This window comes from Rattus rattus, chromosome 2 (genome assembly GCF_011064425.1).
Source record: "Rattus rattus isolate New Zealand chromosome 2, Rrattus_CSIRO_v1, whole genome shotgun sequence".
Lineage (NCBI taxonomy): Eukaryota > Metazoa > Chordata > Mammalia > Rodentia > Muridae > Rattus > Rattus rattus.
In genome coordinates this window covers 13,379,854-13,451,942 of record NC_046155.1, presented here as the reverse complement: position 1 = coordinate 13,451,942, position 72,089 = coordinate 13,379,854, and the positions used below count along the sequence as shown (strand labels likewise).

At 37.5% G+C, this 72,089-nt stretch overlaps 2 protein-coding genes and 3 pseudogenes across 2 annotated transcripts; 1 reads left to right on the top strand and 4 right to left on the bottom strand.

Annotated features, from left to right (window-relative positions):
- Window positions 1–9,572: 9,572 nt before the first annotated feature.
- LOC116893712 lies at window positions 9,573–10,495 on the bottom strand (annotated as a pseudogene).
- A 17,638-nt stretch (window positions 10,496–28,133) lies between these two features.
- On the bottom strand, window positions 28,134–29,051 carry LOC116893711 (olfactory receptor 5B3-like). The gene has a single exon (XM_032895428.1). The coding sequence runs from the start codon at window positions 29,046–29,048 to the stop codon at window positions 28,134–28,136; it is 915 nt and encodes a 304-aa protein (XP_032751319.1). The 5' UTR covers window positions 29,049–29,051.
- Window positions 29,052–33,071: 4,020 nt separating this feature from the next.
- LOC116891878 lies at window positions 33,072–33,720 on the bottom strand (annotated as a pseudogene).
- Window positions 33,721–44,563: 10,843 nt separating this feature from the next.
- On the bottom strand, window positions 44,564–45,713 carry LOC116891869 (annotated as a pseudogene).
- A 16,632-nt stretch (window positions 45,714–62,345) lies between these two features.
- On the top strand, window positions 62,346–63,278 carry LOC116893710 (olfactory receptor 5B3-like). The gene has a single exon (XM_032895427.1). The coding sequence runs from the start codon at window positions 62,346–62,348 to the stop codon at window positions 63,276–63,278; it is 933 nt and encodes a 310-aa protein (XP_032751318.1).
- The last annotated feature ends 8,811 nt before the right edge of the window (window positions 63,279–72,089 follow it).

Below are 72,089 nucleotides of genomic sequence, written 5' to 3'. Positions count from 1 at the left end.
TAGATAATCTGAAGATAAGATTAAAAGAAAAACTTCTGTATCTTGGCAGGAATTCAGCATTGATAGAATTCTAGATTTCTGTTTCTATTCCTAAGCATACATTTCTTGCTTAATCTTTGTCCTGGAAAACAAGGGTCTAGAAAAGGATATCTCTAATATAAGTATTCAAGAGAAGGAGAGAGTGAATGAGGGCACACTTGTGGGCGGAGTGACTGGGAGGAGGAGCAGTTAGGGGTATAAGTAAAGTGAATATTAGGCAAAGAGGTTGGAATACCCATGCTACAACTCACGGGCCTTATGAAGCTCAAGAGGAAGTAATATCAAAGAGTGGATGCTTCAGTCCTATTTAGAAGGAGGAACAAAATAACCAAGCAAAGTAGGGGGTGGAAATGAATTGGGAGGAAGAGAGGACAGGTAGCAGAAAGGGGGGGCAGAATCAGGTATGGAAGGAGATGTATATAGGGGTCAGTAAATTAAAAAGAGGTGTATAGCGATGGGGTTAGGGAACTGGGTGCAGCCACCTGAAAGTCCCAAATGCCAGGAAAACAAGAGCCTCCTAGGAACCCACAGGGATATTAGCTGAAATGGTCAACAAAGGGGAAGGAGAGACCATATCCAGAAGGTAGGCAAGCCTGCTACCCACAGCCTCCTGTTTGAGGGATGGGGCCACCACCCATCTACAAAATTTCAACCCAGAAATGTTCCTGTTTAAAGTAAATACAGGGACAAAGAGTTGAGCAGAGACTGAAAGAAAGGCCATCTAGAGACTGCCCCACCTGGGGATCCATCCTACAAGCAGACTCCAAATCTAGACTCTATTGCTGATGCCAAGAAGTACTGTCTGACAGGAGCCTGATACACCTGTCTCCTGAGGGGCTATGCCTGATATTAACTAATAGAGATGCTGATGTAACATTCAACCATAGGACTGAGCACATGGACCTGGATGGAAGAGTTAAGGGAAGGACTAAAGGAGCTAAAGGAGCCTTACCTGGCACCAATTAGAGGGGAGGCCCTTGGTTCTGTTAAAGCTTGATGCGCCATAGAGGAATGCTAGGGGTATGAGCCTGTAGTGCGAGGGTGGTTGTGGTAGCACCCTCATAGAATCAGGGTAAGGGGGTATGGGGTTTAGGGTCTGCAGAGGGGATACCAGAAAAGGAGATAACATTTAGAATTTTAAATAAATAAAACATCCAGTAAAAAACTAGGAATCACGGGGTTTTGGGTGAAGTAGTCAGGAAATTACCCATCAGTATATAGTGGAGGCATTATTCCGTACTTTTTCAAAATTAAAGCATTCTTCATTTCTTAAAATTTGTCAGACCTGAATGGTTTTGTGTTTTCCATACCTTATTATATTCCTATTTAAAGAAAAAATAATAAAAATCAAATTATGTAGATACTTCCTGAGTTCAGTTTTATAATACAATGTTCAAATAACTAAAAAAATAATAAGGAACACTGCCTTCTTAAAATCCATTCTTTGCCTTATTAATAATGTGATATAGGCTACTGACAAATTAGTGGCCACCTGTCATCACTATAGATCTTTTAAAGTTTCATAATTTTTAAATTTTATTTGAATCAGGCCTTGTACAGCAATAATACCATATCAGAAATACTTTCTTTTCTGAAAAACTTTGCAAGACCTCCCTTCTGTAGTTAAGCGCTTGTGATTACCATTTCTCCTGTCAATCTTTAGCAAGTTCAAGTGCTCTCTGCTTTTGAATATATCAGGTTACCAGTTTTAATACACATGGCCAGTTTCAGAATTTTACTCAATTATTAAGGAGTTTTGTATAAGTGTCTCTCTGTCTCACTTTGTGGGTATGTGTGTGTGTGTGTGAGTGTGAGTGTGTGTGTGTGTGTGTATGTGTGTGTGTGTGTGTCTTTCTGTCTGTCTGTCTGTCTGATAGGAAAGGATACAGATTTAAACATTTAAGCCACTTCCTGAAGTGAAGCATGATACTAAGATGCTTTGAAATTAACTTTGGACTTAATTTATAATTCAGTATGACCGCTTTCAATTTTCTATTTTCAAATTCAGAAATTTGCACTTTTATCTGTTTCAACACCCCTGTGAAGAAAAGACATATTTAGCACAAGACAAAAAACAGTCTGCTTCTATTTGTCTGTATTTAGTGGGGCCTGGGACCATGATTTATAAGGTAAACTAATCAAGTCTCCATGGTATATATTGCAGCATTCATGGACCACTCTCATCTTGGTGTTCATAAAAATACTTTTGAATATCTCATTTTTTACATATAATTCATATCAGATAGAGGACATCTATGTCTTTGTATGACTTTCTTTTCTCAATTCAGTGGATATATACTATGTAGAAGCAAAGCATTTTGAGGGAATCCAAAAAACATGCAATGTTGAAAAATATTGAAGTCATAAAATCCACTATAGAATATTGCCACAATTGTATTATAGGGGCTGTATAAAAAACTTTGCAGAAAGAACACACAAGTGGATCAAATTACCAATGAACATGAAGTCTATGGAATTCTTTTTTCTGGGAAAATCACTTACCTTCTCTTCACAGGTAACATAAATGTGCCATAATCCTTTCTTATACAACTCATCCAACATTTCTGTAAAAAATGAAGTGCAGTTAGCTATCTTATAAAGAAGCAATAATTGAAAGTCAATCAATTAGCATAACTTTGAACATCATACGTTATGTATATGTAGAAAACATTTTAATGAAATACACTCTTCTGTACAATTAATATACACTGATAGTAGACAAGTACATCTTATATGTCTTCTATGTGGAAAGCTCTTTGATGCTGGCTAATTGTTCACAGCAAATCCTCAGGTAATAGAGGATTTTTATACTTACAATAACTATCACTCACATGGTTAATGGTGTTCACTGAGCCATGCCCTGAAGGATGTTGTTCAACAAAACTGTGAACACAATCAAATTGGGATTTAGAGGCCAATGTAATTATACAGACTGGGCAAGCTCTGGAGGTTCCCCCAGGAGAACACTTGAAGAGTTGCCTTCCAATTTTACTACGGAGCAAGGAATTCTCTTGCCTGCAGGGACCTAAAGCATTATTACATTTTATAAAATTAAAGTGTTTTACTGATATCTGAAATTATGCAAATTAGTGATAATAATGCTTTTCTTTTTTTTATAATTTTACTCAGTTTGATCTTTGAAAATTGGCACATTATGTTTTCATTCTACCTTCTCTCCCTTCCTCCTAACTTTTACTCCTGACTTACTTGGGGGACTCATGATGTTTAACCAGGACTATGTGTGTGGCTTAAGTTTTGGAACTACCTCTTAATGCTGTGATATTAACTGTCACATGCAGAATTGAAGAATCTGTTGTTTCTCACCCACATTTGAGTAATGGCCAACAATTCAAGGGTGTTTAGAGGCCCATGAGCCCTACTTCTATCTATAAGTGACTTTTACTATCCCAATTCAGTACAATCAAGTCCAGGAAGCATAAGCTGTTGTGAGGTCATAATTGTGATGGCTGTGTCATACTCTGATGGCACCATTTTGAAGCACTCCATACTTTCTGGCACTCATGCACTTTATGTTTCCTCATCTGTGATCTTTCAGCTATTGAGTAGGTAGCATAAATTGCCTCTGGAGTTAAAAAAAATCAATGTCACTTTGTCTCAGCACCTTGAGCGGCCCATAATATATGTGTCTTTACTCATCACTATTTACAGGAAGTAAGAAACTGTTTTGAATAATACTGAAAGTAACATTTTCCTATGGTCAAGTCTCAGTTGCCCTATTTTTATTTTTGTTTTTGCTTTTTGTTTATTTTTTCGTGATGTAAACGTAAATAAATAGAAAGTAGTTCCATACCATGTCCATTTAGGTAAACAGCAGTATTAGGTGTGCCAGATATGTTTTTTTTTCCTTTTGACTGGTGATAGCAGACTTAAATTTTCTCTTATAGACTAGATCTCCAATCAAGAGGATTGTTAGCTGCCCTCATAACTGCCAATATCCTATTTCACTTAATGAATGTGTGTTACCTGATAGGTTAGTGAGGAAGTTTATAGGAATAACATGTTTTCTTCCTTTTTCCTTCCTTCCTTCCTTCCTTCCTTCCTTCCTTCCTTCCTTCCTTCCTTCCTCCTTCCTTTCTCTCTCTCTTCTCTCTCTCTCTCTCTCTCTCTCTCTCTCTCTCTCTCTCTCCTTCCTTCCACACACACACACACACACACACACACACACACAAACGGTTCTTTTTTTTTTTTTTTTTTTTTTTCTCCCTTTTGCACCCTCTCTCTCTTGCTCTCTCTTTTTTTTCTTTCTTTCTTTGTTTCTACCTTTATTTCCTTTATTTCCTTTTCTTCTTTTTTTAGAGGTAGCATTTTTCTATGGTTAAAAAGCTGAAGTATAGTGTTTTTCTATTGATATAAACCTAAATATCTAGAAAATAGTTTTGAACCATAATAATTCAGCTATACAAAAGTGGTAGGTGTGCCTCTACCCCTGTCCCAGGACATAAAACTCCTCAGTCATTCTTTGTCATTTGTTAGTTTGTTTTTTGTTTTTTTTTTTTGTTTTTTTTTTTTTTTTTTTTTTTTTTAGTAGTACTAACTTTAAATTCCTTCTATTAGACTAGGCTTCAGATCAGGAGAATTCTTAGTTGCCCTTATAAATTTGAATGTACTCTTGACCTAATGGATTTTTATTACTAGATAGGTTATCATTTTTAGTTCACAGTGTTCTTGCAGCTAGGTAAAACAATTGAAAACTATTTTTTATCTCACAACAAACTGTGTAGCACCTTCTGTCACATTCTGGATCAATGAAAGCTCATTTCCAGGGTAATTTTTTTATGTATTGCAACAAAATTTCAATGGCACTTTTAGCTATAAATCTTGTCTACTCTCTATACTATAATCCAGAGGAATGATGAGAATTTATATAGCTTTAAATGGTCCTCACAGATGCCCTGATTATCAGTTCATAAGGCAATGTCTCATAATCAGTACTGTGTTTTATGCACCTTACCCACTTTTTGGATACACACTATTTAGCAACATAGGATATCTATAATCTGAAGTTTCTTCCTATCATTTATATTCCAGAGAGTTTAATTCCCAAGGGTGCAGACAATCCTGAGATCTCATGGGAGACTGCCACTTCTGCCCACTTCTGCTCACATTCCTGGCCCAAGAGGAACATGCTTAGTGACCTCTGGATGGTGGAATAAAGGAGCAGTCAGCTGCAGGAACCTGCTGGTTTCTGCCTGTTCCCAGAACTGAACTGAACTGGTCCCAGAGCATCCTGCACCCAAATCCTGTGGTGGGGAGGAGAGCTGTACACTCAGAAGTGTGGAAAATCCTGAAAACTGAGGAGACAACTACTTTCTGCCCGATTCCTGACCTAAGAGGAAACCATCTAGTGTTCTCTGGGTCCTCTGGGCATAGGGACCTACCAGTAGTCAGGGATTAAACACTTGGGTTTCTACCTGAGCCAGAACTAAAGCCTGTCTCCAGGAGCTCTTGAACAACTGAGGCAGAGTAAGACCAATTCCTCTGGTCCAAGTGACCTGCCTGGTGGCCTCAGGACACACAAAGGGACAGGATACTTCCGGTTTCTGGCTATACCCAGAACTGAACTGAACTGATCCCACAGCTCCCTGAACCCCAAATCCTGTGGGGGAGGACCTGATCTCCAAAGTGCAGACAATCCTGAGTCCTCAGGGAGATTGCCACTTCTGCCCACTTCTGCTCACATTCCTGGTCCAACAGCAACCTGTATAGAGGCCTCTGGATACAAGAATATAGAAAGCCCGTCTCTGTAGCAAGAACCTGCTGGTTTCTGCCTGTGTGAGAACTAAACTGAACTGGTCAGACAGCACCCTGCACCCAAATCCTTTGGGGGAGACCTGAACTCCCAAGAGTGAGGGACAATCCTGAGACCTCAGGGAGATTGCCACTTCTGCCCACCTCTGCTCACATTCCACGGTCCAACAGGAACCTGTATAGAGCCTCTGGATACAGGAATATAGAAGCAGTCTGTAGCAAGAACCTGTTGGTTTCTGCCTGCGTAGAGAACTTAACTGAACTGGTCAGATAGCACCCTGTGCCCAAATACCATGGAGGAGAAGCTGGACCCTCAAAACTGTGGATAGTCCTGAGAAATCAGAGGAGAAAACTACTTTCTGCATACATTTCCTGATCCAAGAGAAAATTTGCTAGGGCCCTCTGTGCCCTCTGGGCATGGGGACCCTAGGATCAACCTAATTAGGACACTTCAATTTCTTCCTGCACTTAGAGCTGAAAGCCAGTTGCCAAGAGCACCTACACAGAGCAGAGGTAACATCAACTCTTCTGCACAAGGCAAAATACCTGGGCTTCAGGTCACACAAACCCTGAAAAAGTGATGGTCCTTCTGGCCCTGTCACTGTTTTGACCCCTGCTGATCCTTGCTGATGCATGTGGACCCCTTTACTAGGAAGATCCTGACCTTTCTGTTTGGCCTGGGCAGTACACCTGGACAGTAACACTGTTAAGTCAGTTCCTGCTTTTTGTTCCTGTTTTTCTCTGGAGGGCATAAATCTCTTTTTTTCATTTTGCTTCCTGGAATTCTCCAACAGGTGAACTTGGGGTATATATTCTATGAACCTCAGTAAAGCTTTGGCATTCTCATACATGAATGACCCGAGTATGTGTCTTTTGGTTACACCTCTCAGGCCTACTCCCAGTTCTTGGTACTGTGGTGGCACATGCTCTGTCAGAGAAGTTCTCCATTCCCAGATCCAGATGAAAGAAAACAAAGGTACAGGAGTACTAACAAACAGATATACAGGAGGGTCAAGTTACTGTAAAAGAGAGCAAGACAAGCTAACACCAGAGACAACCTGATTGCGAGAGGCACGTCCAGAAAGCTAAGCAACAGAAACAAAGATTACTTGACATCACAGAAACCAATTCTCCAACCAAAGCAAATAACATTTATTAGTTTCTATTCGTTTCTTTAAATCTCTGTTTAATTTCTGTTTCTATGATCCGTCCCTTAATGAGAGTGGGGTGGTGAAATGTCCTACTATTATTTTTTGAGGTGCAATGTGTGTCTTTTTATGTGTCAATTGTGTCCATTGATGTTAAGAGACATTAAGGAATAGTAAGGAGAGAAGTCTGACATAATTCTGATAGGTCTGCCTTTGTATGTTAATTGACCATTTTCCCTTACTGCTTTTACTATTCTTTCTTTGTTTCGTGCATGTGGTGTTTTTACTATTTTGTAATGAGAGGAATATTTATTGTCCAATCTATTTGAAGCTCTATAGGTTTTTTGTATGTTTATGGGCATCTCTTTCTTTAGGATAGGGAAGTTTTCATCAATAAGTTTGTTGAAGATATTTATTGGCCTTTTAAGTTGGGAGTCTTTACTCTCTTCTATACCTACTATCCTTAGGTTTGATCTTCTCATTGTGTCTTGGATTTCCTGAATGTTTTGGGCTAGGACCTTTTTAACTTCATGAGTTTTACTTTATCTTTGATGGTTGTGTTGATGTTTTCTATGTTATCTCCTGCCACTGATATTCTTTCTTCTATCTCTTGTTTTCTGTTCGTGATGCTTGCACCTATGACTCCTGATCTCTTCCCTAAATTTTGTATCTCAAGTATTGTCTCCCTTTGTGCTTTCTTTATTGTTGCTATTTCCAGTTTTAAATCCTAGTTGGTTTTGTTCAACTCCTTCCCCTGTTTAGTTGTGTTTTGCTATAATTCTTTAAGGGATTTTTCTGTTTTCTCTTTAAGGGCTTCTATTTGTTTATCTGTGTTGTCCTGTATTTCTTTAAGGAAGTTATTTATGTCCTTTTTAAAATCCTCCATCATCATCATAAAATGTGATTTTGAATCCAAATCTTGCTTTTCTGATGTATTTGGATATTCAATATGCTTGTCAGGAGAACTGGGCTCTGTTGTTGCAAAGTATTTTTAGGTTCCTTAAGTATGCTGAGGTTCCTGCCCTTGCCTCTCACCATCCGCTTGTCTCTGATGTTAGCTTGTCTTGCTCTCTCTGACAGTGGTTGACCTTCCTGTGGGACTGTCTGTCAGGACTCCTGTAGGCTTGTTTTCTTTCACCTTGATCTAGGAATATTGAGCTTCTCCTGGGTTTGTGTTTCCTAAAACCTGCAGGCATGTTGCCTGGAGCAGAAGAGTTGGTTTACTTCTGCTCTCAGGTGTGTAGGCACTCCCGGCTATTGGCTTTCAACTTCAGCACAGGCAGAAACCTGAAGGGTCATGCCCTTGTCTGTTCCTAGTTCCATTGGCCCAGATGGCCCTAATGGCCCAGAGGGCACAAGTCAGTTTCATCTTAGTTTATCAATGAGGGCAGAAAGTTGGTGAGTACTCTGAGTTCTCAGGATTGTCTGCACTTCTGAGGATCTAGCTCTCTCCCCCATGGGATTTGGGTGCAGGGAACAGATGATTTCCCTCCCACATCTCTCCCTCCTTCCCTCTTCTGATGCTTTCTTCTCTCTCTCAAGTGGTACAGAGACACCCTCACTTGAGACCTTCAGTTTTTTGAATTTTATGAGTTCTGTGGACTGTATCTTGTGTATTATATACATTTTTTGCCAATATCAACTTATTAGTGAATACATACCATACATTTCATTTGTATCTGTTACCCGACTCAGGATGTTATTTTCTATTTCCATTCATTTGCCTGCAAAACTCAGGTTATCCTCATTTTTGGATTTTTTATTATAAGTTTTTGAGATTAAGAAAGCTAGAAGTGTTATATTGAATCATCTCTATGATGAGGAGCCAAGAAGGGAAAGGGAATGATTCATCATGAGTTCAAATACCTGATGATGAGGAGGTGAAAGTGTAATTACTGTATATCTTGGAGACTGAAAAAAATAAGAGGGTAAAGGAGAAGGAAGTAAGTGATAAATGTCTCCCAATAAATCATTTAAAGAAGAATGTAGCTCTTTTTTCCACGAGTTTTAGTTCTAACCAGGCAAGCACTAAAGTTGTAGGATGATAATGCTTAACATTTTAAATATGCCTTGTTTCAAGTATTAGTTGTAAATACAGCCTCATAGTCTAGTAATGAAATAAGCATTAAATGTTTGCTATGTTTATGTGTATACCCGTATGAAATGAAAAGAGTAACTGAACATAAAGATAGACATAAAAACTCCATCATATATTTCAATGTGAACTTTCTGATATCCATTTGTATGAGTCTTCAGAAGAAAAATGTGAGTGTCTTTGATTTAATGGGCTTTTTATTAATCTGATTACATAGATTTGTATTGATGTGACTGAAAGATATTTGTAAGGAAAGATTGACTATAATAATATATTCTGTATGTTTTTTCACAAGCTTATTTAAAGTTATCAATGTCATTTGACAATGTGTGTGTGTGTTTTATTCTTCTGAACATGTTGTTCCCTTTTGATAACTGAAATACTACTGCAGAGGAGAAGATGTCACTTTAATTTCTTGAATTCATTGTAGGGTGGAAAATATAATTCGATATATATTTAAGACTAAGTCAAAGAATCTAGTAGATTTGCCTTCCCAAAATTTAAAATCAAAGCTGTAAATATTATCTTGACCTCAATACATTTTTTGTGAATGTGCTTTTTTTACATCCTTGTTCCTTAGGCTGTAAACCAGCAGATTCAACATGGGAATGACCATGGTGTAGAACACAGATGCAATTTTGCCAGTGTCCATGGAGTGACTGGAGTTGGGCTGCAAGGTCATGAATATGATTATCCCATAGAAAATCAAGACAGCTATAAAGTGTAAGGCACAAGGAGTGAGAGCTTTGTAACATCCTGAAGTTGAGTGCATCTTTAATATATTGGTAAAAATTAACATGAAGAATTTTAAGATAAGTATAAGAGCAGAAAAGATGTTGAGGCTGGCTGACTTAAGAACCAGATCATTAACATGTCTATCAGTACAAGATATAATCATGACTGCTGGAATGTCACAGAAAAAATGGTGGATCACATTTAACCAACAGAGGGAGAGACTTAATGCATTCAATGTATAGATAGAAGTATTCAGGAAACAACAGATGTAACAACCAATGACTAGGCATGCATACACTTGTGTTGTCATGGTGGTGGCATAATGTAGGGGTTTACACACTGCTTCATAACGATCATATATGATTGAGACTAAAAGGTAGTTTTCCACATTGGCAAAGTTTGCAAAAAAGAACATCTGAGAGGCACAAGCATTGTGGGACATGATCTTGTCTACTGTAAGAATTCCAGCCATGATCTTTGGAGTGATTGTTGAAGAGTCACAGAAGTTCACCAAGGACAGATTACTTAGGAAAATGTACATAGGGATGTGGAGTCAAGAGTCCAAGAATATCAAAAGTATCATCCCCAGGTTTACAACCAACGTGATGATGTAGAAGTGGAGGAAGGTGATGAAGAGCGGAAGCTGCAGACTTGGATCATCACTGAGTCCCATCAGGATGAACCATATCAATTCTGTCCTGTTCTCCATTAATGATATCAGTTAATCAACTGAAGGCTTTAAGTTTTTTAAAAAAGAGTAGAGTTTTTTTAAAAAAGTACTGTTTTTTAAAAAACAGTAGAGATAGTTTAGTGGTTAGACATTCTGGTTTTCCAGAGGACCCATCACCTTCATGGCAGGTCACAATTGACTCTAGTCCAGTACCTGAGGAACTGTTTGACCCCTCTTCTGGCCTGTTCAGGCATGAATCACATATTGTGTGTGTGTGTGTGTGTGTGTGTGTGTGTGTGTGTTTTAGACACGTTTAGACACTTTGGTAACTGTGAATATTTTGTATTTTAATGTATGTATATACGTGCTCACTTTTCCTGGACTGTGTAAAGCTAATGCTACTGCACTTACCTGACATAAGCTGGTACAGATACAATTTGTTCTCTCTCAATTAGATAATGACTTTGATAAATTATTTCTTCCAAGGCAATTGTTAAGACTGTATCTATAAATTTTCTGCTTTTTTAAATAACATACTTTCTGTTTAGGACCCTGCAAACAATTTCAGTCATTGCGAGCTAACAGTCCAAAGTAATTGAGCTTAATTATAATGAATGATTTTTTAGTTTTACCACATTGAGCTGAGTGGCATACTGTTTGGTAATTTCCTTTTGGCCACTCTTCACTCTCTAGTTTTTTCATTAAACATCAAGCAAGCAGGTAATCTTTAACCCAACTAATGAAATTTCTTCTTAACACTAGAAGATTATGCATGAAACAATTAGTGCTGAATTGTATTTTAACTTTTACCCCACAAATTCTTATGCTTGAATGTAACATAGCAACATATATTGATAAGGATATATCCAGAAACATGTTGGCATGATTAGGTCACAGGAGACTTTTACTTGAATCAGTAGTTTTCAACACTGAAATTTACTAGCATTATTGAGATACAGACATCTTGAGAGACTGTTCAACTTCAGATCGGTTTAGAATGAAGACACATCACTAGCTAAACTACCGAGATCTCAGGTTCATGAAGTGTGTGTGTGTGTGTGTGTGTGTGTATGTGTGTGTGTGTGAAATTTGCAATTACCTAAAAATTACCTAACTCCTCTTAACACAATATTGCCGTCTGAAAAATTAGGACAGTAATGAGGCCTACTTTGAGATATAATCGCAAAACTAAAATAATACTTCACAGGCAATAAAATGCTGACTTTTAAGCATGGCTTAGTGAGTACCACTAATCATGCTGTTATTGCTATAAGATAATAGGATAGAGGGATGTAGTTCTAGATAAGATTAAGGGAGTCTTGAAATTTCTCTCCGCAAATTGTTCATTCTTCCACTGGTATTGCATGTGCCTTTTCGTGATTTTTGGTTTGTTTTCTCTCTAAGAATATCGATTCTGGTAATGCAGTCTTACATAGACCAATCTTTTAATATTTCATTAACCTAATCCATAATTTTAGATAAAACATTCTTTTTCCATATTTAGTTTTATTTTTGTCAGCATATTCTCCCCCAGAAAGAATAGAGATTAAGGATAACAAGTCCCAGGTTATTGTAGTTTGTTTATCTCAAATATATATTGTTCTTATAGTCTAAGGATACTTAATTTCTTGTTTAGCTTGGTATATTTGGAAGGATATCCATTCTCAATAATTACTATTTGTTTTCACCCTTTCCTTGAGCTTTTGCTCATATTAATTATGTGTCTATAACTTGAAAACATTTAAGTGGACAGTCTTGACTTATATGATATATTCATCATTTGCTACATCAGTTAAAAATGATATGCGTAAGTGGGTGTTTGAGCACATGCACTTGCGTGAGCAGTTTGTGCATGCGTGTGTGTGTGTGTGTGTGTGTGAGAGAGAGCATGCATGCATGCGTGTGTGTGTATGTGTGTTTGTATATATATATACATATATATATATATATATATATGTAGAATAAGAAATATTACTTCTTCCTTTATTTGTAGAAAAACTTAGGATCAAAGAATTTACATGATTATCTCAACTTTGTAAATCATTTAAGAAACACTCAAATTGTCTTTGTTACAGACTCCACCCAATAATGAACCTGACCTCATAGCATAATGTTTGAAATGTGAGAGAATATTCATTTCTTTTTTTTTTTTTTTTTTAGCTGGGGACCGAACCCAGGGCCTTGTTCTTGCTAGGCAAGTGCTCTACCACTGAGCTAAATCCCCAACCCCTATTCATTTATTTCTAATCCATCACCAATATACTGAAAGATAAATTCACCTTTTCGTTTTGCCTTTCTGAATTGTCTTATCTCCAGCTAAGTCGAATATACAGTGAACCAAATAAAGTTACATCAACCAAATTACATCTTATTTTCCTTTTGAGAAGAATGCTTTATTATTTGAACTTGACATTTATACCTCGACTGAACATCGTAGTTTTAGAAGAACATTTAGTCTTTAAACTGTTTTAGCCCTCAGGACTATTTTTAAACAACTGTTTTCAAGTAACTCATAATAGGTAAAAACATCCGATTTATTTTACGTGAATTATCTTCACAAATATGCTCATGAAATGTAAGTAGCCAGTTTTTATTAGGGAAATATTTTACCCAGAGTGGTTACTCTAAAATCTTTAAAATCTCTTATTTGATATTTCACAAATTCTCTTCCAGCAGCTTGCTCTTGGGAAATGGTCAAAGTTTATTGGTTGTCTAGAGCAACTAGTGCAAGGAATGACAGAAATTCTACAAAGAACTTGTAATGAATTGACCATGCATTCCTCCTCTTCCCTCAGAATTCACTTACCTTCTTATTAGGAATATATTTTACAGGAAAAAAAACAAGATTACTTCTCTCCAATAGTTCACAGGTTGTGTTTGTATTAAAAAAACAACAAACAAACAAATAAAAATAGGAGTCTGTAAGGATTCCCATGTAAAGCTTGCCAGAAAAAAGTCAATCAATGTGACTTTTATCCTTTAGTGTTTTTCCACCTTTGTTGAAGATTCCTAGCTAATCTTTAGTTCAAAAACCTACATGTGTTAACAATGACTGTCATTCATAAAATAAGCAGCATGTAAAGGAGAATGGCATTGTATTTGGGATAGTGTGTCCCATCCTGTGTCTCACTGGAATGTCAAAGTTTAATACATGGAGGTCTGGAGAGCATTATAGACACTGAAGAGTGCTCTTGAGAGTCCCCCAGAGTATAGCTGAAGATCCCTATACTGTCTTCTTAGGAAAAAGCAATTAACTTGCCTTGGGGAAAAACTTCTTTCTCTGTCTTGCAGGTTAAATATCTGGTCTTATGGGTATTTGGAAACACAAATACCATGCATATTAATGAAGTACTATGCAGTGATTCTGTATATTTTAAAATGTTCGTATTAGTTTATGAATTTCTGTCTTCTCAATCAATATTTATCTATAATAAATAAGTTCAGAATCCTTCCATCTTGCCTTTTTTTTTCATTTTTACATGCCATTCCAAAACAGAATACATTATTTTTTGTAGTATACTTTCTTTTTTTTGTCATTTTTATTAACTTGGGTATTTCTTATTTACATTTTGATTGCTATTCCCTTTCCCGGTTTCCGGGCAAACGTTCCCCTAACCCTCCCTCTCCCCTTCTATATGGGTGTTCCCCTCCACATCCTCCCCCCATTACTGCCCTCCCCCAACAATCACGTTCACAGGGGGTTCAGTCTTGGCAGGACCAAGGACTCCCCCTTCCACTGGTGCTCTTACTAGGCCATTCATTGCTACCTATGAGGTTGGAGGCCAGGGTCAGTCCATGTATAGTCTTTGGGTAGTGGCTTAGTCCCTGGAAGCTCTGGTTTTTTGGCATTGTTGTTCATATGGGGTCTCAAGACCCTTCAAGCTCTTCCAGTCCTTTCTCTGATTCCTTCAACGGGGGTCCCGTTCTCAGTTCAGTGGTTTAATAATGGCATTCACCTATGTATTTGCTGTATTCTGTTTACCAATAGCCTATCTCACCTTATTTCCCTAGTTAACTGTACCTTACAATAATATCTAATGATTTGTGATCATCCATTTATGAGCTGTTCCTTACAGGATGTTCTACAGAATGTTTTGTGTCACATTTTACAAAAATTCCACTTATTTTTATTTATAGTTTTTTATCCATTTACTTATTTATGAGAATAACTTATAGAAGTCCATTCTCTCCTTCCCTTATGTGGGTCCCAAGGTTTGAACATGAATCATAAGGGTTGGAAACAATCTCTTCTTACCCACTTAGTCATCTCAGATTTGTTGTCATTTTTTTCTCTATCTTTATTAAATTAGGTATTTCTTATTTACTTTTCAATTGTTATTACCTTTCTCAGTTTCCAGGCAAACATCCCCCTAACCTCTCCCCCTCCCCTTCTATATGTGTGCTTCCCTCCCCATCCCCCCGTCATTACTGCCCTCTCCCTGACAATCCTGTTCACTGGTGGTTCAGTCTTGACAGGACCAAGGGCTTCCCCTTCCACTGGTGCCCTTACTAGGCTATTCATTGCTACTTATGCAGTTGGAGCCCAGGATCAGTCCATGTATAGACTTTGGGTAGTGGCTTAGTCCCTGAAAGCTCTGTTTTTTTGGCATTGTTGTTCATATGGGGTCTCAAGTCCCTTCAAGCTCTTTCAGTCCTTTGTCTGATTCCTTCAACGGGGGTTGAAAGAATGAGAGCCAAAATTTTGGCTACTTTTCCTATAATGTAAATTTTTCTTTGGTTTCTGAAAACTATTTTTGTCATGTACATTTTTTCTAACTTTAGAGAAATCATGTTTTTTGCTTGTTTGTTTATGTTTACTGTGTGGTTTTCTGCAAAACAAATGAACAAAGAAAACAAAAGAAAATACAGTTTTTTTGAATAAGAGGGAAGAAAATAATCACAGTAAACAGGAGGAAGGAACCTGGGAGGGAGAGAGAAGGGGGTGGGAAAAAGGGAGAGCCAGGATCACATATGAGAAGGGACAGGAAAGAAGTACAGAGGGTCAGGAAATTCAATAGAAAAATGTAGCAGTGGGGGATAGGTGACAGGGTAGCCACTAGAAAGTTCCAGATGCCAGGGAAGCAAGAGGCTCCCAGGACCCAACAGGGATGTGTTTAGCCAAAATACCCAACAAAGGGGAGACAGAACCTGTAAAGAGCACCTCCACTAGATAGGTACAGCCCCCAGTTGAGGGAAGGGGTCCCCACACATCTCAAAAAATTTAATCTAGATTTGTTCCTGTCCAAGGGAAAACAGGGGCAAAAATATTGTAGATACTGAAGGAAAGACCCCCAGAGACTGCCCCACCATGAGATCTATCCCAACTGCAGACACCATTGCTGATGTCAAGGTGTGTGCTGTTGCAACGAGCCTGGTATAGATGTCCCCTGAGAGGCTATGCCAGCACCTGACTAATACAGATGCAGATACTCACAGCCAACTATCAGACTGACTCCTGTGACCCCAGTGGAAAAGCTAGAAGGACTGAGGTGATTGCTCATACAGACTAAACCACCAACCAAAGAGTATACATGGAGGGATCCATGGATCCATCTACATATGTAGCAGAGAATGGCCTTATCTGGCATCAATGGGAGGGAAGTCCTTTGGTCCTATGAAGGCTTGATGCCTCACCATATGGGAATGCTAGAGCACTAAGGCATGAGTGGGAGAGTGGTTGGTGAAGCACCCTCACAGAGGCAAAGGAATGTGTAGACAAGATGGGGGTTTCTGGAAGACAAAGTGGTAAGGGAAATATCATTTGAAATGTAAAAGAATAAAATGATTAATATAAATAAATAAACAACAAATTCTTGATGTTAAAAAATAAACAACCAAAAAAAGGAAAGAAAAAGAAAAGAAATGCAAAAAACAAAAAAACAAGAAAAATGTCCATAGTTCTTATCTTTCCTTGGTTTATTTATTTATTTATTTATTTATTTATTTATTTATTTTGATGAAAGATTTGTAGCTGGCAAGTTCTAGGCCATATTGTTTCCTTCTTCATATGAATAGCTTGGCTTCTCAATATCATTCATTGATAACAGTTCTTTGTGTATTCTCTTAGGATACGTGGAGTTATTGGAATGAGCTCACCTGAAAGTAGAACTTGCAGAGTGAGTAAATCAAGTGAATTAACAAAAACAAGGTTTGCATTAATGTGCTGCCCACAGCTAAGGCACAGGGTACAAACAGCCTGAGAACATCCAGAGACCCAACTGCTGCCATGCCACTCAGCAATGGCAGAAGTCATATGGCATGGGCAGAGGGTGACACTGAGAGACCTTCAAGTGATCTGACCTTCCCTCAGTGTGAGACTCTGCTACGATGTGCAAGTATGTGGTGAACAGAGAGTAGAGGTAGAGAACCTAACCAATTTGAGCATTATGAAGAGGGGAAAATTGGAGACAGGAGGGTGGAGAGGATCAGACTCTTCTAAGTAACTTTCCCTCCCACCTTAGGCTACAGTTTAATCCCAGCTCCTGCTGCTGCTGAGAGACATTTATGGGCCTACAGCCATGCAGCATCATGGATCTATATCAATGTCCATGGCTTATATTATTACCATTAAAGTTCATGTGGATGCCCATGTTCTAGGCTGTTATCTAACACCACATACATGCCCAAGGGCTGTGAAGAATTGGCTCTGCCCCTCAATGGGTACAACACTCTGGAGAGAGGCTCCATATCTTGACTGGGCAGCACATCAGAGCTGACCCCAGAGGTACTGACTTGGGTAGCATGTCCTCCAGAGCAGGAGCATGGAAGAGCTGGCCCCCATGACTTGTCTGCATTGTGGTGTCAAGGATGAAGAGGTGAAGCTCTTCCCAATCACTTTGAGCAACCTGCAACAGTCAGGATATCTGACTGAGGAGTCATGAGAAATGGAGTGCTGTCCTTGTACCTTATGAGCTGCAGCACTCTGGAGACCAGGCCCTGCCCTTCACCTGAGAAATACAGTAGAGATAGCTCTGTTTGTATGAATATAAGCAATCTGGCCCCAAGGGTCTGAGAGTTGGAGGCTGACCCTACTCCATGCTGGGTGCATCACTGGATGGCCTAGCAATGGCATTGTTAAAGTGACAACCCTAGTGGTGCTGTTGCAGAAGAGTTAACAGCCTGAACAATTTAGCTATGATCAAGATGCAGGGCTCTGAGTTTGTCCATCCCCCAAATCTACCCAGTCTATGAATTGCTGGACATGTGAAAGACCAGTCCTATAGTTAGAAAACTGAAACATAACCATTACACAGTGCTATAGAAGGAAAACCAAGAGCAGTTTCAATGAGAATCCATTATTGATTGTGTAGCAGAAGCGAGAAGACTCAAACTACACCAATGGCTTATTTCACTAAACATTTGCAAGTGAAGATGTGTGGACAAGAGAATATACTGTGACATATTATAGCTTTCACGAAAAGATCTTTTATATGCATTGTTTTATTTATTTTTATTTGTTTGCTTTAAAATTTTCTTTGTGGTGGGGTTGTTTATACATTTTGCATCTTCACTCTGGATGTCCAGGTACTAAAATACACCGAGCAGAAAAGAGTGAAGGAGAGATTGGAATGGGTGGGTAATCAGGATCTCAGTTCAGCTGTAAATACAGGAGGATAAAAAGCTTTCACCAAGGATTTCATTGTTACTGTTCTTTTAGACAATATTCAATAAAACAGCTCTTTTCGACACTATGCAGTGAAAGAGATAGCTTTCTTTATTTGGAGTGAACAAGGGATTTATGTACCATGGATAGTGGGAAGGAATTTTGAGGTGAGTATGCACTGGCTGGGACTTAAATACTGGGGCATGGGAGTCAGGTCTTATTTTTCCATAGTGAGGTATTCCAAGTGCTTGCCAGGCAGGTTTTTAGCAAAAGAAAGGGAGTTGAAACTGTAATTTCACCAAGAACTACATGGCATTCCTTGGTTAGAAACTATGGCGGTCAGGCTTCCCAGATAAGTTCTGGCAGAAATGAGAAAACCCCACTTCCTGGAAAAATAACAAATGCGAGTAATTGTTTACCAGTAAAGAATAAATGCCCCACATGTGACCCATACATATACAGCCACCAAACTAGATAAGATGGATGAAGCAAAGACGTGCAGGCTGACAGGATCCGGATGTAGATCTCTCCTGAGAGACACACCCAGAATACAGCAAATACATAGGCGAATGTCATCATAAAACCACTGAACTGAGAACGGGACCCCCGTTGAAGGAATCTTAGAAAGGACTGAAAGAGATTGAAGGTGCTTGAGACCCCATATGAACAACAATGCCAACCAACCAGATCTTTCAGGTACTAAACCACTACCCAAAGACTATATACATGGACTGACCCTGGGCTCCAACCTCATAGGTAGCAATGAATAGCCTAGTAAAAGCACCAGTGGAAGAGGACGTCTTTGGTCCTGCCAAGACTGAACCCCCAGTGAACAGGATTTTTGGGGGGAGGGCGGTAATGGGGGGAGGATGCAGAGGGCAACACCCATAGAGAAGAAGAGAGGAGGGGTTATGGGGATGTGAGCCCGGAAACCGGGAAAGGGAATAACAGTCAAAATGTAAATAAAAAATACCCAAGTTAATAAAGATGAAAAAAAGAATAAATGTGACCTCTTTTCTCTGAGTATCATTTTTCCATCCACAGAATAGAGACAGCCACAGTCACAAAACCTTCCTTGACATTTTACTGTGGGAAATCAGTGAGTAAAGCACATATAACAGGTGTGCAGAGCACACCTGACAACTTCAGGCATGACAGTATTAGGCTCGGTCAAGTATCATTACATTTGATAGATCAAGGTGCATAATAAAGTATAATGCTTCACTTGAATGTCAGTTTTGAAATATTGAAGCTTTCTTTTCCATTTTTATCTTTTCACCCACATTCCAGTCAATAATCACTCCTATGCTCTCTAGGGTTTCATTTTTTTCCCTAAAAAAAGAATGTCTCACTACATGTTGACATAGTCTACCGTTAATATTTTCCATGATATCTCTATTATAATTTGAAGAAAGCTGCACCTTCTTAAAATCAATTCTCTGTCTTATCAGTTTTGTAATATAGGCTAATAATAGATCAGTGATAAACTGTCTTTAGCACAGATCTCAAAATTCTCAAAATTTGATATTTCAAATTGATATCAATTCTCAAAATTGATAATTTTAAAATTTTTACTTCAATTTGCTCTTATATAATAGTGGTATTATTTAAAATATTCTTTCTTCTCTGATACCATTGTAAAACATCTACTCTAATTTAACTACTCCTATCTATCTTTTTTATTGGATTTTTAAATTTACATTTCAAATATTACTCCCTTTCTTGGTTTCCTGTCAATAAGCCCCCAGACCCTCCCCCTCCCTTCTTCTATAAGAGTGTTCCCCTCCCCATCCACCCCCTACCTGCCCAGCCCTTGACATTCCCTTACACTGGGGGTCCAAACTTGGCAAGACCAAGGGCTTCTCCCTCTTTGACAAATTCAACTATAGCCTGACCTTGAATGCATCATGATTACCAATTATAAAACGTGTGGCCAGTGTTAGATTTGGTACAGATAATAATGCAGAAATTTTATATAGGTTTGTGTGGTGTTTGTCCTTCTCCATATGTGTATGCTTTTGAGTGTGTGTCTGTCCGTCTTTGTCTCTGTGTTTGATAGGACGATTGCTCTTTGACATGGATTTGAGAAGTTATACAGTACCTACAGAAAAGGATTCAGATTCAAATACTTAAGCCACTTCTCACTTAAGTGCATTTATAATGTGAAAAAAAGTTTTGAGAGAAACCAAAGGATATTCAATATTGTACAATACGGAAGTCATAATGTTCACTATTTAATATTGCCAAAATTATATTTGGGGCTTTATAATAAGATCTTCAAAAATTTGGAAGTTTTTGACCATGGAAGAATCACTTATCTCCTCTTAATTGGTAAAATAAGTGTCATGCAATTTCTTCTTTTATACATCTCACATATCATTTCTCTAAACAGCAAAATTCAGATAGCAACCTTATAATGAAACTATAACTCAAAAGTCAATCAATGAGCAATACACATTATATACACATAGAAAATGTCTTATTGAATGTCATTATTTTGCACAATATACACTGATACTAGAAAAGTATAACAATGTAAGCTTTATAGTTGGAATTCTCATTGATGCTGGCGAAACTTTCACAGCAAATCTTCAGGTAAGTAGAAGAGATTTTTGTACTCAGAATGATTATCACACATGTTAATGATGTATACCAAGTCACCCTGTAGAATTACTTTCTGGTAGTTTTAAAATCCCAGATATCAAGTTGTACTACAGAGCTGAAGTAAATTAAAAATTAAAAGCAAAAAACCATGGTTTTTGCATAAAAACAGATACTTTGATCAATGGAAGCAAAAAATTAAAAATGGACTTAAATTCACACACCTATAGACAACTTATTTTTAATAAAAAAGCAGAATATAAAATGGGAAAAAGTCAGCATTTTCAACAAATCGCTCTGATCTAATGAGATGCTTTCATCCAACAAGAATGCAACTAAATTCTTATCTATAACACTGCACAAACCTCAACTCCAAGTCAATGAGAGTCCTAAACATAAAACTGAATACATGAACCTGATAGAAGGGAAAATGGAGTGGAGAATTGCCTTGAAGACTTGATTGTCCCCATTGATCCACAGAACAGTCCAACTTACATTATTTCTAAAGAATTCACTATATGTAATGCTTTTTTATGATTTGCTGATGTGGATGATAATCATGTTAATACCCAAAGGGTTTGTGACTTGAGGATTTCCTATAATTTTTAACTATAGTCAAGAAAAACATTCAAAGACAAATAAAATACACTAAAATTACTAAATTAAATCTCATACATATGTAATATAATGTATAAAAATATAGTGTAAGAAAATATAACATATAACCTAAAATATATAATATACAATGCATGATATATGGGATATATATATATATACATACATACATACATACATACATACATATATATATGATGTATGCTATATGGCATATAATGTATGGCATATAACATATAACACATGATATATGATATATAATATATGATATATAATATACAATATGTGACATATAATATACAGTATGTTATATGTGAAATGTAGCACATAATATCTAATGTATAATATATAATACATTATATAATACATAATACATATAATACAATATGATATCTAAATATGCAACATATATATGATGATGGCATAGGATATATATATATATATATATCAATATAAACTATACACTACAATTTGTAAAATACAATATATAATGTATAGTCTAATGTGTGTATGTTTGTGAGTGTGTATATATTTATTTGGGTGAGCTTGGCATTTCTTTTCTTTTGTGTATAGTTTTTCTTTTCTTCTATCAGGTTTTGAGAGAGTTGTTTTTGCTCTTAGGAGGAAGTGAAGGAATGTGAAGAGTGTGTTGAAAATTTTGGGGCTGGAGAAGAATATGATCAATATGTATTTAAACTTAAAAAATTAAATAATAAAAATTATAAGTAAAAAATCATAAAAAAGGCTCATGTTCAGCACTAAAAAGATGATATGCAAATAGATAAGCTATGTCTTATTACCAAGAAAAATATAAAATAATTTTATTGTAACTGTATTTAAGACGTTAAGGCATTATATATTAATGTTCTTATTTAAATTTATAATCTTAAATATAATTGGTAATTAGGAGGAATTTGGCAGAATAACTGAAGGGAAGTAGTCAAATAAATCAACTCCCAAGAGATACCTAGGCAGTGTGTGGCACAGGAAAAAAAAGGATATTTTGAAAGAGCTACCTGAGGGTGGATGTTAATGTGAAGAATGAACAATAATGGCAAATATGTATTTGTGAAGCAAAAATCTGAGTAATAAGGAAATGAAACAGGATAAAATTGTTGAATTAGTTCAATGACTAGATATTCTGCATAAAATCATAGCTTACAGAAATATAAATATTTGGAATAGTAATTTTTTTACCTAAAGTGAGACCATTAAAGGCTCTTATACTTGTATATCTCAATCCTTGACAACACTTTGGCTTAGAATATCTATTATGATCCTTGAGAAATTGAAATATTAGCTGACCTTATGAAATGTATGACCTTATGAAAATGTGCTATGTTTCTGAATTTCCATTGAGAGACAAGAACTGGATCTTCAAAACTTTATAGAGTTTTCAAACTCACTGATATAATCACTAATATAGGAAAAGAGCCATGTCTTTGATAACACCCCTATGCCTCACAAAGCTCTAATAATGCTGGATTCCGAATCTCTCCAGTGACACTAAAGGGTTTACTGGGGCTTACCAGGCTGTGGGATCATTTCCAGAAATGCTGAGAAGCACCTAAATAAATGTTCAACATCCTTAGTCATCAGGGAAATGCAAATCAAAATAACCCTGAGATATCACCTTATACCAGTTAGAATGGCTAAGATAAAAAATCCAGCTGATAGTAGATGCTGGGAAGGATGTGGAGAAATAGGAAGAGTCCTCCATTGTTGCTTGGATTGCAAGTTTGTACAACCACTCTGGAAATCAGTCTGGAGGTTTCCCAGAAAATTGGACATAGTACTATCTGAAGGCCCAACTATACCACTCCTGAGCATATACCCAAAAATGCCCAAACATATAACAAGGACACATGCTCCCCTATGTTCATAGCAGCCCAATTTATAATAGCCAGAAGTTGAAAAGAACCCAGATGTCCTTCAACAGAAGAATGGATACAGAAAATGTTTTACATATATGCATAATGGAGTACTGCCCACCTGTTTAAAAAAATGACTGCATGAAATTTTTAGGCAAATGATGGATCTAGAAAATATCATCCTTAGTGAGGAAATCCAGTCACAAAAGAACACACATGGTATGCACTCACTGATAAATGGATATTACCCCAAGTTCACAGACCATAGGAAGAAGGAAGACCAAAATATTGGTGCTTCATTCCTTCTTGGAAGGGAGAAGAAAATACACACTAAAGGAAATACACAGACAAAGAATGAAGCATGGTCAGAAGGAAAGGTCATCCAGAGATTCCCCCACCTGTGGATCCATCCCACATGTAGCCACCAAACCCAGTCTCTATTGCTGATGCCAAGAAGTGCTTGTTTACAGGAGCCAGATATGTGTGTCCCCTGAGATGCTCTACTAGAACCCTACTGTTACAGATGAAGATGGTTGTAGCTAACCATTGGACTGAACCAGAGGACCCAAGTGGAAAAGTTAGAGAAAAGACTAACGGAGGTGAATAGGTTTGCAACACCATAGGAAAAACGACAGCATCAACCAACTAGATTCCACCAGAGCTCCCAGGAATTAAAAAATAAAAAACGACAGTATCAACCAACTAGATTCCACCAGAGCTCCCAGGAACTAACCTGCCAACCAATGAGGACACATGAGTCCAGCCATCTATATAGCAGAAGATGGCATTGTCTGGCATCAATAGGAGGAAAGGCCTATGGCCTTGTGAAGGTTCATTTCTCGAATGTAGGGAATAGCAGGGTGTTGAGGTGGGAGTGTGTATGTGGGAGTGGGATCATCCTCATAGAAGCAGGTGGAGGGGGGAAGGGGTATGGAAGAGGAGAAAAGGGGATACCATTTGAAATTTAAATACATAAAATATACAAGGAAAGCAAAATTAAAAACAAAACAAAACAAAAACATATTTTTTGAGTTTGAGGGCTTTATTGACTGGACTATTTACACCAGTGAATACTATTTCTCTTTCCCAAGCAGAAATCATTGTTTTCTCATGGCCTCAGAAGTACATGATGGTGATTGATTATATATATATTCCTATCAATTTTTAATTAATTTATTATATCAATATCTCTTGAAAAGTTTACTATAATAATTGGAGCTTGAGATCATGACTCATAATTCGCACAATTGTGTCTTGCAAACTTTATATGTATTTTACTTTATGTGGAAACTTAAATAAAAAGTATTCCCCCAGAGTACTGGTATAAGATAAGATACACATTCTATATTTTGACTGAGAAGACATAGCAGCAGGAAATAAAATAAATGTGTTTTGCCTTTAGAAGGAACAAAGATGAGTTCTTGGATCCTCCCAAATTCTACTTTTCATGTGTGCTCAAAATAACTGCTCGTTGGATGATAAGTGCTATAGTCATGGTACTCTTCCTCTTTCAGCTGAAACTTTCTGCAAATAGCCTCACAGATATACTGAAGGTGTGTTTTCATAATGACTTTATATTCAGTCAGGTTACCAATAAAGTTTAACAAACACAATGTCATAAAAAGTGCAAATAAAATGATCAAATATAGTGATATTGGTAATGTTATTTTCAAAGAAAAAGAGACTAAAATATCCAAAATATTTTCATTTTGAAACTACTCTTCTTAGACAATTTTTTCGTAGGGGAAAACTAAATAGTAAATATTGGGGAGAGTAACATAGCTTCCTTTAGAGGTAGATCAATACTCAGTTTTCTGAAAAATGACCACATTTATTTCCAAAGTGACTGTACTAAGTTGCACTCCCATCTACAATGAATCAGTATTCCATTTGCTACACATTCTCACATACATGAGCAACCACTTCTGTTTTTTTTTTATCTTAGCCACTTTTTTCGGGTATAAAATGGAATCTCAAAATTGTTTATATTTGCCATCTGGGAAAGGTAAAAATGTTGAACATTTTCTAAAGTTTTCTTGGGAACTTAAGAGTCCTCTAGAGAATTCTCTGTTTAGATCTATACCACACTTTTATTTTTTTATTTTTTAATTGGATATTTTCTTTACTTACATTTCAAATCTTACCCCTTCCCTGATTTCCCCTCTGGAATCTCCCTATCCCTTAGCCCCTCCCCCTGCTTCTATGAGCTTGTTTCCCCACCTACCCACCCACTTTCCCCCTATCTCCACACTCTGGCATTCTCCTACTGGGGCACTGATCATTCACAGGGCCAAGGGTTTCTCTTCTCATTGATGCGCAATAAGACCATCCTCTGCTACATATGTGGCTGAGGCCATAGGTCCCTCCATGAGTACTCTTTGGTCCGTAGTTTAGCCTCTGGGAACTCTGAAGGGGTCTGGCTGTTTGATATTGTTGTTCATCCTATGGGATTAAAAACACCCTCATCTCCTTCAGTCCTTTTGCTAACTCTGTACCCCAAATTTAATTGAGTTATTTGTCTTGTTGATGTCTAGTTTCTTCAGTTCTTTATATATTTTGGATATTCTCTCCAAGATATAAAGGTGGCAAAAATCTCTTTACATTCTAGAGGCTGCCACTGGTTTTCTTTACCTTAAAGAAGCTTTTTAGTTTCATGAGTTTTCCTTTGTTAATTGTCAATCTTAGTGCTTGCACGACTGGTGTTCTGGTCAGGAAGTTGTCTCCTGTGCCAAATGCATTCAAGGATATTTTCCACCTTTTCCTCTATCAGGTTCATGTTATTCAGTTTTAGGTTGAGGTCCTTGAGATATTTGAATTTGAGTTTTATGCAGCGTGTTATATATGGATCTATGTTTATTTTTCTGCATGCTGACATGCAGTTAGACCATCATTTGTTGAAAATGCTTTCTATTATATATATTTCTGGCTTATAAATAATCAGATGTCCATATGTATAAAGATATGTGTTTGGAAATTACCAGACTGAACATTCTATAGCCCATCTAAATATTATATTCTTAAAGTTTTCCTCATTTTACCTTACATGTATTTAAATGTATGTCTCTGTGAGAGAGGGCTGGGAGTAAGAATGAAAATCAGTGTGGATAGGCATCTGTCTTGATTACCTGGAGGACTGTGATAGGAAGAAATATTATACAGGAAACAGGATATCAATCTACCTTCAAAACCTTCAAACCCAAATTTTTCTTGCCTACAAGATGTTCAGGAATACAGATGGGCAAAATGCAGGGAACACCCAACATATGACTGCCCTAACTTGAGACCCATCCATGTGAATGATACAACCCCTGATATTTGATGTTCTGCTATGCTTGCAGGTAGGAACCTAACATAACTATCTCCTTAGAGGTTTCACTCATACTTGGTGGAGGCAGATGTAGAGACCCACAACCAAACATTAAGCAGTAGAATAGTGGGGGTTAAAATGAGAAAGTCAGAGATATCAAAGACACCACAAGAAGACTTACAGAGCCAACTAATCTTGGACCATGGGGACTCATAGAGTCTGGGCCATGGAGCATCCAGGAGCTGTATCTAGACCCCCTACACATTTATAGCAAATATGCAGCTTGGTCTTCCTGTGGGTCTCCAGACAATGGAGCCAGGGCTATCTCAGTCTATGTTCTCTGTCATTTGATCCCCCTACCCACTACTTGGACTCCCTGGTTGGACTTCAGTTGGAGAGGATGTGCCTAGTCCTGCAGGGAATAGATGCCCAGGGTGTGGTAGTACCCAATGGGCCTCCACTTCTCTGAGAAGGCGAGACAACAATGGGGTAGTTATTTGCATGGGTGAAACTGAGAAGAAAGAAGGTATGTGAGGTAAGATTGGTATATAGAATCAATAAAATAATTAAACAAATAAGTAAATAAAATAAAAAATGTTGGTCGCTCCTTGTTCCCAACTTTTGATTCTAACCAAGTGAACCCTCATTGGGTTTTACGATGATAACGACTGACATTTTGTTTTTATAGCATGCTATTGTTTATTGAGAACCCACTAAATATCAGGTATCATACAAATATGACTGGTGATCCTTACCACATTATAAAGTGAATTATATACAGCAGTTTAAAGTAGGAAGGTCAAGTTTGAAGGGCAATTAACCTGTCCTTAAAAATATAGAATTTAAAACCTAACTGTTCATATACCTAATTTTTTGGTGTGTTTCTCTCAAGTTCTGTTGCTGCTGATATATCTTGTTGTGTTGCCCAGGCTGATCTTGAAACATTCGGCTTAAGTGAAACTTAGCCACAGCCCCATAAGTGCTGAGAGAACAGGCAAATGCCATTGTGCTCTACTTAGTGACACATGTTAGAAATAAAGAAAGATGTAGCTTCTTTTCCATTGACTTTTGGTTCTAACCAGGTGATTCCCTAAACGGGTTGGAGGATGATAATGATTGACATTTTAACTAAGTTTACTTGTTCAAGAATCACTTTTAAATACAACCTCATATTCTAGTCATTAAATAAGAATTAAAGTTTTACTATATGTATCTAGACATCCCTATGAAATGAGCAAAATTAACTGAACACAAAAGTGTAAATACATAACAAATCCATGTCATATTAGTGAAAATTTCTGACATCCACTTACAATAGACTTCTTAAGAAATGTATGAGTGTGCTTTCACTTTAAAGGACTTTATATGCACCTGTTTGCATAGATTTATTTTGATGTGACAGAAAAAAATATTATGTAGAAAAAGATTGAATATGATAACATAGTAAATTAAGTTTTCCACAGCTGACATATAGTTATCATAGCAATGGTATTCATGTCTTACTCTTCTGAACAAGATGATTGCATTCTGAAGGCCAAAATGCTGTTGCAGAAGTTAAGCTGTCACTTCACATTCTTCAATTTGTTGTAGGGTGAGAAGATGTGATTCATTATAAAATTAAGATCAGATAAGCATATCCATGTGTTTTAGAATTAAAACCTAAAATCAAAGCTTTAACCATCATCTTGACCTTAAGACAATCTTTGTGAAGGCATTCTTCACATCCTTATTTCTCAGGCTGTAAACCAGAGGGTTCAACATCGGGATGACCATGGTGTAGAACACAGATGCGATTTTGTCAGTGTCCATGGAGTGCCTGGAGCTGGGCTGCAAGTACATAAATATGATTGTTCCATAGAAAATGGAGACAGCTGTTAAGTGTGATGCACAAGTGGAGAGAGCTTTGCAATATCCTGCAGCTGAATGCATCTTTAGTATGTTGGTAAAGATGAAGATGTAGGATATTAAGATGAGTATAAGAGCAAAAAATATATTGATGCTGGCTACATAAACAAGAATCAGTTCATTAACATATCTATCAGAGCAAGATATAATCATGACTGCCAGAACATCACAGAAGAAATGATGGACCACATTGGATTCACAGAAGGAAAGACTTAATGCATCCATAGTATAGATGGAAGCATTCAGAAATCCACAGATATAACAGCCAATGACTAGAGAAACACAAACACGTGTTGTCATGGTGGTGGTATAATGTAGGGGCTTACACACTGCTGCATAACGATCATAGGCCATTGAGACTAAAAGGTAGTTTTCCACGTTGGCAAAGTTTGCAAAAAAGAACATCTGAGATGCACAAGCATTGTAGGACATGATCTTGTCTCCTGTAAGGATTCCAGCTATGACCTTTGGAGTTACTGTTGAAGAGTAACAGAAGTCAACTAAGGATAGGTTACTTAGAAAAATGTACATGGGGCTGTGGAGCCTAGAATCCAAAAGAATCAACAGGATCAAACCCAGGTTTCCTACAAAGGTGATGGTATAGATGAGGAAGAAGGTGATGAGGAGGGGAAGCTGCAGGCATTGGTTATCAGTGAGTCCTGCCAGGATGAACCATGTTCTGTTCTCCATTAGTGATACCAGTTAATCAACAGAAGGCTTTAAATGATTAAAATAAAAGTTAGTAGAATAAGGGGCTCGAGATGTGATTTAGTGGTTCAGCTCTGGGTTTCTGTTCCAAAAGACCCAGCACCTTCACAGCAGCACACAACTTTCTATAACCCTGTACCGTGGGATCATCTGTCTGACACTTTATAGACATACATGTAGTCAAAGCAGCTGTACACATAGAATTAATTTTTAAAACTTTAGGATTGGGGTAATAAGAGAATTGGAACCTTTGATATTGTAATTGACTTTCTACCAAAAATAGAGTATATATATGTGCCACCTGTTAGCCACATTTAGACAGTTTAGTAACTGTAAAACTTTTTTCTTTTAGTGTGCCTTTATACCTGTTATATTTCCTGAACTGTGTAAAAGTAATGCTTCTGTTCTTACCTGCCAAACAATAGAAGAGATACAGCCTCTTTTCTGTTATTAGCATAATAATTTTGATAAATTTTTACCTCCAAGGAAATTCCCAAGCACAAGATATAAAAATTTTTGCATTTTAATATAACATAACTACCACTTTCTGATCTGCATCCTGGTAAAGCTTTAACAAATTTCAAGGTAAGCATCTAAAATAAGTTGACTTGATTATAATGTATAATTTTTCTTTTGTTTAACAACAATGAACTGAGTGGCATTCTATGTCAAACATTCTTTTTGGTCACTGTATAATTTTTCTCATTAAACATGAATTGACCAATTAATCCCTAACCTAACGAAGACATGTTTTTTTTCCCTGAATACTAGAAGGGTATGAATGAACTTATAAGCTCTGAATTGCATTTTAACATTCTTCCATACACATTCTCATACTTTTAATATAGCTTTACTAGGTATATTGATAAAGATATATCAAGAAGCATGAAGGAATTATTAGGTCACAGAAATTTTAACTTTAATCAGTTCAGCCTTGTAATTACTATTTCTGTTGAGCTTACAATTATGTTGGAAGAATGCTCAACGTCAGAATCAGTTTAGAAGGAAGAAATATCACTTAAAACATAGTGAGTTCAAGTTCTCAGAAGAGATGTATACTCGATCATCCACAAACTATCTAAAAAGCACCATACTCCTATAAATGCCATTTTGCTGTCTGCAATTTGAACACATTAATGAGGACTACTTTTTGATATTAAAACAAAAATAAGACAGCATACAGAAGGCAATATAAAGGGGGCTATTAACATGGGTATTTGTTATGTGATAATAGTGTAGAAGGTTTTTGTTCTGGGTAAGTTTAAGTCCTTAAATTCTTTCTCCAAATTTCCCTTTCTTCATTTTGGCCACTAGCATTGCTTGTGCTTTCTCAAGGTGCTCGGTTTGTTTTCACCCTAGGACTAAGGATACTGATCATGATATTTTTGTATGGACCATTCTTTTCAAAAGTTTCATTATTATAATCCTCAATTTTGATAAAACATTTTCTTTCTTTAATTTTTTTTGTGTTTTTCTCAGAATATCAACCAACAGAGGGAACCGAGACTAATATAGCCCTAGGACTAGTAGTCCTAGGTTATGGACTGTGATATATGTAGTTCTTTCAGTCTGATAATATTTGAACTTTCTTGTTTGCCTTACCATATTTGGAACAACATCTACTCCAAGTAATTATTATTTGCTATCATCTTTTTGCTGAACTTTTGTCCACATTATCTATACATTATAACTTGAATACATTTAAATGTCCAATCATTCATAGGAAATGTAGAATCTAAGAAATTACATAAAAATCTCAATTTTTGAAAATACTATGAGAAACATTCAGGTAAAAGAGTTACAGATTCTGTCTAATAATGAACCTAATCTGAGGACATAAATTTTTAAATGTGATTGAGAGAGTATTCATTTATGCCTAAGCCTTCATCAATGTACAGAAAGATCAGCTTATGTTTGAGGTCTTCATCTCTCTGGATTACTTATTCTATCCAATTAATTGAGTGAAGTATACATTTAACAACATAAAGTTACATCAACCAAATTATATTTTCTACTCTTTCAGAGAAAAAATTTTAATTTTTGAATAATCAAAGTTCCTGCAATTTTGACACATACTTTGACTTAGCATCTCAAAACTAGTTTTAGAAGAATAACCTTTAGTCTTTAAACTGTTTAGACCACAAAGCTATTTTTAAGCAACTGTTTTCAAGTAGCTTCAGTAAGTATACACAGCCCATTTATTTTATGAAGTTATACTTCACAGTGGTTGGTAAATAGGCAGTTTAAAGTGGGGGTAATATTTAACCCAGAATAGTTACTTTAAAATCTTAAAATTGTTCTGTGTGATGTTTCTTGAATCTTCTTCCAGCTGGATGTTCTTAGTGAATGGTCAATATTTGTAGCTTTTCTAAAGCAAGAGATGGGGGCAGAACTTCCACACAGACAAAGTACTGAATTCACAATATGTTTTCCCTCTTCCCTTGGAAGATTCACTTACCTCCTTACCAGAAAAGTGTATTACAGGAATATAAGAAAAGATTACTTCTCTCCCATAGTTCTCAGGTTATGTCTGTATACAAAAAACAGGAATCTGTAAGGAAACCCATGACAAACTTTCCACATAAAAGTCAATCAATGTGGCTTTTAACTTTTGAGTGTTTCTTCTCACCTTTGCCGGCTCAGACCTAATACTCATGTTAGTTCTAAGATCTGAATGTGATAACAATGAATGTCATTAATAAAATAAATAATCTCTAATGGAGAATGACATGCATTGTGTCCCCTCACTTATCACATTGGAATTTCAGAGGTTAGTGCATGGAGATGTGAGGAGAATTATAGACAATCAGAGAGTTCTGGAGATTCCCCCAGAGTATAGCTGACGATCGTTATACTGTCTTCTTAGGGAAAAAAGGCAATTAACCAGCTATGGAGACAAAGCTTCCTTTTGCATCAGAGAAGTTAAAGTTCATTTTTAATAGATACATGGAAACAAAAAAGTCCTACATGTTAATGAGGTGCTATACAATGTTTCTATACATAATGTGTATAGAAAATGTTCAAATTATATCAAATATGCCTGTCTTCACAATCACTAAATAGTATTTGTGGTAAAAACTTAAAAAAATCCTTCTTTCTAGCAATTTATAAATTTATTCTAGCCTATCTAAAACTATACTACATTATTTACATCTATAGTAACCCTTGTCCAATAAAACATCTGAACTTTCTGGTCCTAGCTAACTGTAATTTCCTAAAATACCTAAATTGACCGTCCTTGATGAGCTGTCCATTCTAGAACAATACATAATGTTCTGTGTTAATTTTTACAAAAATATCTACATATTTCTACTGACCAGTAGTTACATTTACTAAATTTTTCTTCATATGTATGTGTATGTGTTTGTTTCATATACTAGATTACGTTGTTAGTGTGTAGAAGTCTGAGAATAGCTTACAGAAGTCAATTTTCTCCTTCCGTCATGTGGGATCTAGGATTTGATTACAGATCATCAGACGTCCACAGAAGCTTCTTTACCTATTGAGCTGTCTCACCCATCCTCATTTATTAATCATTTACTGTTGAGTTTTGTAATTACTTTTATAGTCTAAAAATGAACCCCTTTGCAGATACATAATTTTGGTTAGTTTTGTCCAATAGTGTAATTGTTTCTTTTTATTCGATGGACTATACATTTTACAATGCTGTTGTTTTTCTACTTTGAGACAATCATATTTTTTAATTTTGTTTTTATTTGTTTATGTTTTCTTTGTGGTCTTCTGTAAAACAAGGAGAAAAAATTCTCTCCATCCCTTGTCATGCAATGCCTTCAATTGTCTTCCATATATTTCCCTCTAGTATTTTCATAGTTTGCGTTTTTAACTTCGTTCTGTTATTTATTTATTTATTTATTTATTATAGTTTGCGTTTTTAACTTCGTTCTGTTATTTATTTATTTATTACTTTTTGTTTTTAAATTTGCATACTATTTATTAATTTCATTTTTTGTTCCTTTCTTTTTTTTTTCTTTCTTTCTTTTTTTTTTAACAAAACAGCAAACAACTTATTACAGGAGCTATGATGATGATGGTTTCGTTGCCTTTCCGGGCTTTGATCTTCTGCATATAGAACTCCAGCTCCTTGCCTTCAAGCACCTAGCCATCTACTCTGCCATACTGGTCTTGCGGCAACACAGGCGAGAAGCTTGCCTTGCTGGAACTGCTTCTCCAGAAGACTGCTGAATTTGGCATTGTTTTTCCTTTTGTCATATGTCTTTTGAATTTTCTTTGATCGTTTTTTTTGCTTGAAATCCTTTCCTCCTCAGGAGTCAGCTTGGCCCCCTCCTTGCGGCCCAGGGGCAGTGCGTAGTGAGATTTGTACCACTATCCGTATGGTGTGCTGTCAATAAGCACAATGCAGTTCTTCACCTGGGACTTGGTGAGGACAAGCTCACTATTGGATGCATTTTAGACAACAATGATCCTTGTTGCAAGTACAACCCTCAGAGCCCCAGGAAAAGCTCGCACATCCAATTCCAGACCAAGGCACTTCTTATTGCCTCCTTGAACTCCGACTGTGTGTATGAGGAAAGGACCAATCTTAGTGTTGACAGCCGGCTGCCCCAGCTCAGAATTCTGCTTCTTGTGGCAGGGCCTTGCGGTGCTTGTGCCACTTTTCCTGAGAGATGCCCATCGTTTGGCGCTGGCTGGAAAGAATTGTTTTTTTTTTTTAATTGCTTATTTTACTTATTTTCATTTCAAATGTTATCCCCCCTTTCCAGTTTCCCTCTGCAAACTCCTATCATATCCTTCTTCCCCCTGTTTCTATGAGGGTACTACCCCATACACCCACCCACTCCTGTCTCACCACCTTAGCATTCTCCTAAGCTGGGGCATCAAGCCATCCCTGCATGAAGGGCCTCCTCTCCCACTAATGACAGATAAGGCTGGAGTCATGGATCCCTAAATGCCTAAATGTGTATTCTTTTTTTTTTTTGGTTCTTTTTTTTTTTTTTTTTCGAACTGGGGACCGAACCCAGGGCCTTGCGCTTCCTAGGCAAGCGCTCTACCACTGAGCTAAATCCCCAACCCCTTAAATGTGTATTCTTTAGTTGGTGGTTTAGTCCCTGGGAGCTCTGGGGGGAGCGGTGTCTGTTTGGTTGATATTGGTGTTCTTCCTATGGGGTTGTAAACCCCTTTAGCTACTTCAGTCCTTCCCCTAACTGCTCCATTGGGGTCCCTGTGCCCAGTTACATGGTAGGCACCAAGCATACTCATCTGCATTGGTCAGGCTCTGGCAGAGCCTCTCAAAGAACAGCCTTACCATGTGTCTGTCAGCAAGCACTTCTTGGCATCAGCAATAGTGTCTGGGTTTGGTGTCTGCAAATGGGATGGATCATAAGGCGAGGCAGACTGGATGACTATTCCTTCAGTCTCCGCTCTAGGTTTTGTCCCTGCATTTCCTTTAGACAGGAGCAATTCTGGGTTAAAATTTTTGAAATGAATGTGTGGTTCCATTCTTCAATGGAGGGCTGTGCCTAACCTCTGGATATGGTCTCTGCATGAAGTTGTTCTCCTTGTTGGCTATTTTAGCTAATGTCATCTCAGTTGGGTCCTGAGAGTCCCTTGCTGTTATGGCGTCTGGGATTTTTCTGGCGACTACTTCCAGTTTTCCTTCCCCCATGGTCACAAACTTCTGTTCAATTTTCTGACCCTTTGTACATCTCCCCAATCTGATCTCCTTCTGATCTTTCTCCCTCCCAGATCCATCTCACCTTCTACTTCCCAGAGATTATTCTCTTTCCCCTACTGAGTAGTTATTGTTGCATTCACACTTTGGTGGGATTTCCTTTCTTCTTGAGTTTCATGTGGTCTGTGAGTTTTATTGTGGGTATTCCAAGATTTTCTTTTTAGTTAATACCTACTTATCAGTGAGTACATATCATTTGTGTTTTATTGTAATTGGGTTACCTCACTCAGGATATTTTCTAGTTCCATCCATTTGCCTATGAATTTCTTGAAGTCATTGTTTTTGATAACTGAGTAGTACCCCACTATATATGTGTACCACATTTTCTGTATAAATTCCTGTGTTGAGGGACATCTGGGTTGCTTCCAGCTTCTGCTATTAAAATTAAGGCTGCTATGAACATGGTAGAGCATGTGTCCTTTTCATATGTTGGAACACATTTTGGGAGTGCTATATCTGGGTTCACAGGTAGGAACCTCCAGAATGATTTCCAGAGTGGTCGTACCAGCTTTCAATCCTACCAGAAATGGAGGATTATTCATCTTTCAGTACATCCTCAAAAGCATGTACTGTCACCTGAATTTTTGATCTTAGCCATTATGACTGGTGTGAAGTAGAATCTCAGAGTCATTTTGATTTGCATTTCCTGGATGACTACAGATGTTGAATATTTATTTAGATGCTTCTTGGCCAATCAATATTCCTCAGTTGAAAATTATTTCTATAGTTCTGTACACCATTTTTATTTTTATTATCATTATTATTTATTCAGCTATGGCTGGGCTAACAAATCAGGAGACTACCATTACATTGGTGTTCATTTCTCACAAATAAAGAGACTTTGAAGATCATGCTAAAAGGGACCCTATTGGTCAATATACTGAGAACAAGGAGAAAAAACATAATCATTTACTTTGGTTTTGTGTAGGAAAATATTATTATTTCCTTGTGACAAGATCCCATTGTCAAGGGATCTGATTTAAATACATCTGTTTAATTTATGCCTTACGTATTGTACACATAACAATGCCACTCTACCAAGACGCAGGAATTACAGTATAGCTCTAATAAATATATAAATAACAAACCTCACATGTGTTTGTATTTACCTACATGCAGAGTAAGGATTAGCAACTTATGATTAGTATAGTATTTTTTAAATTACATACTTTACATATCAAATACTACTCTGAAATCATAAATGTGACAAAATTCATATCCTAGCAGCTGATTCATAACATTTTATTGAATACACGCATGCATTGGGTTGGAACATAATTTTTTATTGGATTTTTATTTACATTTCAATCACTATCCTGTTTCTCAGTGTCTCACCCATAAAAGCCTATCACATCCCCCCTCCACCTTCTTCTATGAGGGTGTTCATCCCATAACCACCAATCCCTTGCTGCCTCCCAAATCTGACATTGCCCTACATTGGGGGGGTGGTGTCCAGTCTTGGCAGGAGCAAGGGCTTCTCCTCTCATTGGTTCCCAACAAGGCTATCCATCTGCAGCTGGAGCCAGGACTACTCCTGTATACTCTTTGGGTGGTGGTTTAGTCACTGGGAGCTCTGGTTGTTTGGTATTGATCTCATGAGGTTGCAAGTGCCTTCAGCTCCTTTAATCCTTTCTAAACTCCTCCAATGGGGACCTGGTTCTCTGTTCAATGGTTGGCTGCTAGCATTTACCTCTGTATTTATCATCCTCTGGCTGAGTCTCTCAGGAGACAGCTATATCAGGTGCCTGCCAGCATGCACATTTTGGCATCAGCAATATTGTCTGTGTTTGGTGGCTTTATGTATATGGGTTGGATCTCCAGGTGGGGCAGGTTCTGAATGGCCATTCCTTCAGTGTCTGCTCCAAACTTTGTCTCCATATATGCATATACAAATATTTTTGTTCCCACTTTAAGAAGGATTGAAGCATCCACACTTTGGTTATCCTTCTTCTTGAGCTCCATCTGGTTTGTGGATTGTATTTTGGGTAATTCAAGTTTGGAGATAATATTGCATACCATGTGTGTTTTATTTAGTGATTAGCTTACTTCACTCAGGATGACATTTTCAAGTTCCATCTATTTGCCTATGAATTTCACGAATAGCTGAATTACTCCATTGTGTAAATGTACATTTTCTGTAGTCATTCCTGTTTTGAAATACATCTGGGTTCTTTCCAGTTTCTGAATACTTTAAATAAGGCTGCTATGAACATAGTGGAGCATGTGTCCTAGTTATATGTTGGAGCATCTTTTGGATATATGCTCAGGAGTGGTATAGCTGGGTCCTCAGGTAGTACTATGTCCAATTTTCTGATGAATGTCCAGAATGATTTCCAGAGTGGTTATACTAGCTTGCAATCCTGCCAAAAATGTAAGAGTGTTTCTCTTTCTCCATATCCTCTGCAGCATCTGTTGCCACCTGATATTTTTTCACTTTAGCCATTCTGACTGTTGCGAGGTGGAATCTCAGGGTTCTTGGGATTTGCATTTCTCTGATTACTAAGGATTTCTTTCCATACCTTTCATCCATTTCATATCTCCCAGTGAGAATTCTTTGTTTAACTCTGTACCCCATTTCTTAATAGGGTTATTTGGCTCTCTAGAGTCTAACTTCTTGAGTTCTTTGTATATATTGGATATTAGTTCACTATCTGATGCAGGATTGATAAAGATCTTTTCGCAATCTGTCAGTTGCTCTTTTGTCCTATTGACAGTATCCTTTACTTTACAGAAGTGTTGCAGTTTTATGAGGTCCCATTTGTCGATTCTTGATCTTAGAGCATAGGCTATTGGTGTTATGTTCAGGAAAATTTCCCCAGTGCCCATGTGTTGGAGGCTCTTCCACACTTTTTTCTTCTACTAGTGTGAGTGTATCTGGTTTTCTGTGGAGGACCTTGATCCACTTGGACTTTAGCTTTTTACAGGGCCTAAGAATAAACCAATTTATATTCTTCTACATGCTGACCTCTAGTTGAACCAGCACCACTTGTTGAAAATTCTATCTTTTTTTTCCACTGGATGGTTTTAGATTCTTTGTCAAAGACCAAGTGACCATAGGTATGTGGGTTCATATTTGGGTCTTCAATTCTATTCCACTAATCTACCTGCCAGTTTCTGTACCAATACAACACAGTATTTTATCACTACGGTTCTGTAATTTGGCTTGAGGTCAGGGATGGTGATTCTCTCAGAAGTTTTTTTATTATTTAAGATAGTTTTGCTATCCTGGGTTTTTGTTATACCAAATTAATTTGCAAATTGCCTTCTAACTATATGATTAATTGAGTTGTAATTTTAATGGATTTTGCTTTGAATCTTTAGATTGGTTGTGGCAAAATGACCATTTTTTATTATATTAATTCTGCTCATATATTATATATATATATATATATGAGCATGGGAGGTCTTTCCATATCCTGATATCTTCTTCAATTTCTTTCTTCAGGGACTTAAAGTTCTTGTCATACAAATCTATCACTAGCTTGGTTAGCATCACAGCGAGGTATTTTTGTTATTTTTGACCATTGTGAAGGGTGTTATTTCCCAAACTTCTTTCTCAGCCTGTTTATCCTTTGCGTAGAGGAAGGCTCCTGATTTCTTAGACTTAATTTTATATCTAGACACTTTCCTGAAGTTGTTTATCAGGCTTAGTATTTCTCTGATGGAACTTTTGGGGTCACTTAAATATACTACCATATCATCTGCATATGGTGATGTTTTGATTTCTTCCTGTCTAATTTTTATCCCTTTGATGTCCTTTTGTTGTCTGATTGCTCTAGCTAGAACTTTGGGTCCTATATGAGTAAATAGGGAGAGAGTTGGCAGCCTTGTCCAGTCCCTGGTTTTAGTGGGATTGCTTCAAATTTCTCTCCATTTAGTTTGATGCTAGCTACTGGTTTACTATATGTTGCTGTTACCATGTTCAGTTATGTGCCTTGAATTCCTGATTGTTCCCAGACTTTTAACATGAAGGAGTGTTGAATTTTGTCAAATGCTTTCTCAGCATCTAAAGAGATGATCATGTGGGTTTTTTTTTCTTTGAGTTTGTTTACATAGTAGTTTACTTTGATGGATTTTCATATCTTGAACCATTCCTGCATCCATGCTAAGAAGCCTACTTGATCATGTTGAATGATCATTTCGATGTGTTCTTGGAATGGTTTGCAAGAATTTTATTGAGTATTTTTGCATAGGTATTCATAAGGGAAATGGATCTCAAATTGTCTTTGTAGAGTGTTTGTGCGGTTTAGGTTTAAGAATAATTGTGACTTCATAAGAAGCAGTTTGGTAGTGTTCCTTCGGTTTGTATTTTGTGGAATAGTTTGAAGAGAATTGGTATTAGGTCTTCTTTGAAGGTCTGATAGAATTCTGTACTAAACCCTTCTTATCCTGGGCTTTTTTGGGGGGCGTGGGGGCGGTGTTTTAATGAATTTTATTTCTTTAGCGACTATGGGACTGTTTAGATGATTATCTTATCCTTATTTAACTTTGGTGCCTGGTATATGTCTAGAAAATTATTTCATCCAGATATTTAGTTTTGTGGAATATAGGCTTTTGTAGTAGGATCTCATGTTTTTTTTCAATTTCCTCACATTCTGTTGTTATATCTCCCTTATCACTTCTGATTTTGTTAATTTGAATACTGTCTCTGTGCCCTCTGGTTTGTCTGACTAAGAGTTTATCTATCTTGTTGATTTTCTCAAAGAACCAGCTCCTGGTTTTGTTGATTCTTTGTATAGTCCTTTTGGTTTCTACTTGGTTGATTTTAGCCCTCAGTTTTATTATTTCCTGCTATTTACTCCTCTTGAATGTATTTTCTTTCTTCTGTTCTAGAACTTTTAGGTGTGCTGTCAAGCTGCGAGCATATGCAAAAAACCATAGGCTTTCATGTTACTCTTTTATACAACCTTCATTTAGTTGAGACTCCCTCTGTTATATCATTCTTCATCTCTGACTAAACCTTCGTGATCTCTAGTGGATTCAGGTTGCTCTAAATAATAGCTATTTCCATAGATCATTAGTGTACATTACATACAATTTATTTGAGTACTTTGTTCTTTCTTTTCTTCAATCAGCTGAGAACATTAAGGTTTTCATTCCATTACCTGTTTATTGTGAATATCATGGCAGGCACTGTGTAGTACCATGGTTTGCTGTTTTTCTCCCTTCTAAACTGATATAACTTCTTTTAAAATTTTGCTCAGTTCCAGGGTATGAGATGCTCTCTATAATTATGTAGACTGGTTTTATTAATCTATACATTTTACCAGAAGTATGCAATGATTGTCTTTCTCCTGGTCTTTGATAGAGTATGTTCTGTATAAAGGCGATAGCCACTTGTACTACAGACTATAGACTGCCAGGAATATACACTGATGAAGCTGTGCACAGATTTCACATAGCATCTGGTGATCTAACTTGTGACCTTATGTTTGTGCTGTAAGCACTTTATCTGCTGACTCATCTACTAAGATTCAGAGTTATTTATTTATTTATTTATTTATTTATTTATTTATTTATTTATTTATCTTTTTACTTTATATTCCAGATTTTATTCACCTCCCGGTCTACCCTCCAAATGTTCCACATTCCATAACTCCTCCCTGTCCACCTTATCTCCAAGAGGATGTCCCCACCTCACCCACCTCAACAGACCTCTAAATACCCTGGTTCCTATAGCCTCTGGAAGGTTACATGCATGTTCTCTGACTGAACATAGACCCGGCAGTCCTCTGCTGTATATTTGTTGGGAGTCTCATCTCAGCTGGTATATGCTGCCTGGTTAGTGGTCCAGTGTTTGAGAGATCTCGGGAGTCCAGGTTAATTGAGACTGCTGGTCTTCCTACAGGTTTGCCCACCCTGTCAGCTTCTTCCAGCTTTTTCCTAATTCAACCACAGGAGTTAACAGTGTTTATTCATTTGTTGGGTGAAAATATCAGCATTTGACTTTTCAGCTGCTTGTTGGGTCTTTCAGAGGGCAGTCATGATAGATCCCCTCTTTTAGTGCTCTATAACCTTAATAATGGTGTCAGATCTTGGCATCTTCCCTTGAACTGAATCCCCCCTTGGACCTGGCACTGGACTTTCTTTTCCTTAGGCTTTTCTCCATTTCTACCCCTTTCAGACAGGAACAGTACTTGGTCAGAATTTTAACTGTGGAAAGGAACTCCATCCTTCTCTTGATGCTCTGTTTTTGTGATGGAGGTGAGCTCAAGTACCCTCTACTCACTCTAGGGAATTTCATCTATGATCCCTCCATTGAGCCTTGAGTATCTCTCACCTCCAAGATCTTTGGTACTTTCTGGAGGGTCCTCTCAACCTCCTACTTCCAAAGGTTGACTATTTTGTTTCATTTTGCTGGCCCTCAAGGTTTCAGTCCATTTCAGTCATCCAATGTGAGATTATGTTCCTCTTTCCACCTCACCCCATCCCTTTTCCCTCTCTGTCTCTCCCTCCCTCCCCCTGTGTGGTTGCTTTCTTCTCCTGCCCAAGGGGAACTGATGCAGCCTCACTTGGGCCCTTCAGCCTGCTGAGATTTTTGAGGTCTTTGACCTGAGGTTTTGATCTTAGTTATTCTGACTGGTATAAGGTGAACTCTCAGAGTAGTTTTGATTTGAATTTCTCTGATCACTAAGAACTTTCAACATTTCTTTAGGTGCTTCTCATCCATTGGAGATTCCTCTGTTTTGAGCGATTCATTTAGTTCTAGACATCATTCTTTGATTGGTTTGTTTGTTTGTTTGTTTGTTTTTTTTGTTAGCATCTCGAGTTCTTTATATATTTGGATATTAGCCTTCTATCAAATGTTGGTTAGTGAAGAATTTTTTCCCAATCTGTAGGTTGCTGATTTTCCTTATAGAAACTTTCCAATTTCATGAGGACCCATTTATCAATTCTTCATATTAGAGCATAAGCTATTGGAGTCCTGTTTAGGAAATTTCTACCTCTGACAATGAGTCTAAGGCTCTTTCCCACTTTCTCTTGTATTAGTTTCAGTTAATCTGGTTTTATGTTGAGGTCCTTGATCCAATTGTACTTGATCTTTGTGCATGGTGACAAATATAGGTACTTTTCATTTTTTTCCATACAGATAGCCACTTAAATCAGTATCATTTAATGAAGATGCTTTCTCTTTTCCATTATGTATTTTTTGCTTCTTTGTCAAAAATCAAGTGTGTGTAGGTGTGTTGTTTTATTTCTAGGTCTTCAATTCTATTCCATCGATCAATCTGTCTGTCTTTATACCAATACTATGAAGTTTTTGTAACTACTGCTCTACAGATTGAGGTCAGGGATGGTGATTCTCCTTGCCATTCATTTATTGTTATGAATTTTTTCGCTATTCTGGTTTTGTTGTTGTTGTTGCTATTGTTATTATTGTTGTTGTGTTTTGTGTATTTTTTTGCCTTTCCAGATGAATTATTGCTGTTTCCATATTTTTGAAGATTGGAGTTGGAATTTTGAAGGGTATTGCATTCAATTTGTAGATTTTCTTTGGTAGGATTCCTGTTTTTACTATGTTAATTCTGGCAATCCATGAGCATGGAAAGTCTCTCTTTTTTTCTTTTTTCTTTCTTTCTTTTCTTTTATTTCTTTTTTTTTGAGAATTTGAAATCATTGTCATATGGATCTTTCACTTGTTTGGTTAAAGTTACCCCAGGATATTTTTATTTGTGGCTATTGTGAAGGGGGTTGTTTCCCTAATTTCTTTCTCTGCCTGCTTACCATTTGTACAAGAGAAGGTTAGTAATTTATTTGAATTAATATTATATCTAACCACTTTTCTAAAGTTGTTTATCAGCTAGAGAAGTCCTCTGTTAGAATTTTTGGGGTTGTTTGTGTATACTATCATATCATCAGCAATTACCTTTACTTCTTCTTTGTCAATTTTTATCTCCTTGATCTCATTTGTTGTCTTGTTTTTCTACCTAGTACCTTGAGTACTATGTTAAACAAATATGGGGAGAGTGGTCATCTTTGTGTTTTCCCACTTTTAGTGGGACTACTTCAAGTATCTCTCCATTTAATTTGATACTGGCTGTGTGCAGTAAATTGCTTTTCTTATGTTTAGGTATGGGCCTTGAATTCCTGTTCTCTCCAATACGTTTTTGCTGTTATTTATCATGCTTTTAATACAAACTTAAAATTGGGAACAATACAAACCATAAATATTTGATCAATTTTTGTTTTGAGACCAAATCCCTAAACATACCAAAGCCTCATTCCAAATATTCCACAACATTTTCAGTACAAAATGCCTTGATTTGATTCTACTTCATTAGAGAAAAGCATGTCAATGGTCTGTTCCTAGATATAGGAACCCAAGAGCAGTCTGGGACGGGTTCTTTCTGGTTTCCACCTGTACCTGGAGCTGACCAGTGCCTACAGCCCTCTGTACCCAAATATGCTGGGAGGGAGAGCTGAACTCTCAGAAGTGCAGAAAATTCTGAGAACTGAGGAGAGACCACTATCTCTAGTCACATTCCTGGATGAAGAGGAACCGGCCTAGAGATTTCTGGACACAGGAATTTACAAAATAGAAACAAAATGAACACTATCCAATTCCTTCTATGAAGCCTCAATTGCACTTATACCTAAACCACACAAAGACCCAGCTTAGAAAATGAATTTCAGACCAAATTCTGCTATGAATATCAACTCAAGCTGCAGGCTGTGCATGGGCAGTGGTACAGTTCAGGCCATGTTGGTGTAAGAGGAGTTTCAAGGTGATAAGTCCAGCCTGGGCTGATGCTTTGACAGCAAAAAGATAGCGTGAAGTTAGTGATTAGTTTAAAGACTATTATGAGACTTTTGGCCCTGAAAAAAATTCCAGTCGCTGCCTTCAGTGGCCAGACCTTCAACACTTGCTCACAGAAGGAGAGTGTTCATTAAGAGAAGTTCTTTGAGGGAGCCTGCCTTTCTATTGGCCCTATTCAGAGAGGAGTAGATCTCTAGCACTGTCACCTTTCCCATTAGCCATCATTGACATAGAGAGTGCCTTTGATCCTATCCCTGCAACAGTCAGTTCCTGCCCCTGTGGTCAAAATGCCCCAGGTTGTGGTGCAGGGGAACCCCTAAAGTAGTTTCAGAAAGAGTGCAGCAGACTGCGAGGAATATTGTTTTGTCAGACAGAACAGGCTTTACTCTAGGATGATAAGAAGAGAAAGTCTTGGTACAGGCTCTTCAGCCTACTCCAACTGGAGGCAGTGGACAAGGTCAGGATCAATGTTTTCTTTTCTATGGCCCTCTAACCCAGTGAGACAGCTTGGTGAAGGACTGCTACTGAAGTCCTGGAATTCAGAGGAGTTGAAGCTAGGGCCAAAACTATTTGGGTGCTAGGACCTGAGAAGATAGCTGGGCTGGGGGCCATGGACACGGGCACAGCCTTTCCAGCTCCAGCTGTTGCTCTTCCTTCCAAGTGAGCCTAAACACACCAATTCCAATGGAGCATGAAAGACGAAGTAGGGAGCAGTAATTCACATCTGTGCCACTCTTAGCACAGGAAAACACTAATTAGTGATATCATATAGAAAACTACATTTAAAAATATGCAAAATCCAAACCAACCAAATGAAATCAGAGGCAGAAATGAAAATAAGGGCTGAATTCAGCATGCCATGCTTCAGGTGCCCCTCTTACTCTGCTCCTGGGAGAATCATTTTCCTAGTTGGGAGAATGAGAGAACTGGGGTCTTGTATAGTTTGCTTTTCTTCTTTTGTTTTGCCCTTCCTTTCTCTTTTCTGTGGTCCTGGGCTGAGTACTCCTGTCCTGGAAGACAGGAAGATGATCAGTTGGCCAGCATGACAGTCTGGAAGGGCTGGTTGGGATACTGTATGGTATTCAGGTTGTAGCTGAGGCCTTCTACAAAGGCTGTTTTCTCCAAGAACAGGCTGTTTGCACCACCTCCAATACCTGAGACACATCAAAGCTGCTGTTGTTGCAAGAGCTAGATTCACTGCTGCTAAGGGGGCCTCAGTGATGGTACTCAGATCATACACACATAGAAGAAGAGGCTGAATGAGCCACCACTATTGTATACAAACTCCTTGTCACTGGGGTAGAGCTGGTACTGAGGGATTGGCTGTGATGAAGTTCAGTGAATGTGTAGAAAAAGAGAGGCTCTTGTGCTTCATCAGGTTATTTGTAGGTGAGCGGGCCATGCTATGATGGTGGGATGGTGACTGCTGGCCACTGCCCCATTGCTACCCACCTTCACACTTCTTCATGCCCCACCACCCTTCTTCATCTTGGTGTAACCAAATTTGGTGACAGCAAATGAGTTAGTACTGAAGATGATGGGCTGGGCAGACTGGGGATGAAGGAGGGGCTGGATGACTGGCCAAAGGATGACGATGGAGAACTGGAGAGAGAGCTGTCCTGACTGTCAATGGGGATAAACACCTAGGCATTAGGATTGAAGCTGCTCTTGATCTCCTTGTCCAGCTCTGGTGCACCACCTTCCTCACTGTCTCCCAAGTACAGGACCTTTACAGCTCCTTTCTCACCAATAGGGTAGGATACCTTGGAAGGGTTGGTCCAGACACTGAGCTCTTTGGGCATGCTGGCACACTCACCTTCCACTGCTAGGCCACTCTGCTTGTCAGCCAGCTTGATCACAGGGTCTACCACTTCCCCATTGTGGACACAGCAGAAGCCAGAACCCTTCAATGGCTTCTCAGGGTACCTGTGGCCCTCATGTTTTTTTTTCAAGAACCCCTCTAGCTTCTCCCCGAACAGGTCTGCCTTGTGACAGGAAGCTTGTTGTATAAATAGGAGACAATGAAGTTTAGGGCCACTTTGATCTCAGCTGCATGATCCTCTTCTAGGCAGAGAACCTGCACAGGACTTGCACAGATCAAGAACAGCAGCAGGATAATTGAGTGGTCCTGGAATCCAGAGGCTTTCGGGTCTCCATGAAGAGTCACCCTGCAATACATGGAATGGAGGGCTCTCTCCCAGCTTCTTGCTTGCTGAGAGACTGAGGGCAACTGTATCCTTTTAGATTATTGATGGTAGAGAGGGATGATGACTGAGCTCATGTGATTTTTTTTCTGCTGTTTTTGGAGGTCAAGCCCAGAAGCAACAGCTCAGCGATGGTGGATCTGAGGATGTCACCCATCACACAGTAGATGGAGACAAGCCTGGGATGTGGTCATCAGAATGATCCTTTCCTTTTGGCCTCTCTGTTCCCATGGCGCTCAGCCCCAATGACCTCCACCTTCCTGTGCCAGGGCTCAAAGTGCTCTCCAATACTTTTAACAAGAAGGGGTGTTGTCAAATGCTTTTGTTGCAACTAAGAAGATGATCATGCAATATTTTTCCTTGAGTTTGTTTATTTAGTGGATTACATTAATGGATTTTTGTATATTGAATCAACTATGCAGCCCTTGATTAAGCCAACTTGATCGTGGTGAATGATGGTTTTGCTGTGTTCTTGGAATTGGTTTGGAAGAATTTTATTGAGTATTTTTGCATCAATATTCATAGGGAAGATTGTTCTGAATTTCTCTTTTTTGATTGGGTCCTTGTGTGGTTTATATATCAGAATAATAGTGGTTTCATAGAATGAACTAGGTAGTGTTTTTTCTATTTCTATTTTATTGAGTAGTTTGAAGAATATTGTTCTTTTAAGGTCTGGTAGAATTCTGAACTAAATCCATTTGGCCATGGACTTTTATTGGTTGGGAGGTTTTGAATGACTTCTTCTATTTCATTATGGGTTATGGGCTGTTCAGAAAGTTTATTTGCTCTTGATTAACTTTGGTATGTGATATTTTCCTAGAAAACTATTGACTTCATCTAGATTTTCCAGTTTAGTTGAGTATAGTCTTTTGTAGTAGGACCTGATGATTTTTTTTGAATTTCCTCTGATTCTGTTGTTATATCTCCCTTTTCATTTCTGATTGTGTTAATTTGGATATTTCTCTGGACCCTTTACTTTGGTTAGGATTTATCTATAATGTTGATTCTCTCAAACAACCAGCTTTTGGTTTTGTTGTTACTTTGTATTGTTCTCTTTATTTCTATTTGTTTGGTTTTAGCCCTAAGTTTGACCATATATTGCTGTCTACTCCTCTTGGGTGAGTTTGCTTCTCTTTGTACTAGAGTTCTAGGTATACTGCTAAGTTGTTTGTGTAAGATTTCTCCTGCTTCTTCCTAGGATACTTAGTGCTGTGAATTTTTCTCTTAGATCCTTAAGTTTGGGTATGATGTTTCCAGATTGTTAGTAAATTCCAGGAAGTCTTCAATTTCTTTATTTACTTCTTCCCTTTCCGAAATTATCATGGAATAGTTGTTCAGTTTCCACCTATATGTAGGCTTTCTCTTGCTTTTGCCGCTATTGAAGACCAGCCTTAGGTTATGGAAGTCAGATAGGGTGCACAGGATTATTTCATTTTTCTTGTATCAGTTGAGGGTTGTCTTGTGACCAATTGGTCACAAATGATCGATTTTGGAGAAGGTACTTTGAGGTGCTGAGAAGAAAGTGTACTCTTTTGTTTTAGGGTGAAATGTTCTATAGATATCTGTTAAAAATCCATTTGGTTCATAACCTCTATTAGTTTCAGAGTGTCTCTGTTTAATTTCTGTTTCAATTACCTGTCCATTGGTGAGAGTGGGGTATTGAAGTCTCCCACTATTATTGAATGGGGTTCAATGTGTGTTTTAAGCTTTAGTAGAGTTTCTTTTATGAATGTGGAGGCCCTTGCATTTGTGGCATAGATGTACAGAATTGAGACTTTCTCTTGGATGAATATGAAGTGTCCTTCCTCATCATGCTTCTTAAATTTTATTGAAATCTATTTTATTGGATATTAGGATATTAACTCCAGCTTGTTTGTTGGGACTGTTTGCTTGGAAGACCTTTTTCCATCCATTTACTATGAGATAGGACCCTGTCTTTGTTACTGAGATATGTTTCTTTTATGCTGCAAAATGCTGGATCTTGTTTGCATATCCAGTCTGTTAGGTTGATGTCTTTTACAGGTGAGTTGAATCCATCAATATTGAGACATATTAAAGACAGATGACTGATGGTTCCTGTTATATTTTTTTGTAGGTGGCTTATGGTTCTTTTCTTTTGGCTTTGCTGTGAGATGCTTCATATCTTGTCTTTTCTTTGGTGTATGTACCTTCCTCTTGTTGAAGTTTTCCTCCTAGGATCCTCTGTAGGGCTGGATTGGTAAAATAGATACGGTTTGAATTTGGTTTTGTCCTGGAATATTTTGGTTTTTCCATCTATGTTGATTGAGGATTTTGCAAGGTATAATAGCCTGGGCTGGCAGTTGTGTTCTCTTAGAATTTGCATGGTTTCTGACCAGGCTGTTCTGACTTTAGTAGTCTCTGTTGAGAAGTCTGGCATAAATCTGATGGTTCTACAGTTGTATGTTACTTGGTGAGAGAGGAACATGATTTGGTATTAGGTAGGGAAAAAATACTGATGCCCTGAGGGCCAGCAAAATGATGGAAACAGGCAAACTTGGGAAATAGGAGGTTGAGAGAATCCTCCAGAATGTGCCAGAGACCTGGAATGTGAGAGACCCCCAGGACTCAAATAGAGGGAACCTAGATGAAATGCCATACAGCGGGGAGAAGGAATTTGTGGAGCCCATCTCCAGCAGAAAGTCAGGGAATCAAGTGTGGGATGGGGTTACTAAACTACAGTCAAAACTCTGACCTATAATTGGTCCTGTCTGAAAGAACTATAGAGATGGAAATGGAGAAGAGCTCGCGGAAAAGAAGGTCAAGTGACAGGCCCAAAGTATATTCAAGCACAAGAGGAAGTTTCATGGCCTGACACTATTACTGAGACTATAGAACACTAATAAAAATGGACCTATTATGACTGCCCTCCAAAAGACCCAATGAGAAGTCGTAAGAATTGGATGCAGATATTTGCATCCAACCAATAACCCCTAAGTTTGAATTAGTAAAAAGTTGGGCAAACTGAGGAGCAGGGTGACCCTATAATAGAACCAGCAGCCTCAATAAACTAGGATCCCTGAAATATCTCAGACACTAGCATCATACACCAGCTGAGATGAGGCCCCAACCATGTATACAGCATAGGAGTGCCAGGTCTGTGTTTAGTGAGAGAAGATGCACATATCTTTCCAGAGACTGGAATCTTCAGGGACTTTAGAAGACTAGTGGGGGTAGGGGTGGAATGGGGATGTCCTCATGGGGACAGTGGAGCTGTAGGGGGAGAAGGAATGGGTTGTAGAACACTTTGAGACAAGACCAGAAGGAAAATAAAATTTGGGCTGTAAAAAAATGGAAATACATGAAATTTCCAATAAAAATTTCTATAAAAAAGAAAAATGAAAAATTTAATTTTCCAAACAAATATTTTAAATATAAATATTTTGAATATTTTAGAGTGCAATAATGATTTAAAATGCATTGTATTGATACAGAGACAGGCAGATAAATCAAAAGGATAGAATTGAAGATCCAGAAATGAACTCACATACCTATGGTCACTTGATCTTTGCAAAGGAGCTAACACCATCCAGTGGAAAAAGGGGAACGTTTTCAACAAATGGTATTGGTTCAACTGGAACCATTCATGTAGAAGAATCCAAATCAATTCATTCTTATATCTTTGTACAAAGATCAAGTCCAAATAGATCAAGGACAGTCACATAAAACAAGATACACTGAATCTAATAAAAGAGAAAGTGAGGAAGAGAACGCATGGGTATAGGAGATAATTTCCTAAACAGAAAACCAAAGGCTGATGCTCTAAGATCAAGAGTCAATAAATGGGACTTCTGAAAATTGCAAAGCTTCTGTAAGGCAAAGGACACTGCCTATAGGACAAAACAGCAACTAAGTGATTGGGAAAATGTCTTTACCAATCCTATATCTGACAGAGAGCTGTTATCCAGGATATACAAAGAAGTCAAAACTTAGACTTCAGAGAATCAAATAACTCTATTAAAAATGGGGTAGAGGGCTAAACAAAGAATTCTCAACCTAGAAGTATCAAATTGATGAGAAGCATCTAAAGAAATGTTCAGGGCTGGAGAGATGGCTCAGTGGTTAAGGGCACCGACTGCTCTTCCAGAGGTCCTGAGTTCAATGTTCAATTCTCAGCAACCACATGGTGGCTCACAACCATCTGTAATGGGATTTGATGCCCTCATCTGGTGTGTCTGAAGACAGAGTACTAATTTAAATAAAATAAATCTTTGGTGTTGGGGATTTAGCTCAGTGGTAGCGCGCTTGCCTAGCAAACGCAAGGCCCTGGGTTCAGTCCTCAGCTCCGGAAAAAAAAAAAAAAAGAAATGTTCAACATCCTTAATCATCAGGGAAATGCAAGCCAAAACAACACTGAAATTCCACCTCATACCAGTCAGAATGACTCACATCAAAAACTCAGGTGACAGCAGATGCTGGTAAGGATGTGAAGAAAGAGGAACATTCCTCCATTGTTGGTGAGATTGCAAGCTAGTACAACCACACTGGAAATCAGTCTGGTATTCCTTAGAAAATTGAACATAATACTACTTGAGGACCTAGCTCTACTACTCCTAGGCATATACCATCTCTCCAATAATCCATGAATCTAATGCATTGTATAAACAAACTGAAAGAAATTAAATGGAGAAAAAATTATCAATTACACTAGCATCAGGAACAGAACAAGACTGTCCACTATCTCCATACTTATTTAATAACATTCTTGAACTTTTATCTAGAGGAATTAGACAAGTTGGTGGTCCAGTATCTAAGAGATCTCAGGGGTCAAGGTTAATTGAGATTGCTGGCTCTCCTTCAGGATTGCCCTCCTCCTTAACTTCTCCCATCTTTTCACTAATTCAACCAGAGAGATCCGCAGTTTCTGTTCATTGGTTGGGTGCACATATCTGCATCTGACTCTTTCAGCTGCTTGTTGGGTCTTTGGACAGCAGTCATGGTAGGTTCATTTTTGTGAATGCCCCATAACTTTGGTAATGTTGTCAGGTCTTGGGGCCTCCCCTTTAGCTGGATCCCACTTTGGGCCTGCTGCTGGATCGTCTTTTCCTCAGGCTCTTCTCCATTTCCAACCCTGATGTTCTTTCAGACAGGAAGAATTGTGGGTCAGAGCTTTGGCTGTGGGATAGCAAACCCATCTTTCACTTGATGCTGGAGGTGTATTCAATAAGTTCCCATGCCCCACTGTACAACCTTTCATCAAGGCATCCCCTCCCCCCACTTTGAGTCCTGAGAGTCTCTCACTTCCCAGGGAAGATCAAGAATTGATAAATGGGACCTCATGAAACGGAAAAGCTACTGTAAGGCAAAAGATATAGTCAATAAGACAAATTGGCAACCTATAGATTGGTAAAAATCTTGAGTAACTCCACATCTGATAGATGGTAAATATCCAAAATATATAAAGAACACAAGAAGCTAGCCACCAAAAAAACAAAGAATCCAATCAAAAAATGGGGCATAGAACTAAACTGATAATTCACAACAGAGGAATCTCAAATGGCTGAGAAGCACCTAAAGAAATATTCAATATCCTTAGTCATCAGGGACATGCAAATCAAAACAACCTGAGATCCTACCTCACACAAGTCAGAACGGCTAAGATCAAAAACTCAAATGACAACAGATGCTGGCAAGGATGTGGAAAAGGAACACTCCTTCATTGTTGATGGGATTGCAAGCTGGTACAAACACTCTGGAAATCACTCTGGAGATACCTCAGAAAATTGGATATAGTGCTACTTGAGGACCTAGATATACCACTTCTGGTCATATATCCAAATGATGCTCCAACATATAACAAGGACACATGCCCCACTATGTTCATAGCAGCCTTATTTATAATAGCCAGAAGCTCAAAATAACCGTGAAGCCCTTCAACAGAGGAATAGATACAGAAAACATTGTACATCTACACAATGGAGCTATCAAACTCAGCTATCAAAAACAATGACTTTATGAAATTCATAGGCAAATGGATGGAACTAGAAAATATCATGTTGAATATCACAAAACAACACACATGGTATGCACTCACTGATAAGTGTATAATAGTCCCAAACCTCAGATTACCCAAGATACAATCCACAGACCACATGAAGCTCAAGAAAGATGACCAAAGTATGGATGCTTCAGTCTTTCTTAGAAGGGGTAACAAAAATATTCATAGGAGAAGATACGGATACAAAGTTTTGAGCAGAGACTGAAGTAATGGTCATTCTGAGCCTGCCTCCCAGCTAGGGGTCCAGCCCATATACATACGGCCACCAAACCCAAACAGTATTTCTGATGCCCAGAAGTGCATGCTGACAGGAGCCTGATATAACTGTTTCCTGAAAGGCTCTGCCAGAGCATGACCAATACAGAGACAAATGCTCACAGCCAACCATTGACATGAGAACAGGGTTCTCTTTGGAGGAATTAGAGAAAGGATTGAATGAGCTGAAGGGTTTTTCAACCCCATAAGAACAACTATACAAACCAAGCAGAGCTCCCAGGAACTAAACAACCACCCAAAGAGTTCACATGGACAGACCCATGGTTCTAGTTGCATATGTAGCAGAGGATGCCTTGTTGGGAACCAAAGGGGGGAACAACCCTTGGTCCTACCAAGACTGGAACACCCAGTGAAGCAGAATATTAGGGCAAGGAGGTGGGAAGGTGTGGGGTGTTGGGTGGGGGAAAGGGATAGTATTTGAAATGTAAATAAAAATATCCAACAAAAAAGAAACAAGAAGAAACATGAGTTAAAAGGAACTAAAAAGAAAAGCCCATGTAATTCCCAGTGAGCTCATTCTCTATGGGTTGTGCTTATGGATCAGGTGTAAGGTCTTAGCTACTGATCTAGCACTGTGTCACCCTGCTGTGTTGATCCCTGACACTATGGTAAAGGACTCACCCTTAGAATCTGTTGGTCCCATTAAGCGCTTTCTTCCATAAATTGTGTTGATCATGCTATATTTTCAAAGCAATTTAAAAGTAACAAAGAGAGAATGATATCCTATTTAGCTACTGTGTCAATTATTATTTCCTTAGTTTATAATACTTTTGATTGTTGGATAAGATTACAAGGCAGTACAGAGTGCTGTTTTACACCAGTATGGTCCTCTCAATAATGAATTGCCTAAGAAAAGACTTGCATCCTAATTTAGAAAATAAGCAAACAAACAACCAAAACAACCATTGACATTATCAACCCAAATAGTTCTATAAAAATCGGGTACCAATGTAAAGAGATAATTCTAAATAGTGGACTCTCAAAAGGATGAGAAAGACTTGTATATATTTCCTTAGGTATCAGGTGCAAAGGACCAGCCTTTGCATGGAGAGGGCTTTCTGAGAGAATCTGTGGCTGGAAGTACAAAAAAAAAAGTGTGGTTGAAGATGTGTTAAAGTTTGTCAAATGCTTTATCTACATCTGATGAGATAATCATAAAATTTTTCTTTGGCTTTGCTAGTATAGTGGATTAAATCGATAAATTTACATACGTTGAACCATTCCTGCATCTATGGAATAACACCTATTTGATGATGGTGAATGATTGTTTTGATGTATTCCTGGGTTAGGTTTTCAAGAATTTTATGACTTTTGCATAAGTATTTGTGAATGAAATTGGTCTGAAATTCTCTTTCTTTATAGGGTCTTTGTGTAGTTCAAGTATAAGTGTAATTGTAGCTTCAAAGAAGAAAGTGGGTAGTGTTCCTTCTGTTTCTACTTTGTGGAAAAGTTTGAAGAGTTTGGTGTCAGCCCTTCTTTGAACATCTTACAGAATTTTCCATTAATCCCATCTGGTTCTGGATTTTTTTGGGCGGAGTGAACTTTTAATGATTTCTTCTATTACTTTAGGGATTGTGGGAATGTTTAGATGGTTTATCTGATTCTGATTTAACTTTATTACCTTGCATTTGTCTAGAAAATTGTCCATTTCGTACAGATTTTCCAGTTTTTGAGTATAGGCTTTTGAAGTAGGATCTCATGATTTTTTGACTTTCCTTATTTTCTGTTGATAAGGCTCCCTTTTCATTTCTGATTTTCTTAATTTGGAAACTTTCTGTGCCCTCTGCTTAGGCTGTCTAAGGGTTCATCTATCTTGTTGATTTTCTCAAAGAACCAGCTCCTGGATTTGGTGATTCTTTGTATAGTTCCTTTTGTTTCTACTTGGTTGATTTCATCCCTGAGTTTGATTATTTCTTTCCATCTACTCTTCTTGTGTGTATTTGATTCTTTTTGGTATAGACCTTTCAGAAATACTGTCAAGCTATTAGTACATACTCTTTTTCATCTCTGAGGCACTCAGAGCTACGAGTTTTCTTCTTAGCAGTGCTTTCACTGTGTCCCACACTTTTGGATAAATTGTACCTTTATTTTCATTAAGTTCTAAAGAGTCTTTAATTTCTTTCTTTATTTCTTTCTTGACCAAGTTATCATCAAGTAGAGTGCTGTTCCTCTGCCATATGTATTTGGGCTTTCTGGTGTATTTGTTGTTATTGAAGACCAGTTTTAGTTCATGGTGATCTAGTGGGATGCATGGGATTAATTCAGTCATCTTGTATCTATTGAGGCCTGTTTTACGACTGATCATATATATGGTCAATTTTGGAGAAGGTACCATGAGATGCAGAGAGGAAGATACATTCTTTTGTTTTAGGATAAAATGTTCTATAGATATATGTTAAATCCATTTGGTTCATAACTTCAGTTAGTTTCTCTATGTTTCTGTTTAATTTTTGATTCCATGATTCGTCCATTGAGGAGAGTGGAGTGTTGAATTCTCCCATTATTATTGTGTGTGGTTCAATATATGACTTGAGCTTTAGTATAGCTTCTTTTATGAGTATGGTTGGCCTTCCCTTTAAAGCAGGGATGTTCAGAATTGGGAGTTCATCTTGTAGATTTTTCCTTTGTTGAATACGAAGTGTCCTTCATGATTTTTTTATGACATTTGGGTGAAAGTCAATTTTATTTGATATTAGAATGGCTATTCACTCTTGTTTCTTGGGACAATTGCTTGGAAATTTTTTTCCAGCTCTTTAGTCTGAGGTAGTGTCTGTCTTTGTCACTGAGTTGTGCTTCCTGTATCAAACAAAATGCTGGGTTCTCTTTGCATATCCAGTCTATTAGTCTATGCCTTTTTATTGAGAAATTTGGTACAGTGATGTTAAGAGTTATTAAGGAATAGTGATTGCTGTTTCCTGTTTTTGTTTGTTTGTTTGTTTGTTTGTTTTTAGCTTGTTGTTGTAGTTAATGGTGGCATTACGTTTGTGTGGCTATCTTCTTTTTGGTTTGAAAGAAGATTAATATTTTGCTTTTTCTAGGGCATAGTTTTCCTCCTTGTTTTGAAATTTTTTCATTTATTATCCTTTGTAGGATTCTGGATTTGTCGAAAAATATTGTGAAAATTTGGTTTTGTCACGGAATACCTTGGCTTCTCAATTTATGGTAATTGAGAATTTTGCTGGATATAGTAGACTGGGATGATATTTATGTTCTCTTAGGTCCTCTATGACATCTACCCAGAATCTTCTAGCTTTCTTAGTCTCTGTTGAGAAGTCTGGTATAATTCTTATAGGTCTGCATTAGCAATATACAGAAAACAAGTAGCCAACGTCAGACAAAATGGAGAGAATCTTGATGCAATCCCACTGAAATCAGGGACTAGACAAGACTTCCCACTCTATCGCTATCTGTTCAATATAGTCCTTGAAGTCCTAGCCAGAGCAATTAAACTACGTAAAGGGAGCAAAAGCATACAAACTGGAAAGGAAGAATTCAAACTATTACTATTTGCAGATGATATAATAGTATAATTAAGTGACCCCCAAAAATTCCACCACAGAACTACTAAACCTGAAAACTTACAGAAAGTGGATGGATATACTATTCACTCAAACAAATAGGTAGCCTTTATCTACTCAAATGATAAATAGGCAGAGAAAGAAATTAGGGGAATGACACCAGTCCCAATAGTCACAAATAATATGAAATACCTAGTGGGACTCAACCAACAAGTGAAAGATGTGTATGACGAGATCCTCAAGTCTCTGAAGAAAGAAATCAAAAATTATCTCAGAAAGTGGACACATATTTTCCTTGCTCTTAGACTGGTAAGATTAACATAGTGAAAATGGACATCTCACCAAAAGGAATCTGCAGATTCAGTGCAATTCCCATAAAAATAAAATACAATTTTGTGTTGAAATAGTGAAAAAACATTTCCCACCTTCATATAGACAAACAAAAAATACAGGATTGTGAAAACTATTCTTAACAATAAAAGAAGTTCTGGGCAAATCATCACTCCTGACTTCAAGCTGTATTACAGACCAACAGTGATAAAAAAGTATATGGTACTGGTACCATTGCAGTCCGGTAGATCAGTGGAATAGAATTGATGACCCAGAAATGACCCGACATACCTATTTTCACCTGATCTTTGACAAAGGAGCTAATATTATCCAGTGGAAATTAGATAGCCTATTCAACCAATGGTGCTGGTTCAACTGGAGGTCATCATGAAGAAGGTTACAAATTAATCACTTATCATCTCCTTGTACAAATCGCACATTCAAGTGGATCAAGTGCCTATACATAAAACCAGATACACTGAAAATAATAGAAAAAGTTGGGACTGTTCCTGAACACATGGGCACAGGGGAAATTTTCCTGAACAGGACAACAATGGCTTATGCTCTAAGATCAAGAACCTACAAAAAGGAACTCATAAAATTACAGTTTCTGTAAGGCAAAGCACACTGCCTATAGGATAATACAGCAACCAGCAGAATAGGACAAGTTTTTTCCCAATCCTGCATCCAATAGTGGGCTAATATATAATATATATAAAGAACTCAAGAAGTTGGACTCCAGAGAAACCAAGAGCCCTATTAAAAATGGGGTACAGAGTTAAACAAGATTATCAACTGAGCAATATTGAATGGCAGAGAATCATCTAAAGAAATGTTACAGATGTGAAGAATGCTGAGAGGAGCCCGATATTTCTCTCTCCTGAAAGGCTCTGCTGGAGCATGGCAAATACAGAGGCAGATCCTCACAATCAATCATTGTTCTGAGAACAGGCACCCCAATGGAGGGATAAGAGAAAGGACTGACGTCGCTGAAGTGGTTTGCAATCCCGTAAGAAGACCAGCAATATCAATGAACCAGACACCCCAGAACTCCCAGGGACTAAACCAACATCCCAAGTGAATGCAGGGATGGATCTATGACTACATCAGCATATGTAGCTGAGGATGGCCTTGTCAGGCATCAATGGGAGGAGGGGTCCTTGGTCTTGAGAAGGCTTGATACCCCAGTGTAGGTGAATGTCAGGATGGGTAGGTGGAAGGGAGTGGGTAGGTGGGTGAAGGAGAACTTCCATAGAAGCAGATGGAGGGATGGGATAGGGGGTTTCATGAGGGAAAACCACGAAAGTGGAAAACATTTAGAATGTAAATAAAAATCCAATAAAAAATAAAGAAAAATTAGAAACATAAAAAAAAATAAATGTTCAATTTTTTAGTCATTAGAGAAATGCAAATGAAAGCAACTGTGAGATTCTACTCAGAATGGCTACAATCAAAAACTCAGGTGATAACAGAGCCTGGCCATGATGTGGAGAAAGAAGAACACTCTTACATTTTTGGTGGGATTGAAGTCTGGTTCAACTATTCTAGAAATCAGTCTGGAGGTTCCTCAGAAAATTGCACATATCATTACGTGAGGACTCAGCTATTCATCTCCTAGAATACACCCAAAAAATTCTCCAACACATTAGAAGGACAAATGATCCACCATGTTCATAGCACCCTTATTTATAATAGGCAGAAGGTGGAAAAAACTCAGACTTTTTCAACAGAGGAATAGATATAGAAAATGTGGTACATTTTAAAGAAAAGCTGAGTACTACTCAGCTTTTAAAAATAATAACTCAGGGGTTGGGGATTTAGCTCAGTGGTAGAGCGCTTGCCCAGCAAGCGCAAGGCCCTGGGTTCGGTCCCCAGCTCCGAAAAAAAAAAAAAATAATAACTCCGTGAAATTCTTAGGTAATGGAACTAGAAAATATCATCCTGAGTGAGGTATCCCATTCACAAAAGAAAACACATTTTATGCATTCACTAATAATTGGATATTATCTCAAAATCTTGGAATATCCACGAAACAATTTTCAGACAATAGAAGCTGAAGAAAAAGGAAGACATATGTGTGGATAATTTAGTCTTTCTTACAAGGGGGAACAAAATACTCAGTGGAGGAAATACAGGAATAAAGAGTGGAATAGAGACTAAAGGAAAGGTCATGCAGAGAGTGCCCTATCTGGTGATCCATCCCATGCAGCCACCAAACCCAGTCTTTATTGCTGATGCCAAGAAGTGCTTGCTGACAGGAGCCTGATATGATAGTGTTTTGAGAGGTACTGCTAGACCCTTACTGATACAGATAAAGATGCATGCAGCTAACCATTGGACTTACCAGAGGGACCCAAATGGAAGTTAGAGCATGGACTGAAGGAGATGAACCAGGGACTAAAACACCAACTGAAAAGTATACATGGAGGGACACTTGACTCCAGTTGCATATGTAGCAGAGGACGGCATTGTATTGCATCAATAGGGGGAGACACCCTTGGTACGGTGATGGCTCATGTTTGGGAATGTCAGGGGACTCAGATTGGAGTGGGTAGGTAGGAATGGGTAAATCATCATAGAAGCAGGGGGAAGGGTAGGAGGATTGGAGATGTGGGAGAAGGGATACCATTTGTAATGTAAATACCTAAAATATTCAATACAAATGAATGAAAGTTATTTTGTGGAACCAAGCTCATGCCCTGTGTATGTATTTGTGTATGATTTTTTTTGTGTGTGTTTGTCTATGTGTCTGTCTGTGTGTGTCTGTGTGTAGACAGATATCTGAAAGACTGACAGAAAGAACAAAGCAATTATTTGGAATTAATTTCCTACCATCATGGAGATTGAAAAATCCTCTTGTAATTGATTGTGCCACTGTTAATAGAAACAAACAGACAAACAAAAGACAACTACTATCTGCATTAGCTCTCAAAGATCAATCTCTTCATGTCACTTTTTATTCTTCTTTCTTCAAAGTTGCCTAATGACTTAACATGTTGTTCTTTCTACATTTTTAAAGATTGAAGTCTCATAGTGTTTATGGATCCCATGATTCCTGATGAAGAGTACTTCATTATTTAGTCTAAGAATCTTTTCCTTATACTGGTAACAAGCTGTGTGTTTCTTGAGGTTCTCTGAGCCTATATTTGACCTGCAGTGGTTTTACCAGTGTGTTTGTGTATACATGTGTGTGTGTGTGTGTGTGTGTGTGTGTGTGTGTGTGTGTGTGTGTTTCTGTCTGTATATACCCTTCTTGGCTTCTATTTGCTTTTCAATGGGAGAGATTTATTCATTTAAAATTTTGTGTTTTGGGACACATTAAAAACATCCTTTTATATGGCTGATTGTTACATAGTCCTATAAAAGAGGGTAAAACAAAGAGACTGGGTATACAGTAGCATAGCAGTCTTAAGTAACCTCAAATTGTATTGATAACTCAGTCCAGCAATTTTTATCATAATACATTAGCACTAATAATATAAAAAATAAACTTTCTTCAAGTGAAAAAAAACCCTTTTAATCATGTGTAATTGAAAACATGAATCTATTTCTTGTTGGCAAAATTTATCCTTAAGGATTGAATTGTAATGGTAAATTATTTGGGTATTAAAGAAGAAAACTATTTTTTGAGGAAGGGGGATTGCTGTATGAATCAATGGTGCCAGCATGAAGTTGTGTAAGGAGATAAATTGGTGGACCACATGTGGAGGGCCAACAAAAATAAGGTTGTGAGAATACCATACTGATGCATATTATTTTATGCATTGATTTAAAACTCACACTAAAACTATTAGCTAAGATGATTTCTTGAAATATATTTAGAACGGCCACAACCAAAAGTACAATGGAAAAATAAATACAAATTTTAGATTACAAAACAACTTCATAATATATAATTCAAAAGATATGTGCATATGTTTCCCATGGGTCATTTAATCAGTTCTTTTATACAATGTAGTGAAGAAGCTGTAGGGAGACTGTTGGGGGAAGTCTCTAGAGCTTTCCAGGTCCATATAATTTGCTGCTGATCTGCACACAATAGATTCTGAAACTCAAATACAACTTCATAATACCAGCTTTGAAGAATTAAACTTCATGTCATGCTTCGTTCACCAATGTTTGTAGTTGAAAGATATTAATTAACCATAAGGCATTCTGATCAGAGGATTAGCAAAGCACCTAAAACACGGTGAGTGAAAATATTCAAAGATAAACATTACACTGATATATTTTTAATTTGTTAACTTCTTGAGATGTTCAGTAATGTCTCTTATTCAGTCTTCACTTCTGGGCTCTGAAAAATATGTGGGAGATATGACATTACTTATAAAAAAAGAAATTATTGTCAACTTGGACACTGTTCCATGCCAATGTTCATTTTTTTTCTTTTCTCTGCACACAGATCTTAGAATCATTTGAATACAACTTGAGAGAGAGTGTGTCTGTAATCATACTTAGGCCACATTCCATTGCTGTTGTAATATCAGACTGAATGACTGACTTGAGAGACTTACAGATTTGCTTCAAGCTGACTGATAAGAGTGACTATACAGTAAGAAATGTAATTCATCACAAAGAGGTGAAGATATAGCCACTTGACATATTGGCAAGTGAAAATATTTTTAGTAGTTTCCAAAATCTAAGTTCTGTGGGAGTTGCAAATTTAGATATTTTCACCATCATTAATTCATGGATTGTTCTCATGTGATATGAAAAAGTACAAATAAGAACTAGGCAGAATGACACTGAGACAGATTAGTTGATGTTATATACTTAAAGCTTGTTCATCTATCATAGAAGATAAAAAATAGTCAACATAATACATGCTATCAAAAAGAAAGAGTAATTATTTTTAAATTATCAAATTATTCTAAGTAAATTAACATACTGATATTTTTGTTATCCTTTTCTTTAAACTCACATTAAGAAAAGACATTAAATGTAATTTTTAAATTAGTTCTAGATAGGTGATAGATATAAAAAAATCAAACTTCACTGAGTTCAGAAATAAGATGGCAGATATGTTTTTGTGAAATACCATTGTCCAGTTTTTAAATTCTTCAAGACTTGGCTAGTACATGAACAAAAACTTGGTTTTCTTTTTATTTAAAAATTTCATATAATATATTTTTATTATATTTTCTCTCTTCTCCTAATGTTTCCCATACTATTTAAAACCACAGAAATTTATGTGTTCATCCTCTCCATTGCATGATTGCATGCACGTTTGTAAACACACACACACACACACACATACACACACACACCACCACCACCACCAACAACAACAACAACAACAACAACACCAAGAACAACAAATAACAAAAAATTTATAAGACAAAAAAAACCCTCCTAATTCACAAACAAATCAAAACAAAAGGTCCACCAAAACCATGGAGCTGATGTGGAGGCCAATTATACCAGGGTATGGAGCCTGCTGAAAGTGTGTTTGATATATCCAGCATGATTACATTGGAGAAAAGTGTTTTTCCTTTCTCAGAGTATATATACATATATATATATATATATATATAGATAGCTTCTTGTTTATGGGTAACAGCCTGGGTCCATTTCCTCTCTTAGTGTTAGGGCCACATATGACTTGATGAATGGCATGTTACCATATTCTCTGTAAGTTCATACTTATATCAGCTCTGTTTTATCTGTTTTTTCTCAGAGTCTTCCACCTGTATTTCATATATATATATATATATATATATACATATGTATATATATATATATATATATATATATATATTTACACTCCAGATTATAGTCCCATCTAGTTTCACCCCCAGATGGTTTCCAATCCCATACTTCCCACTCCTGCACTCCCCCCACCCCATCTCCAGAAGGTTATCCTCACCACACCAGACCTCTAAACTTACTGGGGCCTCCAGTCTCTTGAAGATTAGGTGCATCTTCTCTGACTGATCCCAGACCTGGGAGTCCTCTGCTGTATATGTGTTGGAGGCCTCATCTCAGCTGGTGTATTCTGCCTGGCTGGTGATCCAGTGTCTTAAGAGATCTCAGGGGTCTAGGTTAATTGAGACTGCTGCTTCTCCTAGACAGTTGTCCTCCTCCTTAGCTCCCTCCAGTTCTCTTTCTTTTGAAAAATTTCCACAGTCTTTTCCACACAGTGCTCTGATGATTGTAGGATAGCATTAGAGAAATACATTCCATTTAGGACAAGCTACTCCAAAGTGTCTCACCCTCTGCACACTAATAGGCATCACTTTTAAATTGTATATATCATTTACTAAAAAATATCAAATTTATTAGCACGTGACACTATATGAAACAAACATGAAATTTGCATCAAAATCCAGGCTACTGTAGAGAATCTTTCCAAACAAGTTGTTATTGCAATGATTGTCTATATCTTTTGATTATATCTCTTAATATGTGGGTCATTATTATAAGACATTTCTATATCATTGTTGCAGGATATCACATTTTTGATAAAAATGACACTGGTGAAAAACTGGACAGATGTGACATGGTTCATTCTTCTGGGACTCACTGATGATCCAAGCCTGAAGCTTCCCCTCTTCATCATCTTTCTCCTCATCTACATCATCACCCTGGTAGGGAACCTGGGGATGATCCTGCTCATTTTCTTAGACTCTCGGCTCCATTTCCCCATGTACTTTTTCCTTGGTAATTTGTCCCTGGTGGACTTTTGCTACTCTTCAGCTGTCACTCCTAAAGTCATAACTGGGCTGCTAATAGGAGACAAGACCATATCTTATAATGACTGTGCTGCTCAGATGTTCTTTTTTGCTGCCTTTGCTACTGTGGAAAATTACCTTTTGGCCTCAATGGCCTATGATCGCTATGCAGCAGTGTGTAAACCCCTACACTATACCACCACCATGACTCCAAATGTGTGTATGTATCTAATCATGGGGTGCTATATTTTTAGTTTCCTGAATGTCTCAGTTTACCTTGGAGATACATTCAGTCTCTCTTTCTGTAAGTCTAATGTGGTCCATCATTTTTTCTGTGATATGCCAGCAATTATGGCTCTCTCCTGCTCTGATAGACATGTGAATGAGCTAGTACTTATTTATCTAGCCAGCTTCAATATCTTCATTGCTTTCATAATGATATTAGTGTCCTACATTATAATTTTTATCACAATCTTGAAGATGCGCTCAGGTGCAGGATTTCAGAAGGCTCTTTCTACCTGTGTCTCTCACTTAACTGCAGTTTTTATTTTCTATGGAACTATAATATTCATGTACTTGCAGCCAAGCTCTAGACATGCAATGGACACTGATAAAGTGGTATCTGTCTTCTACACCATGGTCATTCCCATGCTGAACCCTTTAGTTTACAGCCTGAGGAACAAAGAGGTCAAGAATGCATTCATGAAAGTGGTTCTGAAAGAAAAATAATCATTATGATAATAACTTTAACTATTTTGTGATGTAATATTAAAATTCTTATGTCATCTTCTGTATATGTAGATTATATTTTAGCTCAAGATCTGAGTTCTTATTCTAGCATCTGCATATCACTTTGTCCTAGAAATAAAGGAACACTATATTTAAAAGTATAATATGAGGAAAAGTTTGAGTTTTTGTGTTTGATTTTTTCATTGCTTTACCATTATTGATACATTAAATTATTTTCTTTTAACTTTCCTTCTCTTGTGCCATGTTGTAGATAATCGTCCTTGTAAGCCTAACTTGATTTTTTTGTGTAATTGGAATACACTTCTGTGGATTTTGCCTTTGTTACTTCTATGTTTGCTGTTTGGTGTTTGTTTTATCAGCCTTAAGGGTCTATTGTGTATAATTATCTTACTTTTTCCTTTATGCTCAGATATTGCTATGGACTATGTACTGGAAGAATTTATCATGAACATTGTATATCCATAGAATTATGTAAATTTGAATGATTCTTTGCTACCCACTTAATTTCTATATTTTTCCTTTTCTGAAGCTAGTTTTTTCAGTATGCATATATTCAATAATTCATATTTCTTTGCTGTTTTCTAACATGCTGCTATGCAGGCTTTATAGATTATTCTGTTATAAAGACATCTGTAGTTCTGGCCTCCATTCAGAATTAGACATTTCAGATCATTTGATAAATGCTCTCAGATAATAAAACTAAATGAGGACTATATTACCTCCATAGCCCTACGAGGACACATAGGTATTATCAACCTTTTTGTTTTATAAGAAAACTATTTGTCCTTTATCTTAAAAGAGCTGTGTCAACATGTCCCACACTATTATATTTCTATAACATTGATTGAGATAGAAACTATTAAATTTATCTTGATTTGGCTTTGGTAAGCAGTTCTATTATGCTCTACCTGTAAGTTTAGTAAAGTTGCTATAACTTGTTCACTATGTTCATTTAGCAAAATATTCTTGATGTAGAGTGCCTATAAAATTTTATATATGGGAATGTCTTAAGTTCTCTGAGATATACTGACATAATCCTAATGGTAATATTGGAGGTAGACAGAATACTGTGGGAGCATTTTTAGAAGAAATAAAAACAATTTCACTTACTATTCATTGAAAATATAAAAAAATTATTTGCTAAGAATATATCTGCATAGTAAAATTTTCTGGTCTTTGTGGTTTCAGAGACATCATGGTCAGCTCGTCAATGTTATAGTAGTTCACATGCCAAACACATTATTCTAACTACTGCTTTCAATAATCTGTCCATTATAGAAATTTCACCCATTCTTTCATTTAGAGTGCAGGTTTTTTTTATCTGGTATCTATCATGTTAAAAATGGTTCAATTTGAAAAGTTTTACTTTTCTCTATTGGGTGTCTTCAATTATTAATTATATTTTGAACATCAAAGAAGTATATTCACAGAGTTTATATTTTTCTTTTATTTAAAATATTTATGCAATATATCCCCCTCCCTCAACTTTCCCAGTCTCTTCTCACCTCCCCTTCCATCCAAATCCACACTCTTTTTTGTCTTTAAGAAATAAAAATAAGAAGAAAGGCCCAAAGAATCCCACTTAGAAGGGGGAACAAAAATAGTTATGGGAGGCAGAGGGAATCAGATATTTGGGTGAAAGAGAGGAGGGAGAGGAGAACAGGGAAACAGGATCAGGTAAAGGGAGAGATGAGAGAGGGGCCCAGAAGACCAGGAGAATGAATGAAAATAGGTAGTTGCCATGGTATGAGGGTTCGGGAGAGGGAAGTCTAAGAATTCACAGAGAACTGGGATGGGGGATTTCCCAGAATCATTGTGGGTGTCCTTAGGTGAGAGGCCTAACAGTGAGGACATGGAATCTGAAGAGACCACCTAGTATAGGCAGGTAGAATCCCCAGTCAATGGATAACATCATACCATCCATAAAACTTTCAACCAAAAAATTTGTGTCTAAAATTTTGCAAGGACAAAGATGGAACAGAGAGTAAGGTATGGCCAGCCTATGACTGGCCCAATTTGAGAGGCATATCACATGGGCAGGCACCAATCTCTGACACTATTAATGATATTCTCTTATGGTTGCAGGCAGGAGGCAAGCATAGTTGTCCTCTGAGAGGCTGTGCCCAACATCTGACTGAGACAGATGCTAATACCCATAGTCAAACATTGGACTGAGTTTGGGGACCCTTTAGAAGGGTTACGGGAAGGCTTAAAAGCCCCAGAGGGGTGACAACCCCACAGGAAGACCAATGGTGTTAACTAATCTGGACCCCTGGGAGTTCCTAGAGACTGAGCTGCCAACCAAACAACACACAGGGGTTGATCTCAGGCCTCTGGCATGGATGTAGCAGAAGACTGCCTTGCCTGGCTTCACTGGGAGATGATGCACCTAATCATACAAAGAATTGATACATCAAGGTGGGAGATACCAACGGGGCACACTCTCAAAGGCAAAATTGAGGGGCAACCAAAAGGAGGCAGCATTTTGGAATATAAATAAATAAATGAGGGCAAAAATACAACATAAACAGTTCAGAATAAGACAAAATATGCAAACACAAAACAAGAGCCGTAGAAATATATATCCAACAAAAATATTTGGACACACATGAACCCAATAAGAACCCAAAAATGGAAACCACAATATATGTGCAAAGGACTGCAAGTTTAAACAATGTCCTGACACAATATGAAGTAAAGATTGCATTGAAACATCCTGACTAGGAAAGTGTTTTTTCATGGTTTGTCACAGTCTGCACAGTGTCTATATTTGGTTTCTGTTTTTTTTTTCCATGATGCAGGAGGAAATATATATATGATGATTGCTGCCATGACAAAGATCTTTGAGTAAAGCAGAATGGCTTTAAGAGTCACTGTATTGGTATGATCCTTAGCAGAGCAATAGAATTTGGTTTTCCTGTAACTCCAAAGCCTATCTCATCTCAGGTTCTTGGCCACAAGCAATGTTGCATATGGGTTCCACCTCATGGAATGCGTCTTAAATCAAGTCAGATGCTAATTGTTTATTCAACAACTTTTGTGCCACTGCTACACCAGTATATCTTTCAAGCAGTTCATTTTTGTAAATCTAAGAGATTGCAGGTGTGTTTGTGTTCTCCTTTGGCATTGTTTATAGTACCTTCCAGTATTATAAATAATAGTGTATAGGAGTGAAGTTCCTAGGTATCCACTAACTCTGAGTTCAATGAGTTGTATAAGTGTTGTCTTTGGTAACAGGGTCTTATCACCAGTTTCTAAAATGCAACCAATAGCCTTGGCAGTAGCCTATGTTGTTTTATTTGGGGCTTTTCCATGTACCCCTTTGATCCACAGTACAATTAGATGTAACTCATCCCCAGTCCTGGAAGAGATGTCCAGTCATATATACATGAACTTCTCTTGTATTAGTTATCTATAGAAGACCTTAAATGGTTTTAGTTGTCTCTCCCTGTATTCCCTCCTTTGTCCCTATTCCCATCTCCTCCTTATTTTGTCCTTTTGTGCCAGTCTTTATACTTCCCAGTTACCCATAAATTTTTATTCTAATTTCTCATTCCTATATAAACCATGCATCCTCCATAGACTTTCTTACTCTATACCTAACCTCTTGGGATTCTTCTTCAAAGCAACTTTTTTTAGAATTGTAATATAGATATGTCCTGTTACACCCTATCTTGGCAGATTGTTGGCTTAGGGTAATCTAGTTTATCTACTGCTGCATTTCTCAAGATCTGGTACAGCTTTTTAATGCCAAAATGTTGTTAGGGATTCAAGTATACAAATTTCAGAACCCCTTAAGGGACGCACTTCAGGTAACCAAGTTACTACTATAAATACTTATGTTTCCATAAGCGAAAATTTTTTTGCAGAATGTTTTTTCATTGGACAGATTTAACAATATTGACTAGTTTCAGTTATATACTGCTTACATTGTTATTTCACATTGATATTTGCCATTATTGCTGATACTTTCCAGATTTATTTTTTTCATTTTTATTGGTTATTTTATTTATTTACATTTCAGATCTTATCCCCCTTTTTCTGTTTACCCTCCACAAGTTCCACTATCACCCCCTCCACTGCCTCTATGAGGGTGTTCCCGCACTTGCCCACCCACTGATGCAAAAATTCAAAAGAAATGAAATAAGTTTGAAAATAAGAAGAGCAACAAACCATGGCCCACACAATACATAGGGAAGGCAATGAAACATAAATATTTTCCCTGATTGCATAACAAAAAGAGTATAGTACTCAAATAACATATATAACATATACTAATGATCCATACAATCTATTATAGCAATAATAATATACTAGAGATAATTAAGGTTTAATTAGGGATAGGGAAAAATAGAACAGAGAAGTATTAGCTAAACAGGAGAGAAGCCCAGAGGACCAGAAGAATGAATGGATATATGGAGGCTTGTGGGGTCAGATGCAGAGGGGGAGACTCTAGAAAGTACCAGTGACCTATTAGATGACAAACTCTCAGGACTGGACACAATGTGGGTGACCTTAACCAAATGCCCAACATTCAGAATAGAGAACTCGAAGAGTCTACCTCCAGTAGATAGACAAGGACTCAAGTAGAGTAACATGGTTACCAACTCACAGTAAAAATTTCTGACCCAGAATTGTTCTCGTCTAAAAGAAGTGCAGTGACAAAAATGTTCAGTGACCCCCTTCCCCCAACTTGGAATCCATTTCTTCTGGGACAGGAGAAAGCACACCGAATCCTGACACTGTTACTGATGCTATGAGGTGCTTATAGATAGGAACCTAGCATGGCTGTCTACCATTCTCAGAGGGTATGCTGAGAGGCCCTACCAGCAGCTGACTAAGACAGATGCAGATATTAACACCCAATCATTGGACTGAAAACCTGGACCTCTATAGTTGAAATAGAGGAGTGTCTGAAGAAGCTGAATATGGAATCATCCCCATCGGAAGACCAGAAGTCTCAACAAATCTGGATCACTGGGAGCTCTCAGAGATTGAGCCACCAACCAAACAGCAAATGCGGACTGATCTATGGCCCCCAGCATGTATATAGGAGAGAGTACCCTGGTCTGTCCTCAGTCGGAGAAGATGTGTCTAATCCTTGTGGACCCAGGAAAGGGGGAAGCTTGGTGGTGAACTGTAGGGAAGCATCCTGTAGGAGGTCAAGGGGAGGAAGAATTGGATGAGTAACTGTGGAAGTGAGGACAGGGTGGGGTGATGGCTGAAATGTGCAACGCCCACCTCGTCCAGCAAGGAAGACGCAACACCGTTGGATTCTTCTTAACAGCCTTTATTGCAGGAACACCTCATTCTTGATACGGGGGACCCCGTGGAACAAAGGCACCAGCCTTAAATACAAGACAGGCTATGGCTATATACTTGTCCTCTAGGGATTGGTGGAGCATGAAATACCTCATTAGCATGAATATCACTCCAGCCTGAAGCTGCCAGAGAAATGCCAAGGACATGTGCTTTGTGGGTGTTAACCACAAACGACCACCAGATGTCAGCGCCATCTTTTATCTATATGTGCCGCTCCCTACAGAAATGTAAATAAATAAAATACTTTTTATAAGGTCACTTGAAAATGTATACTATTTTTAGAATTCTTTTGCGGTTTTTCTTTTAGATATTATACAATAATTGCAACATTTATCCCTCAGTTTTCCTCCATCTAAATTCTCAAATATACCCTTCTTCACTGTATCAAATTTATAGCCTTCTTTATCACTAATTGTTATTCCTAGTATACATGTGCAGCTTTATGCATATATATTCTGAAATATAACCAGAGTTTCTAATTGTTATGTTTTTGGTTTTGTTTGTTTGTTTGCTTGTTTGTTTTTGTTTTTTGTTTTTTTTGGAAATCTACTTCTCTTCCAGCTTTTTGCAGTTGCTATAGAACTTTGTTTAGCCTTGAGGCCTTATGGGTTTTTCTCTCTTCACTTTGGCATATCCATTGGCCAATCATGTTGATCGGATTTTTTGGTATATTTTCTGATTTTACTAGGAGCCAGAGTCTCATAGCAAACTCCCTGATACTCTGGTTCTTACAGTGATTTCACATTCTCTTCAGCAATGTATTCTGAGACTTATGTGCTGGAAAATTTTGTATGTGTATCTATTGGGACTGTATGGGATAGCGGGATATGAAAGGTATCCTGGTTCCCAGTTGAGACAAGATTGAAACCTCAGTGACACTAAAAGGAACAGGAGGCATTTCCCTAAACTCCCAAGAAGCCAGACACTCTCCCTTAGATACAGGCCCTCCACACCCCCTGTAGAGAGGCTTGTGGCCATCCATCATGTAGAAGCAGGACAATGCCCTCTGGCATGTAGATAAGGCATTTTCAAGCTCTCAGATGAAGCCAATAGGAAATACCTACTGTCAGACCCTGACCTATACTTCCCACATGTAGATGAGGTATTCCCAAGCTCTCCAGCCAAACCAATGGAAAGAACCTGCTGTCAGACCCTGGTACTGAAAAAAAACTATAACTATTTACTGCTTATTAATTTATGGCTATTAGAAGTGAACCTAAAACTTCAAATTTACTAAACTTAACACAATTCCTAACAACAATATAAAAATTGTTCTTATAACCAAACCTTTTTCTTTATAAGCCAGTGAGAGCATATAATGCAAAAGTAAGATGCATAAGACTGTAGATACCCTATGATACTAAATAGTAAAATACTAAAAGGTTTTGAGTTACAAAAATCACACTACTGATTTTTGGAATGTTGTCTTATGAGTTGTTGGTGAGAGTCTGTGGAGGCAGTGAAAACAATACAGATTTTTGTCATTCTTCTGTTACCCAGTTTAAATAGTTGATAATTTGTATAGCTGAAGGTAGTCTTAAAATATATTGCAAGGTAGAAAGAACCTATCACTTACCTAAACTTTCGCAGTCCCAGAAGGTGCCAGAAGGTGTTAGAAATGCTGTTGTGAGAAAAAAAAAGTTTTCAATGATCTTATCCAGCTGTGAACCTTATATGAAATACATAACTTATTGTGAACTATAATATTAATCTCACAGGCAATATGGACTCATTATGAGAGCAACTAGCAGTCCTCTTGATTTGAGGTCTAGTCTACAAGATGGAAGATAAAGCCAGTACTTCCAGTAAAAAAAAAGTATTGTGGTTGAGGAAATCTTATATCCTGAGATATGGCTGGGTAGGTACACATACTACTAATGTTTTTATCTAAATTGACATGGTACCAAACTACTTTCTGAATATTTATGTTACATAAGAAGAAAAACACTATACCTCAGCTTTAACCATAGAAAAATTCTACTCCTAGCCTTATTCAGAGACTTTCCTTTGTGGTATGAATGGTGATGAATACAGACACTTAAGGCTGTTAAAAGTGCTGGGAGAATGACACAGCCATTGAAATTATGATTTTTCAGAAACTTCTGCTTCTTTGGACTTGCTTGTGTTGAACTAGGCCTGTCAAAGTCAATTATGCCAAGAGGAGGGGCTCACCGAGCTCTCCACATCCTTGAACTGTTAGCCATTGCCAGATTATGGTTGAGACACAATCACATCCTTCAGTTGTGTACATGCTATTGAGTCCACCAGGTAATACAGAATAGTTGAAAACCTCAGGCTATATATGTAGTCCTGGTTATGAATCCCCAACATCATGGGTGGAGGTCAGTTAAAATGCAGACATGCAAGATTGGGATGAGAGCATAAAAGACATAGCATAACACAGTAAGATTGTCAAGGAGCAAACTTAATAACATTTATAAAAAGTAAAAAAAAATCTCATGATTCCTCACTAATTTAGATAATTTCACTTATCTGTAAATCACTCAGAATGATATTTTCTAGTTCTATCCATTTGCCTATAAATTTAATGAAGTTATTATTCTTGATAGCTGAGTAGTACTCCATTGTGCAGATGCACAACATTTTCTGTATCCATTACATTGTTGAAGGACACCTAGGTTGTTTCCCGCATCTGACTATTATAAATAAGGCTGCTATGAACATAGTGGAGCACATATCTTTGTTGTATGTCAGAGATTCATTTGGGAATATGCCCAGGAGAGGAATATCTGGGTCTTCAGGTAGTACAGTGTCCAAATTTCTGATGAATGTCCAGAATGATTTCCAGAAGTATTGTACCAACTTGCAATCCTACCAACAATGGAGGAGTATTCCCTTTTTTCCACATCTTCTGCAGCATCTTTTGTCACCTGAGATTTTGATCTTAGGCATTCTGGTTTATGTAAGGTGGAATCTCAGGGCTGTTTTATTTGCATTTCCCTCATGACTAAGGGAGTTCAACATTTTTTTTTCTTTTCTTTTCTTTTTTCCAGAGCTGGGGACTGAACTCAGGGCCTTGTGCTTGCTAGGCAAGCGCTCTACCACTGAGCTAAATCCCCAACCCGAACATTTCTTTAGGTACTTCTCACCCTTTTGATATTCCTCAGCTGAGAGTTCTTTGTGTAGCTCTGTATCCCATTTTTAATAGGGATATTTGGGTCTTGGAATCTAACTTCTTGAGTTCTTTGTCCATATTAGCTATAAGCCCTCTATCAGGATTGGTAAAGATATTTTCCTAATCATTTGGTTGCTGTTTTTTCCTAATGACAATCAATGTCCTTTGCCTTACAGAAGCTTTGCAGTTTTATGAGGTCCCATTTGTTGATTCATGATCTTGGAGAATAAGCCTTGGTGTTTTTTTCACGCAATTTTCTCCAATGCCCATGTGTTTGAGGCTCTTCCCTACGTTTTCTTTTTTTTTACTTTGAGTGTATCTGGTTTTATGTG

Bases quoted from the DNA above. Each gene is read 5' to 3' on its own strand.
- LOC116893711 (XM_032895428.1), bottom strand. From the start codon at position 29,048: ATGGAGAACAGAACATGGTTCATCCTGGCAGGACTCACTGATAACCAA.
- LOC116893710 (XM_032895427.1), top strand. From the start codon at position 62,346: ATGACACTGGTGAAAAACTGGACAGATGTGACATGGTTCATTCTTCTG.